The following is a 59,678-nucleotide window of genomic DNA, read 5'->3' as shown; positions in this document are numbered from 1 at the left end:
TTACGTAAATTATAATATTACATAATTATAATAATGTAAAACAACATTGGTTTATTTAAGAGTTAAGTAAATAAATTGTTCTGCTGTCACAAAACTTACAAACGTCAGTCAAATAACATCATCAAACTTGTTTCTGTCGTTTAAGGTGTGGGATGATACACTGCGTGTGGTGGCGGAAGCTTACGCAAAAAAATGCATCTGGCAACACAACCCTGAACTTCAGAAACTCACTTTGGGTGAAAATCTCTTTGTCAGCACTGGACCTTTTAATGCAACCAAAGCAATGGTTAGCTGGTATGTAAACTATCTTAACTAAAACCTAAATGAGAATGAATGAATGACTGATGACTAAAAGAATAAATACCAATGATCTGTGATATGCAGAAATATTATATATAAGCAGTAATGCAACTCATTTCTTTGCACCACAGGTTTGGAGAAAATGTGGATTATGACTATAAAAATAAGTTCTGTCCTAAAAACAAAATGTGTGGCCATTACACTCAGGTAAGCACCGTTTCCATTCTGTGCATTTGATTGGTTTTCACAGTATGAATATGCAGATGTGACGATGTGTTTCTGTTGTTTTTACAGATGGTGTGGGCGAACAGCAATAAAATCGGCTGTGCTACTCACTTCTGTGACACTGTTGAGGGTCTAGATTTTAAGAAGGCCACTCTTCTCGTCTGTGATTACTATCCTCAGTAAGTGTTGTTTCAATAATCAAAACTGAACATGAGCTCAGTGTTCTAGAAAGTGTGTTCATTCTAGAACATGGCCAGTTTTACAATATTTATTGTGGTATAAGTTGCAACTTAATATCATATGAGTTCATATACAAATATTTTAGTCTATAAGTCTATACCACCAGCGAATACTGACACAGAAAACTATCTTAAGTAATGGTTCTCAACCTTTTCGAGCAACTCAAGGACCATTTGTAAGTCGCTTTGGATAAAAGCATCTGCTAAATAATTAAATGTACATTTTCAAAGGCATCCAAATATATTTCTGCTGTACTATCAAAGCTGTTCATTTTCAAACTTTTTTATTTACAGAAACTATTTCATTCAGTCATATTTGATATATATTCAGATATTAATCATTATATTTTTATAAAAAAAAAAAATGTTGTAAAAAAAAAAATGTTGTGTATTTACAATATATATATATATATTTACTATATATATATATATATATATATATATATATATATATTAGATCAGTGGTTCTCTAATAAATGGCTTAAATATCTGTATATAAGCTTAAATAGCTAAAAATATATATACACACACACACACACACACACACATATATATATATATATATGTATATGTGTGTGTGTGTATATATATATATATATATATATATATATATATATATGTGTGTGTGTGTATGTGTGTGTATTTATATATATATATATATATGTGTGTGTGTGTGTGTGTGTGTGTATATATTTTTTTTTTTAGCTATTTAAGCTTATATAAAGATATTTAAGCCATTTAGTAGAGAACCACTGATCTAATATACCTTTTACATAATAAATTTAAATATGTATTAAATTTCCTTCATTTCAGAGGAAATTTTAAGGGACGAAATCCATACGTGTCTGGAAAGCCTTGCTCAAAGTGTCCAGAAAACCTGCCAGTGTGTAAGGAGAAAATCTGCGGTAATGTGAAAACTTTATCAGATCAACTTAAAGCCAACATGAACTAAATCGTTGAGGAAATTGCCATGAATAACGTACTTGGTAATGTAACCTCGGTTCCCTGAGAGTAGGGAACGAGTATTGCGTAGCTAATACGCAGTGGGGAAACTCCTTTCCTCAGATTTATTGAAGCTTTTATGTAAAACGCATTGCAGCTGCACAGCGAGCACAGAGAGTGACAGGATCACTCATTGGCTGTGCTGCAGCAACTTCACATCCAATGGCGAAGGCGCCTGGCAGAGCCTATAAATGAGCCCGAATTAGCCATTATAAGTGACAAACTTGCCATGTTACTACAGTGCGGCAGGCTACGCAATACACGTTCCCTACTCTCAGGGAACCGAGGTTACGTTAGTAACCGAGTATTGCGTAGCTAATACGCAGTTGGGACGCAATGTAAAACGCTGCACCAAGTAACTGGCTGCAACTGAAAACCCAGGACCCCTGGGCTCGCAGAAACAAGCCGTAATTCATATATGAATATATATATATATATATATATATATATATATATATATATATATATACACACTGATAAGACCGGACACCGTCGGGCCTGAATCATATATAGTGAAGTCACTAAGCTCATAGCCCAATATTAGCTAATAGACCGGACACCATCGGGTCTGATTATACATAGGGACCAAAAACAGCCAAAGGCTGGTTCATAGTAAGAGATAGTGTGCTTATAAACAGTGACATGACACATGAATGAGACCGGATCTAGTCGAGTCAAATCACACAGAAAGGACCCCAGCCTGCAGGGAAGGGACCTCCATGTTATAGAACCTCACAAATGTGGACGGCGAGGACCAACCGGCCACCACACAAATGTCCTGAATAGGAATACCAGAGGACCACGCCCATGACGAGGCCATGCCTCTAGTCGAATGGGCCCTGGTGCCTATGGGGCAAGCCTGACCCACAGATGCGTATGCCAGTGAGATGGCATCCACTATCCATCTGGACAGCCTCTGCTTCGTGACTGGAGATCCTTTGGATCGGCCACCGAAGCAGACAAATAGCTGTTCTGACTGCCTATAGGATGCGGAACGTTCCAAATAGACCTTCAGAGCCCTAATGGGGCAAAGTAAATTATCCACCCCATCCCCATCGGAAGGGGGAAGAGACAACAGTGTAATAAGTTCTGCTCTAAACGGTGTAGAGAGCATCTTAGGCACATAGCCATGTCTGGGTTTAAGAGTGACTTTGGAGTCACCTATTCCAAACTCCAAACAGGAGGGGCTGCAGATCTCCCACTCGTTTGATAGACGTCAGTGCGATCAGGAGAGCAGTCTTTCTCAAAAGTGGTTCTCAAAAGATCTCAAAAGTGGTTTGAGATCAACCGACTGAAGCGGCTCAAATGGCGGACCCCTCAGGGCCCCAAGGACCGCGGAGAGGTTCCAAGGCAGTATAGAAGGGGGTCTGGAAGGATTCATCCTCCTGGCTCCCTTTAGGAACCGTACGACCAAGTCGTTCCTTCCTAGTGATTGGCCAGCCACGGGAGCATGATAAGCTGCTATGGCTGCCACGTACCCTTTGAGCGTGGACGGGGAACGGCCCGCATCCAACAGCTCCTGTAGGAAGGAGAGTATCACTGATACCTTGCATGACTGGGGTTCAAAGTGTCTTTCCGAGCACCAGCCAGAGAACACTGACCACTTCAGAGCATAGAGACGTCTGGTAAACGGGGCTCTAGCCTCAGAAATTGTGTTCAGGACCTTCTCAGGAAGGTCCCCGGGAACCCGCTGAGGGGCCACACATGTAGGGCCCATAAGTCGGGACGAGGGTGCCAAATCGTCCCGTTCGCCTGTGTGAGGAGATCTTTCCTCAGAGGGACAGGCCATGGGACTTTGTCCACCATCTGAACCAGTTCTGGGAACCAACGTCTGGTTTTCCAGAGAGGGGCCACTAGGAAGACTGGGCATCTGCTCTCCCAGACCCGTTTGATGACCTGGGGAATCATGGAAACGGGGGGAAACGCATACAGGGGGCGACTGGACCAGTGCGTCCTTGTTCTTCGAAAAGAATACTGCGCAGTGAGCGTTGTCTTTCGAGGCAAAAAGGTTGACTTCGGCCTTGCCGGATACACTCCATATCAGACGAACCGTCTGAGGGTTCAGGGACCACTCGCCTAGGGGAGTGTTGTCTCGAGAAAGCATATCCGCACCCAGATTTTGAATGCCTAGGATATGTGCTGCTCTCAGAGAGCTCAGGGTGGCTTGATCCCAGAGAAGGAGGTCTCTTGCCATGGAGTACAGGTTGCCCGACCTGAGACCGCCCTGGCGATTTATACATGACACCACCGACATGTTGTCCGTGCGGACTAAGACGTGGTGTCCTTTGAGGTTTGACAGAAATGCTTTGAGGGTCAAACAAACTGCTTTCATTTCCAGACAGTTGATATGTAAGCTCTTCTCTGTGTTCAACCAGAGGCCGGAGACAGGCTTGCCCTCGTGCAACGCTCCCCAACCTAGGTTGGAGGCGTCTGTGAAAACCACTTTCCTCCTGGAGGCCAACCCCATGGCTACGCCCTCGTGGTACCAGTCCCGAGCCCGCCAGGGAATCAGGGTCCGTAGACAGCCGCGATTCACCGCAATGCGCAGGTTCATATGTGCACATACTCACTCTGCTCTTTCAGACTGTATACGTAACAGTTCAAGAAAGGATATATGTTGATCGCCGGATGGCCACTGGAGAACGGCGACATCTCGGCTTCTAAGATGAGTTGAAGGCACAGTCCGCTGTGTGAAGGCTCGTTCTAGCAGAATAAGGCTTGTTTCGACAGCGATAGCTTCAATGTTTTCCAGAGGACACAGAGACGTAAGTTGTCGCTGAAGTTGAGTAAATCTGCTATAATGGCGAATTCGGGCTCATTTATAGGCTCTGCCACGCCCCTCTGACATGTGTTGGTGCGCTGTTAGTTGATTGGCGCACACGTCAGCGCCTTCGCCATTGGATGTGCAGTTGCTGCAGAACAGCCAATGAGTGATCCTGTCACTCTCTGTGCTTGCTGTGCAGCTTGTATGCTGTATGCGTTTTACATAAATGCTTCAATTAATCTGAGGAAAGGAGTTTCCCCACTTTGTATTAGCTACACAATACGAAGTGACCGTTCTCGAAAGGGAACTAAACTATGCCTATTTTTGCTGTACACCCTCCTCTAAATCTCTCTTTTCCTCACAGTTCATGAGAATCTCTTCCATCCATCTGAGGAGCCGGACGTCACTGAAGATCCGACTGTCTTACCTGAGCGTTCCCACAGGACCACGGAGCCCGTCGATGTTCCCCGAGAGTCCACACGCGTGCCTGTTAAAGTAAATGAGACAGGCATAGAAAAAACTACCAAGAGTCATGGATCCAAGATGGAAAGTGTCTCACCTCTTCTACTGATGCTCATCGGGATGGTGCTTGTTTTGTGAGGGTCTGGAGTGGATAAGATTCTTCATAACCTGACGAGACACACACAAAACACATAAGATGTGTGTGTGCACTGCAAAAAATGATTGTCTTCCTCAGTATTTTTGTCTTGTTTTCCAATACAAATATCTAAACATTCTTAAATTAAGATACAGTTACTTAAGAAGCAAAATGACTTAAGATATTGAGTCTCGTTTTATGAAAAATGCATACATTTCTTTTTTGCTTAAAACAAGAAAAAATATCTCCCAATGAATCTCCTGACTCATAATCACCAAAGGCTTCGATTAGGACGGCAGTAGCATATATATATGCTTTTTGTTGCACAATTCGGACTTTTTCCCCCTCAAAATTGTAAGATATAACCTTGCAACTGCAAGAAAAAAATATATCAAAATCAGAATATTTTTTATTGCTTGGCAGAAACAAGATTCTATAAGATTTAGATCATCTGTTCGTCTCAATTTTTTAAGTTTACTGCAAGATGTGTCACTTTAGCTGGAAAATATTTTCATGGTTTGAATTTGTGCAGCCTTTTTATCTACAGCATTGTATTAGTTCTTTTTTATACGTATAGGCTAAACGTCATTTATAGTGTTAAAAATCAAAAGCTGGTAAAAACTGGAATGGAAAAACCTAAATGAACTTGAATAAATTTAGAAATTTGTTTACTCCATTTTTATAATGATTTATCCTATTTAAAATGACATATGGTGGTCATTTTCTTTAATATATATGGTCAAATGTCCACTGTTTCTTATTTTGGATGTGACAACTTCTATGCAGTCACATGACGGATCACTGACCACTAATAACAGTTATTGATCATGTCCATCAATCATAATTCACAGATGATGAGTCATTGCTTTGAAACTAACTTGATTACCACACTCTAGTAGCCTAATAAAACACAACATGCACAGATTACAAATGCAAAAAGAGAGAATGTAAAAATAAACATTTTTATCTATCTATCTATCTATCTATCTATCTATCTATCTATCTATCTATATATATATATTTATATATATATAAAGTTACTAAGTTCCAAAATATATTAAAAAAAATATTAAAAATGAAGAAAACACAACAATAACAAACAAACAACCCTAACAATTGCCTTAAATGTATGATATTAAAACTATATCAATAGACATGTGAGACTAAAGCATTAAATGACAACAAATAACGTCTGCTGAGTTTACAAATTTCCTGAGAGGGAATAGAATAAAACATACACGAGATCCTGCCTACCATCCGGCCTCAAACGGTGTTTGCAGAAAGAGCTGTTCAGATACTGAAACAGTCACTCCTGAAATGTGTTTCCAAGAAACAGAGTGAGCAGATGCTTTCACTCAAGCACAGATTGGCAAATTTCTTGATAATGTACCGTAGTACGCCTCATACAGTCACAGGAAAGACACCAGTGGAGCTGTTCCTCAAGCGTCACATCCGAACGTGCTTTTCACTGTTGAAGCCTGATCTAGCTAAGTCTGTTCAAGAAAAACAGCAGGAACAAATGAAACAGCATGATTGGGTTAAAAGAGTCCTAAGAGCCTTTGTGGAGTACAAACCGGTAAGAGTTAGAAATTTCAGAGGAGGACAGGAGAAATGGTTGAGCGCAGCTGTGATCGAACGAAAGGGTCCTGTAAGTTACCTCTTGCGGGTCAGAGAAGACGCACTGTGCATGTGGACCATATGTTACCAAGAAACGTCGCAGAAGGATCTTCCTTGCATGGTGTGTTAGATTTCCTGAATCCAGCTGTCACTGATGTTTGCAGTGGACCATTGAGCTTTCCTTTGGTCAGAGACAGTCCTATGCCAATCATTGAGCCTGAGATCACTGGAAACACAGAGAACTTCACTGCACAAGATCCAGTGAGTGCAACTCCCTCAGTGGAAGCTGTTCGCAGATATCCACAGAGAGTTCGTACTGCTCCAAAAAGGCTGGATTTAAAAGTATTTTACTATTATGAGTTTGGTGCTATTAATCTGATGTTAAAGGAACAGGGTGTTGTAATGTTGTGAAATATTGTTACCTGAAAGTTGGTAACTGTTGTGTTTTCTCTGTTGCACAGATGAAAAAAAAAAAGTTTATTTCTAACATGTTGATTTCTAAAGAAAGTGTTTCAAATGGTAAAGGGGAAGGAGTGTAATAGATGTGCTAAGGGACGTGTATGTTAAGCTACGCCCGATGTTATGTACATGAGTGGTCCGTGCTGGCAGAAGTACTCAGTAAAGTAAGTGAACATACAAAGCCAGTGTCTGTCGTTATTTGTCCCGAGTCAGCCTCCTATCAAAATTTATTACATGGCTTGGTTGAATTCCAATGTAGAATGCGGTCTGTTATTTCTTGTCTGTTATTTCTATTTCACACACCGCTGCAAAGTATAACACACCGTTGCCATGAAAAACAGAGCGTTGCCATGGACGCGGAACAGACTATTTTCTTTAGCGCAAGGAATATAATCGTTTTTAAATCAATAAACTACTTTTTAAATCAATATTTTGTGTCAAATTATTTATTTATTTTGTAGGTAGCCATGTAATAAGTGGAATAATGTAGAGAGAGGCGGTTGTTATAGCGATTAACAACCCCTTCAGGCTTATTCAAGCTCCGCTTCGCGTCGGGTCCCGTTCAGCCTGTCGGGGTTGTATTCGCTATAACAACCGCCTCGCTATACATTATCCCTTACATATTACACATGTAAAATCACAGAGTATGCTGAGGTGCACAGAAGTTGCCAACTTTCTGCAAAGTCAATAACTGCAGACCTCCAAACTTTGTGTGGCCTTCAGACTAGCTCAAGAACAGTGCGTAGAGTTTCATGGAATGGGTTTCCATGGCCGAGCAGCTGCATCCAAGCTCAACATCACCAAGTGCAATGCAAAGCGTCAGATGCAGGGGTGTAAAGCAGCCGTCACTGGACTCTAGAGCAGTGGAGACATGTTCCCTGGAGTGACAAATCACGCTTCTCTGCTGGCAATCCGATGGACGAGTCTGGGTTTGGCGGTTGCCAGGAGAACGGTACTTGCCTGACTGCATTGTGCCAAGTGTAAAGTTTGGTGGAGGGGGGTTTATGGTGTGGGGTTGTTTTTCAGGGGTTGGGTTTGGCCCCTTAGTTCCAGTGAAAGGAACTCTTAATGCTTCAGCATGCCAAAACATTTTGGACAATTTCATGCTTCCAACTTTTTGGGAACAGTTTTGGGATGGCCCCTTCCTGTTGCAACATGACTGCACATCAAGTCATGGGGCCCTATCTTGCACCCAGCGCAATTGACTTTGTACACCGACGCATGTATCATTCCTATTTTGCACCCGCGCAAAGCGCGCTTTTCCCTCCACAGAAGCACGTCGCTAAACTTGGGAATGAACTTGCGCTCCCTGGGCGGTTCAGCGCAAAAAAGGAGGCGTGTTCCGGCGCAAACGTTCCTTCATGCTATTTTGCAGGTTTAGAAAACAATTGCGCCACTAACCAGGAAAAAATAGTTTAAAGTCAGTGGCGCGTTGCGCATGTTATTCATATGCTATTTTAAGGGCACATGCTGGGCCATAATCAATGTAGCGTGAGCACAATGCGCATACACTTTGATTCTCTTATCTACACAGAAGCAGCAGTTTTCATTTTTGCAAATCATACATTATTACGATAGATAGATAGATAGATAGATAGATAGATAGATAGATAGATAGATAGACAATTTATTATAAAAGCATACATCTAGCTTACACATTTACCCAAATTATCATACGCCCTTTTAACCGAAGTTAATTTGGGTGGGTTTCTCCATCCCCAACGTCCCTGACGAGAGCGTTGCTCTCCTCGGATGTGAACCGCTCCTGGGGCGCGCCTGGCAAATCCGCCGTTACAATAGGAATCCGCTTTAGAAAAAGCGCGCCTGCTCTTAAAGGGAATGTGAGATGACGCTCTGATTGGTTTATTTCACGTTACGCCCAAACCACACCTATGAATAATGAAGCTACTTCAGACCAACCCATTTTAGATTTGCGCCTGGCGCAAGAGTCATTTATCCCGCCGGGAAAATAGCAACAGCGCCAAGACCCGCCCACAAAGTTACTTGCGCTTTGCGCTTTGACACTTGCGTTTCAGATCGTTAAAATAGGGCCCATGGTGTGACAAAGCAAGGTCCTGATAGAACACCTTTGGGATGAATTAGAGCAGAGACTGCGAGCCTGGCCTTCTCATCCAACATCGGTGCCTGACTCCTCATAGAGTTCAGGAGGAAGAAGTTCAAATTATCTATCCAATCAACATGTCTATCCAATCAGCACGAGAGGAGGCCTATACGCAGCCGACTCACTTATGTTCCTCGACAGAATTTGTTGCATTTTCCTGTTGTACCAAAGTCGTATCGAACCCTGACCCCAAAACCGAAGTACGTGCCGAACCGTGACTTCTGTGTACCAATACACCCCTAATATGCAGGGTATTGAAATCACTTTTGAATGCACGCTCGCTTTTCACTTATTTTTTTTTTGCATTTTGCATAAGAAAAAAAAAACCACTAAGAAAATAAGAAAATGTTTATTTCCTAAGAAAATGCTTGATTAGGTATTATATTCATATGAATTTTTTTTTTAATTTGCACTTTATTAACCCAGTTTTATTGCTCTGTGGTTATTGTTGATTAAAATGTATTGTTAACTCTGATGTCCAAATTACATACTTTATTATCCAATGTTGGTTTGTGCATGTAATTTTCATGTAATATGTTACAGTGTTTGTTTGTTTGTTTTGTTTTTGTACATTATTTTTGTTGTTACAGACATGTGATGTACATTGCTGTGTAAGTGTTCAAGATAATGCAATACAAAAACAATGTATATATATTTTAAAAAACTAGAATAGGTAAAAATCTGGTTCTTGAACTGTTGTTAGTTAAGTTGTAGGGAAAAAGGAACAGCTCAACTGTTCTGTCAGTTTTAACAACTCAGACCTTATCCTTGAAATCAAATAATCCTCTCAGCTAACAGCTCAGCTATAAACAGGGAAAGAATTTAACTGGCGTCACTTACAGTAAAGGAGATCTGGGTTTGTGTAACCCTCCGCGGGGAGGTACCCACTAATATAAGGGTGAATCCTCGCACGAGAGAGCAGAACCTAGTACAAAGGAAATTACTTCAGTAATATGAGTACAGAAGATTTTCATGGAAAACACGGACAGGACAAACCAAATCATCTCCCTGTTATCTCAGGCATTCCTCAAGCAGAGCTGCTATAACATGCCTGTGACTAAAACCCAGTTATATCTCAACGCCTTGGAGACCTAGTGCCTCTAGTTGGACAGCTGGACAGAACCACGCATTCCCAGTATTATGAGTAAACCGGTGGAGTGTGTTTATGTGCATGTGAGATCTGTAATATGACTAAGGGGCGGCTTGAGTACAGGATAAAAAGGGTGGGAGTTTCATTCTGGGGTCCTGTACTAACTTTCTCTCTCACTTACACACACTAACAGCTCTGAGAGAGATACTTTTACATGCTCTGAAGGCATTAAGGACAGTGAGTGACGGGGTAAGACAGTGGAGAACAACTCAGAACAAGAGAAGAGGTTTTTGTCCAGCTGATCTAGTGTCCTCTCAGTCGGACAGGCAGTATGTATTGGGACGTGGCCCTCTGGAGTGCCATGATCTGGGCGATTCTGAGTTTAGCTGCTGGACAACTGACCGAGCAGGAGAAATCAACCATCGTGGACATGCACAACAAGCTTCGCTCTCAGGTTCAACCCAGCGCCGCCTTCATGCAGAAAGTGGTAAGAGATGCACCTGACTGGAGAAACATATGTACAACATATTACGCTTTGGTTCTAGAGGTGAAAACCTGATTGTTCCAAGTTACTGAACAAAAAGTATTTTTGTTCAGTCCAATCTTTACTTAAAAAATATATATTTTTTAGTGTACATGATACATAGAAAATAACTTTCCCAACCACATGTGTGTGAAGTCTGAGTTTGATCTCAGACTGTTGACGTTTTGGTCTCTGGATGCTCTTATGAGGTCAAAGCATCTAATCATCTGCCATCAATCACTGGAATCATATCTTTAATGGTCTCATTACTGCTGTAAACAACAATTATCACATTAAAATCAATGGTAATTGTGTCATGATGCTTATTCATTAGCACGATTAACTTCAAAACACTAGGGAGTCTAAGTAATGCAGTAATCATGATTGTGGTTTACCAAATGAACACTTTTCCTAAATGTAGTATTAAATAAGTATTATATAAATCACTCAGCATGAAGTAATTTAGTATCAATGTTAGTATTTAAAATGTCCCTTTAAGAAGAAGCATTGTTGCTGTGTGAAACACGCCTCAACTTGTGTGTCATGTGAATGCATGAGACCATCCTTTCTTATAAAAAAGGGACTTTTCGCATTGAAACCATGAGTCCGGTTGATTTAGACTGAATGGAGTGTGTGTGGGTGTGTGGATGCATGAAATACCATTGCACAACATGTGTGTGTGTGACATGCTGAGGAATGTGAATGCATAGGAAGCACACGCCCAGAAAGCCGTGTCTCAGACAGCGTGCAAATACTAAATTGAGCTCTCTTTTATGTCTTCTTGTACTTGAACAGATAAATTCACACAAAATCAGGTCAAAAAATGCCGTCTCGACGAGTATCCTAGTAAACGTGGTCGGTTATGTCTTAAGTGAAAGTAAACAGTAGAGAAAGAAAATGCATGTGTACAGTATATCAGTATATTGGATCCGTGCATTAAGTCTTAAAGTGACAGTATCCTAATACTATAGACCTACCTGAAAAGCACTGTTTATTTCATTTGTATCTTAGTTCTATTGTATTTATTTGTGCTATTGCTTGTAATTTGATTATTTGTTATAATAACAAATTATTATAATTTGTTATTATAATAAATTATATGTTAATTCATGAGCCCGTCACCAGCATAGATATCATATAATAAAGTCTAGATGTCTCATGCGCGCTGCTGGCCAATGGAGGTCGACGTCCGCACACGGCGGCCATCTTACCACAGGGTGCTCGCTCACTCGTAACATGGTGCATGTACTTTTAAATAACCATAACTTGCTCAATTTTCTACCGATTTTCAAACGGTTTGGTTTGTTATAAACGTCAGAGATGTAGTTATGACACTGCATACATATGAATAATTATAACAATGGACTTCCATATGAAAGAATTATAGCCACTTTAATAACGTTTGTAAGAAACCAAACCGTTTGTAAATCTGTCAAGAATTCAGCGAGATAAGAGGATTTGTGTGCGTGCTGATCACTCACCTTAATTCACAGCTTCCCTGTGGTAAGATGGCCACCGGTGATGCCGGAAGTGACTCCGCCTTAAGACATCTAGCCTTTATATGGATATCTATGGTCACCAGTGCTGGAGCACACAGGGGAATGACCGCGGCAACACTGTACAGAAACAGTGAAGCACTCACTACTTCCGCCTTCAACCGGCCATCAACAAACACTTTTAGAAATTAAATGCTGTTAGAACAGCAGTTGAGAGCTTCAGAAGCTTGCGATCAACGCTGCAACTTCGCTGTAGAAACTGGGAGTGTCTTCCAGAAGAACACCGACACACTCGCTCGTTGTAACACAACAACAATCTTCAGAGACATCGACACCGATCAACACAGATCTTTTGTCACAAAACTAACAAACGTCAAAGTCAAATAACATCATCAAACTTGTTTCTGTCGTTTAAGGTGTGGGACGAGACACTGCGTGTGGTGGCGGAAGCTTACGCAACAAAATGCATCTGGGAACACAACCCTGACCTTGAGGAACTCACTTTGGGGGAAAATCTCTTTGTCGGCACTGGACCTTTTAATGCAACCAAAGCAATGGTTAGCTGGTATGAAAATTATCTTAACTAAAACCTAAATGAGAATGAATGAATGACTGATGACTAAAATAATAAATACCAATGATCTGTGATATGCAGAAATATTATATATAAGCAGTAATGCAACTCATTTCTTTGCACCACAGGTTTGGAGAAAATGTGGATTATGACTATGAAAACAAGTTCTGTCCTGAAGACAAAATGTGTGGCCATTACACTCAGGTAAGCACCGTTTCCGTTCTGTGCGTTTGATTGGTTTTCACAGTATGAATATGCAGATGTGACGATGTGTTTCTGTTGTTTTTACAGATGGTGTGGGCGAACAGCAATAAAATCGGCTGTGCTACTCACTTCTGTGACACTCTTGAGGGTCTAGATTTTAAGAAGACCACTCTTCTCGTCTGTGATTACTATCCTCAGTAAGTGTTGTTTCAATAATCCAAACTGAACATGAGCTCAGTGTTCTAGAAAGTGTGTTCATTCTAGAACATGGCCAGTTTTACAATATTTATTGTGGTATAAGTTGCAACTTAACATTATATGAGTTCATATACAAATATTTTAGTCTAAGTCTATACCACCAGCTAATACTGAAACAGCTGTAAAACTATCTTAAGTAATGGTTCTCAACCTTTTCGAACGACTCAAGTACCATTTGTAAGTCGCTTTGGACAAAAGCATCTGCTAAAGGATTAAATGTAAATGTACATAAATGTATAAATATATAAATAACACTAATTTATATATATCTTATATATGTCTTTATATATAAATACTGCATATTTAAAAAATCTTCAGTTATGTATAAACATTTTTAACTCACAAATGGCAATTTCTCAGCAATTTCTTCTCAATAAAATATTTTACAGCTTGACACAACTAGAAGGTGTATAGAAGTTTACATTTTTAAGATTTTATACATTTTTATGACTTTTCCAGGTCTAGAAATCTCAATTATATTTAGCCCATACATACACACACACACATACAGTATACACACACATATATATATATATATATATATATATATATATATATATATATATATATATATATATATAGAGAGAGAGAGAGAGAGAGAGAGAGAGAGAGAGAGAGAGAGAGAGAGAGAGAGAGATATCTTATAATAGAAATCTATTAAATCCATTCTTCATTTCAGAGGAAATTTTGATGGAGAAAATCCATACGTGTCTGGACAGCCGTGCTCAGAGTGTCCAGATAATCTGCCAGTGTGTGAGGAGAACATCTGCGGTAATGTGAAAACTTTATCAGTGCAGATCAACTTAAAGCCAACATGAACTAAATCGCCATGAATAACTAAATGCTTATTTTTGTTGTACACCCTCCTCTCAATCTCTCTTTTCCTCACAGTGCGTGAGAATCTCTTCCATCCATCTGAGGAGCCGGACGTCACTGAAGATCCGACTGTCTTACCTGAGCATTCCCACTGGACCACGGAGCCCGTCGATGAGCCCACACGCGTGCCTGTTAAAGTAGATGAGACCGGCATGGAAAAAAAAACCAGAGTCATGAGTCATGGATCCAAGATGGAAAGCGTCTCATCTCTTCTACTGATGCTCATTGTGCTGCTGCTTGTTTTGTGAGGGTCTGGAGTGGATGAGATCCTTCATAACCTGACAAGACACACACAAAACACACAGTCTTCCTCAGTATTTTTGTCTTGTTTTCCAGTACAAATATCTAAACATTCTTAAATTAAGATACAGTTACTTAAGAAGCAAAATGACTTAAGATATTGAGTCTCGTTTTATGAAAAATGCATACATTTCTTTTTTGCTAAAAACAAGAAAAAATATCTCCCAATGAATCTCCTGACTCATAATCACCAAAGGCTTCGATTAGGACCGCAGTAGCATTATTATCTAGACCTGCAGCTCAAGCTGGAAACCTGTACATTTATCTCTGCTGCTTCCTTTACAAATTTGCGGGAACCAATCACAAACTGGCTTATCCACCTGGCGCACTATTGGCGTGTTTAATCCAATCCAATTCCAGAGCTGTTATGGCTCTGTCCAATTCCTTTTAACCTCTCGACGATGCTCAATGGCTTCTTTTTAGCAAACAAATCGCTCGAGTGGGTGTAAATACCATTAACTTTCATGTTTTTTTCCGCATAACCTGCAAAAATCGCTCGATTCCATCACTGCTTCTGCAAACCGCTGATCAACATGTTTGGTTGCACATTTCCAGCCTGGAGTTTTCGCGTAGCTCTGCAAAGTACTTCACCTGGATCATTGGTCTGATTGGTTGAAGGACTAACCAATTGCGTACAGTCATTTGAACTATGCCCGTTGATCACGCCTCTTGTGCAGTAGAAAATACATAGCAGACTCCCCACACCAATGTTCAATCTTAAAATATTGAGCTTGGTCTGGTGATAGCCAGACTAATTATCCAAAACATGGTAGAAAACAGAAAACTAAGACATAAAGTAAATGAAGGTATTTGAGAAACACCTCTTTGAATTTAACCTCTTGTTTTATTGCAGCTTTTTATATAGTGAAATGAAAACTTTTTTTTGTGAGATATAAACTCGCAACTGCAAGAAGAAAAAAAAAGGTCTTAATATTTTTTATTCCATGGCAGAAACAAGCTTCTATAAGATTTAGATCATCTGTTCATCTCAATGTCTTCTCAAGTTTATTACAAGATGTGTCACTTTAGCTGGAAAATATTTTCATGGTTTGAATTTGTGCAGCTTTTTTATTGACAGTATAGTATTAGTTTTAATGAACAATTTGAGAATTATTACAATGCACAAGTACATGCATGTATTGTATGTAGAGTATATATTTTTATATGTGGGCTAAACGTCATTTATAGTGTTAAAATTCAAAAGCTGGTAAAAACTGGAATGGAATCCCTAAATGAACTTGAATAAATTTTGAATTTTGTTCAAAATTTGTTTTTGTTTTTATGATTTATCCTATTTAAAATTACCTATGGTGGTTTTCTTTAATATATGGTAAAATATCCACTGTTGTTCTTATTTTGGATTTGACAACTTCTATGCAGTCACATGACCACTAATAACAGTTACTGATCATCTCCATCAATCATAATTCACAGATGATGATGATGATGATGATGATGATGTTCCATGTTGAACTCAACAGACATCACTAGATGGCAGTATAACTCAAAGGTGTTGACATTTTCTATTTTAAAGGATTTTAAGCAAATATTTTATTTTGCCTTTTGTTTTATAATACATTTGATTTATATAGCCCTTTTGCTGATTTTAAAGTGTTGCATAAACAGGACAGGTACTATCAACACATACACAGAAGTAAAATGTTTGCAGTGCGCTTTCATGAACCCTCACCTTCCCCAGCTGCACCTGTATAGATCTGCAATGGGTTATTAATGTATGCTGTATTGTGTATATATGATGTACTGTATATATGACAAGTGACTGTGGTGCTTTGCTTGTACATCTGGAAATGGAAATAATTATCTGAACAGCAAAATGGTCCAAGTCTAGAACAACACCCTACAGAAGAAAGAAAATAAATAAACCAGTTTAGCACAAGAAAGATCAACCCTTGCCTTTCAAAATCAGTAGTAAAAACTTCACTGGAGAGCCACATGCAAGTGAATTACGATCAAATGTAATAACTGATAAACGAAGGCATCTGTTGTTTAGACACAATCCATCAGGTCATTAACACGGGATACATCATGAGCAGCGCAGCAGAGTTCAACAAGTGTGTGAAAATGAGTTCCCTAACATGCGGATGCCAATCACTCAAATACGCATATCAACAGCAAAGAAATCGCACCCTATACCCTTAAAGGGATAGTTCACACAATAATTTAAATTCTGTCATCAATTACTCATCCTCATGTTGTTCCAACCTGTATGAATATCTTTCTTCTGTTGAACACAAAAGAAGATACACTATATAAAGTATTGGGACACCCCTCCAAATCATTGAATTCAAGTGTTCCAATCACTTTCATGGCCACAGTTGTATAAAATCAAGCACCTAGGCATGCAGACGCTTCTACAAACATTTGTGAAAGAGTGGGTTGCTCACAGGAGCTCAGTGAATTCAAGCGTGGTACCTTGATAGGTTGTCACCTGAGCAATAAGTCCATTCGTGAAATTTCCTCACTACTTTATATTCCACGGTCAACTGTTATGCTGGGTACACACCAAAAGATTTTTTACATCTTATAAGATTTGCAAAATGTGATAGACCACAAACATGAGGACAAAACATCCTAGATTTAAGCGTTTCGCTCCTATAGTGTGTGGTGTGCCATGATGTGACAAAGACAACACACCACACACAAACAGATTTTCAACCAGAGTCTCGACTGTGAACACAGGAAATCTTGCAAAATTTATTCTTTATTGGGTTTATTGTCTCTTTAGAAAAAGTTATTTAATCCCTCTATAGAACCTCACTGAACCCTTAACACTCAGCTTCCTGCAAGTGTGTGTGTGTGTGAGAATGACCGTTGCTGCGTTCCAGTCCAAAATTGTCATACCCTTCACTCGCTAACTTCCCTCCATCTTGTTCACTCGGATGTACGGTCAAAATCGAGGGAACGAGGGTCTGTCTATATAAACTTCCCTCATTCACTTCACGAAGTGGAACGCACTTCAAAATGGCGGCAGGGATTCCCCCAAGGGGAAGTGCTTGGGGAAGTTTGCAAGTGCGTGTCTAAAAGTGTACTGGAACGCAGCACGTGTCTTCCATCTCGCTTTCTGATTGGATATTGTTTTGTTTCACGTGATAATCTCCAGAGCGTGCCCGCGTTTGTCCTCTGAGTTCCCCCCACACATCAGGATTTCTGATCGTAAATATTAAACATCTTGAATATTTACGATTCGCGATCGGGGCAGCTCCGACATTCTTCTGAGCAAGTTCGGACACTCTTAACACACCTCACACCAAGGGAAAATCTGATAAGATAATCTGTTGAACCATCAAGATAATCGGGACATAGCTAGGATTGTCGGAAGGGGGGAAATCGGCCCAAAATCAGCCTGATCTTTTGGTGTGTACCCAGCATTAGTGGTATTATAACAAAGTGGAAGCAATTGGGAACAACAGCAACTCAGCCACGAAGTGGAAGGCCACGTAAAATCACAGAGCGGGGTCAGCGCATGCTGAGGCGCACAGTGCGCAGAAGTTGCCAATTTTCGGCAGAATCAATAGCTACAGACCTCCAAACTTTGTGTGGCCTTCAGACTATCTCAAGAACAGTGTGTAGAGAGCTTTATGGAATGAGTTTCCACGGCCGAGCAGCTGCATCCAAGCTCAACATCACCAAATGCAATGCAAAGCGTCGGATGCGGTGGTGTAAAGCTAGCTGCCACTGGACTCTAGAGAAGTGGAGATGTGTTCCCTGGAGTGACGAATCACGCTTCTCTGCTGGCAATCCGACAGCTGAGTCTGGGTTTAGTGGTTCCCAGGAGAACGGTACTTGCCTGACTGCATTGTGCCAAGTGTAAAGTTTGGTGGAGGGGGGATTATGGTGTGGGGTTGTTTTTCAGGGGTTGGGTTTGGCCCCTTAGTTCCAGTGAAAGGAACTCTTAATGCTTCAGAATGCTAAGACATTTTGTCTGGTGGGGTGGTGTGGCGCAATGGATAAGACACATGCCTTTGGTGTGAGAGACCCGGGTTCGAATCCACTGTGAGACACCAATGTGTCCCTGAGCAAGACACTTAACCCCTAGTTGCTCCAGAGGCGTGCGACCTCTGACATATATAGCAATTGTAAGTCGCTTTGGATAAAAGCGTCAGTTAAATGAATAAATGTAAATGTAAAATGTAAATTTTGGACAATTTCATGCTTCCAACTTTGTGGGAACAGTTTCGGGCTGGCCCCTTCCTGTTGCAACATGACTGCACACCAGTGCACAAAGCAAGGTCCCGATAGAACACCTTTGGGATGAATTAGAGCGGAGACTGCGAGCCTGGCCTTCTCATCCAACATCAGTGCCTGACCTCACAAATGCGCAAAAATCGCCATAAACACACTCCTAAACCTTGGGTGTCGTCTACTGTTTTTTAAGTATTTTAAGTTGTTTCCGCTGTTATAATGAGACAAAATCATTTGGCATTGTGCCAATTTGTGTAGTGGAAGTCTCACTACTACAGTCCAGTGATGAAATTTGCATGTCCTGGAAATGGGAAGCCTCAGGTGCCGCTTCACTGTCTCCCCAAGGAAAGGTGTCCCCAAGAAGTTTTCCGTTCATCTTTCCGTGATTTCTTGAAAAAGCGTAATACTGAACTTTGTGCACCACATGTGACAATAGCAGATGAGTGCATTCTGTATACTGCTTAGTGCCTAATACACTAAATTATGTTTTATTATCAGAGTTCAGGAGGAAGAAGTTCAAATGATCTATCCAATAAACACGTCTATTCAATCAGCACGAGAGGAGGCCTATACGCAGCCGACTCACTTGTTTAAAATAGAAAAGTATTTTAAATACAACATTGATGAAGTAATTAGTAATTAATTACTTTTTTGAAGTAACTTACCCAACAAAGCACTTGCCAATCCCTCGTAGATGCACGTCAATGGCAAAGAAATCGCCAATTCAGGTCTTCCATTCAGGCCCGGCTCCAGATATGAGATGAAAGGTGGGCCAAGTGATATTCCAGGTGGGCCGGTCGGATTGGGGGGATTGGGGGGATTTCTGAACTTTATTAGAACTATTAGTGAACTTGATTACCATACTCTAGTAGCCTAATAAAACACAACATGCACAGATTACAAATGCAAAAAGAGAGAATCTAAAAATAAACATGTTAAACATTTATATATATATATATATATATATATATATATTAGTGGTGGGCCGTTATCGGCGTTAACGTGCTGCGTTAACGTGCTGCGTTAACGTGAGACTCTTATCGGGCGATTAAAAAAATATCGCCGTTAATCTATTGTCAAAGTTGGGTTGGGAGCTGGGTCTATACTACGCGAGCTATGATGACTTTCACCTTGATATTTTAGCGCGGATGTATACCTAGCCGAATTTGGTTCGGTGTTCGGTACGCATTTTCAAACCGAATGGTTCGTTGGACCATTTTTCCTGCCGACCAAAATTTCGTTATTTCAAAGGTAGGCGGGTCGCGCATGGCAAGCGCGCTCATAATGTAAGAGACGCTGGCACGACCACAACATTGTCCGACATCAAATGGCAAACGTAATGTAAGCGGAACAAAACTGCTCGTTATTGTGTGGTTGACGGACCGTTGTTTATCAGTTTGGACCAAAGCAGCGCGAGCCGATCTTGATCAAGCGACACTGTTACACAGCGCCAAGAGATCCAGTAAATAAATAATTTGAATTCACTACTTAAGTAATAACATTGCTGCGAGATCTAGTGAGAAACATTCACATTTCTCCGTTATTAACGGATCAAACAGTGCGTGGAAGCCAGGAAGAAACATTGTGCCATGAATGAACTATCCAGTGTCCACAGATCTGCAACATTTACCATGGATTTACTGTAGTAACACTAACTGCAACCATGGAAGTTTGGCAGGAATAGTAGGCTATAATGCTTTCAAGTAACATTATGTTGGTTTTATTTTGACATTATGAATAAAATTGCTGCCCTCAAATGTTAATCTGAACTAAAAATAGACTTTTGTTTATAACTAGGCTACTACAATATTAGGCTACATTTTTTTTTTCAAGGAGCTGTTTTGTTTTATATGCTCATAAGAAGAGTCTATTATAGCTCCATCATTGCTCAAAGTAAAAAAAAAATAAAAAAAAATCATACTTTATTATGTTAGTTTTAATACAAATTAAAAAAAAATCTCTGGCATTTCTTCACAAGTTCTTTTAAATGTCACTTTGTATTTAAGAAACACGTGCCCTTTAGTCATTATTTGGGTAGCACACATATTCTGAATGCCTTCGGCAGAATTCAAATGAGCCATTTTAATCTAGATTAATCTAGATTAATTCCAAGATTACAGTGAGATTAATCTAGATTAAAAAAATTAATCTATGCCCACCACTAATATATATATATATATATATATATATATATATATAGTTACTAAGTTCCAAAATACAGTACCAGTCAAAAGTTTGGAAACACTACTATTTTTAATGCTTTTGAAAGAAGTCTCTTATGCTCATCAAGCCTGCAGTTAAAAACAAAAAAAAACCAAAAAAACAGTAATATTATGAAATATTATTACAATTTAAAATAATGGTTCTCTTTTTTAATATACTTTAAAATGTAATTTATTTTTGTGATGCAAAGCTGAATTTTCATCAGCAAGTACTCCAGTCTTTGGTGTCTTATGATCCTTCAGAAATCATTCTAATATGCTGATTTATGATCAATGTTGGAAACAGTTGTGCTGCTTAATATTTTTTTATAACCTGAGATACTTTTTTCAGGATTATTTGATGAATAAAAAGTTAAAAAGAACTGTATTTATTTAGAATAGAAATATTTTGTAACAATATACACTACCGTTCAAAAGTTTGGGAACAATAACTATTTTTTTTTAAAGAAATTAGTACTTTAATTCAACAAGAATGCGTTAAATTGATAAAAGGTGATGGTAACGATTTATATTGTTAGAAATGTTTTTATTTTGAATAAATGCTGTTTTTATGAATAAATGCTGTTAACGTTTTACTCATCAATGAATCCTGAAAAAAGTATTCCAAAAAAAATATATTAAACAGCACAACTGTTTCCATCATTGATAATAACTGAGTATCAAATTATCATATTAGAATGATTTCTGAAGGATCATAAGACACCAAAGACTGGAGTACTTGCTGATGAAAATTCAGCTTTGCATCACAAAAATAAATTACATTTTAAAGTATATTAAAAAAGAGAACCATTATTTTAAATTGTAATAATATTTCATAATATTACTGTTTTTTTTTGTTTTGTTTTTTTGTTTTTAACTGCAGGCTTGATGAGCATAAGAGACTTCTTGCAAAAGCATTAAAAATAGTAGTGTTTCCAAACTTTTGACTGGTACTGTATATTAAAAAAAAATATTAAAAATGAAGAAAACACAACAATAACAAACAAACAACCCTAACAATTGCCTTAAATGTATGATATTAAAACTATATCAATAGACATGTGAGACTAAAGCATTAAATAACAACAAATAACGTCTGCTGAGTTTACAAATTTCCTGAGAGGGAATAGAATAAAACATACACGAGTTCCTGCCTACCATCCGGCCTCAAACGGTGTTTGCAGAAAGAGCTGTTCAGATACTGAAACAGTCACTCCTGAAATGTGTTTCCAAGAAACAGAGTGAGCAGATGCTTTCACTCAAGCACAGATTGGCAAATTTCTTGATAATGAACCGTAGTACGCCTCATACAGTCACAGGAAAGACACCAGTGGACATGTTCCTCAAGCGTCACATCCGAACGTGCTTTTCACTGTTGAAGCCTGATCTAGCTAAGTCTGTTCAAGAAAAACAGCAGGAACAAAAGAAACAGCATGATCGGGTTAAAAGAGTCCTAAGAGCCTTTGTGGAGTACAAACCGGTAAGAGTTCGAAATTTCAGAGGAGGACAGGAGAAATGGTTGAGCGCAGCTGTGATCGAACGAAAGGGTCCTGTAAGTTACCTCTTGTGGGTCAGAGAAGACACACTGTGCATGTGGACCATATGTTACCAGTGGTGGACAGTAACGAAGTAAATGTAATTCGTTACTGTACTTAAGTAGCTTTTTTGCGTATCTGTACTTTACTGAAGTATTTAAATTTGGGAAGACTTTTACTTTAACTCCACTACATTTCAAAGTCAAATATCTTACTTTTTACTCTACTACATTTTCAAAATCAGACATTCCTTTTTATTTATGAGTGGATAAAAACTTAACTGGTCAAATGAGCCACCAATCACAGTAGTACAGCGGGCACGCTTTGTTTTGAACTTGCCTTGGCGGTATCTACTAAGCGCGAACCAGAGCTGTTAAATATGAGGGTTGCGACCATAGACAGTATATAAGAGGTTGCGAAACACTAGGCTTGTTCGACTTGAATCGGCGCTGCACAGACCGCTCAGTTTATGACATCAAAGTATAGAGCATACAGAGCCGTCTACTCTCTAATCGCTCTCGCGGTATTTTAATGTCATTCACTGATTGGTCTGTGCAGTGTGCAGCGCCGGTTCAAGTTGAACAAGCCTACTGTGATCTCGCCGCCACACGGTCACATGATTCGTGTAGCTCTCAATAGTTCCAAACAAATCGCGTTGCCAATGATTTTAAGCGGAGCAGCTAATAGCAGCAGCTATTATTGCAGCAATTATCAGTAAATATTGATGCATAATGAACATTGCTTATTACGTTGACACTAAAATGACTTGCTAGCATTTTTTTTCTGGGGAGCAGCAGAAACTGCATTAATACGTTTTGGTGTTTAATTCTGGAGGGAAATTGGCTGCTCCCATAACGTAGAATATATATGTGTGTGTGTGTGTATCAATGGCATTGTGCAGGTTTATGTGAATGTATCATAACATTATGATGTTTATAATTATGACCATAGACGCTCGTGAAAAATATATACAGTAAATACTGTAAATGTATTATACCTTATGGGAACAGTCCCCTTCCCTCCAAAATTAATCACACAAAAAAATTATTCAATTCAATTCAATTCAATTAAAAAAATATATAATAAAATATATATATAGACTAATTAATGTCATTTTATTATTAGATTGATGTGCCAAGAGTGACATTAGAGTCTTCACGTAGACTGAGTTAAGCAAGAGTCTTGTGAAAAGAATTATAATAGGACATTATAGCCATAAAAAAAATCATAGTACTTGGATACTTAAGTACATTTGAAAGCAAATACTTTTGTACTTTTACTCAAGTGAATGTTTAAAGGCAGCACTTCTACTTTTACTTGAGTAATATTTTACCTTGAGTATCTTTACTTTAACTCAAGTACATGGTATGTGTACTTCGTCCACCACTGTATGTTACCAAGAAACGCTGCAGAAGGATCTTCCTTGCATGGTGTGTTAGATTTCCTGAATCCAGCTGTCACTGATGTTTGAAGTGGACCATTGAGCTTTCCTTTGGTCAGCGACAGTCTTATGCCAATCATTGAGCCTGAGATCACTGGAAACACAGAGAACTTAACTGCACAAGATCCAGTGAGTGCAACTCCCTCAGTGGAAGCTGTTCGCAGATATCCACAGAGAGTTCGTACTGCTCCAAAAAGGCTAGATTTAAAAGTATTTTACTATTATGAGTTTGGTGCAATTAATTTGATGTTAACATCACCAAGTGCAAGCCCAACATCACCAAGTGCAATGCAAAGCGTCAGATGCAGGGGTGTAAAGCTAGCTGCCACTAGACTCTAGAGCAGTGGAGACGTGTTCCCTGGAGTGACAAATCACGCTTCTCTGCTGGCAATCCGACGGCCGAGTCTGGGTTTGGCGGTTGCCAGGAGAACGGTACTTGCCTGACTGCATTGTGCCAAGTGTAAAGTTTGGTGGAGGTGGGATTATGGTGTGGGGTTGTTTTTCAGGGGCTGGGTTTGGCCCCTTAGTTCCAGTGAAAGGAACTCTTAATACTTCAGCATGCCAAGACATTTTGGACAATTTCATGCTTCCAACTTTTTGGGAACAGTTTTGGGATGGCCCCTTCCTGTTGCAACATGACTGCACATCAAGTCATGGTGTGACAAAGCAAGGTCCTGATAGAACACCTTTGGGATGAATTAGAGCGGAGACTGCGAGCCTGGCCTTCTCATCCAACATCGGTGCCTGACTCCTCATAGAGTTCAGGAGGAAGAAGTTCAAATTATCTATCCAATCAACCAGTCTATCCAATCAGCACGAGAGGAGGCCTATACGCAGCCGACTCACTTATGTTCCTTGACAGAATTTGTTGCATTTTCCTGTTGAACCAAAGTCGTATCGAACCCTGACCCCAAAACCGAAGTACGTGCCGAACCGTGACTTCTGTGTACCAATACACCCCTAATATGCAGGGTATTGAAATCACTTTTGAATGCACGCTTGCTTTTCACTTCAATTTTTTGCATTTTGCACAAGAAAAAAAAACACCACTCACATTTTCATCAGAATATGTAAAAACCTAAGAAAATGCTTGATTAGGTATTATATTCATACCATACCATACCATCTTCCGCTTATCCGGGGCCGGGTCGCAGGGGCAGCAGTCTAAGCAGAGATGCCCAGACCTCCCTCTCCCTAGACACTTCTTCCAGCTCTCCCGGGGGGACACCGAGGCGTTCCCAGGCCAGCCGTGAGACATAGTCCCTCCAGCGTGTCCTAGGTCTTCCCCGGGGTCTGCTCCCAGTGGGACGCGCCCGGAACACCTTCCCGGGAAGGTGTCCAGGAGACATCCGAAACAGATGCACGAGCCACCTCAGCTGACCCCTCTCTGTGTGGAGGAGCAGCGGCTCTACTCTGAGCTCCTCCCGAGTGACTGAGCTTCTCACCCTATCTCTAAGGGATCGCCCAGCCACCCTGCGGAGAAAGCTCATTTCGGCCACCTGTATCCGGGATCTTGTCCTTTCGGTCATGACCCACAGCTCATGACCATAGGTGAGAGTAGGAACGTAGATTGACCGGTAAATTGAGAGCTTCGCCTTACGGCTCAGCTCTTTCTTCACCACGACAGACCGGTACATCGACCGCATTACTGCAGAAGCTGCACCGATCCGTCTGTCAATCTCTCGTTCAATCTCTCGCCGCCTTCCCGTGGGCTCACCACCTACAGGAGGGACCGTAAGGGGCCGGTGCTTAGAGAATCGGGCGGCAGTCGAAGGCGGGGGCCTCGACAGCCCGATCCCTGGACACGGAAACTAGCTCTAGGGACGTGGAACGTCACCTCGCTGGCGGGGAAGGAGCCTGAGATTGTGCGTGAGGTTGAGAGGTTCCGACTAGAGATAGTCGGGATCACCTCTACGCACAGCTTGGGCTCTGGAAGCACACTCCTCGAGAGAGGATGGACTCTTCACCACTCAGTTGCCCATGGTGAGAGGCGGCGGGCTGGTGTGGGTTTGCGTATAGCCCCCCAGCTCAGCCGCCATGTGTTGGAGTTTACCCCGGTGAACGAGAGGGTCGCTTCCCTGCGCCTTCGGGTCGGGGATAGGTCTCTCACTGTCGTTTGTGCCTACAGGCCAAACGACAGTGCAGAGTACCCGGCCTTCTTGGAGTCTCTGGGAGGGGTGCTGGAAAGTGCTCCGACTGGGGACTCCATCATTTTACTGGGGGACTTCAACGCCCACGTGGGCAACGACAGTGACACCTGGAGGGGCGTGATTGGGAGGAACGGCCCCCCTGATCTGAACCCGAGCGGTGTTCAGTTATTGGACTTCTGTGCTAGTTACAGTTTGCCATAACAAACACCATGTTCAAGCATAAGGGTGTCCATCAGTGCACGTGGCACCAGGACACCCTGGGCCATAGGTCGATGATCAACTTTGTGGTCGTTTCATCTGACCTCCGGCCGTATGTCTTGGACACTCAGGTGAAGAGAGGGGCGGAGCTGTCAACTGATCACCACCTGGTGGTGAATTGGATCCGATGGCGGGGGAGGAAGCTGGACAGACTCGGCAGACCCAAACGTACTGTAAGGGTCTGCTGGGAACGTTTGGCCGAGTCTCCTGTCAGAGAGATTTTCAACTCCCACCTCCGGTGGAGCTTCGACCAGATCCCGAGGGAGGCTGGAGATATTGAGTCCGAGTGGACGATGTTCTCCACCTCCATTGTCGAAGCGGCCGCTCAGAGCTGTGGCCGTAAGGTCTCCGGTGCCTGTCGAGGTGGCAATCCCCGAACCCGGTGGTGGACACCGGAAGTAAGGGATGCCGTCAAGCTAAAGAAGGAGTCCTATCGGGCCTGGTTGGCTTGCGGGACTCCTGAGGTAGCTGACAGGTACCGGCAGGTCAAGCGGACTGCAGCCCGGGTGGTTGTGGAGGCAAAAACCTCGAAGAGATTCTGGCAAACCGTCCGGCGCCTCAGGAGAGGGAAGCAGTGCCCTACCAACGCTGTCTACAGTGGAGGTGGGCAGCTGTTGACCTCAACTGGGGATGTCGTTGGACGGTGGAAGGAATACTTCGAGGAACTCCTCAATCCCGCCATCACGTCTTCCATTGAGGAAGCAGAGGCTGAGGGCTCAGAGGTGGACTCGTCCATCACCCGGGCTGAAGTCACTGAGGTAGTCAAGAAACTCCTCGGTGGCAAGGCACCGGGGGTGGATGAGATCCGCCCTGAGTACCTCAAGTCTCTGGATGCTGTGGGGCTGTCTTGGCTGACACGCCTCTGCAGCATCGCGTGGCGGTCGGGGACAGTGCCTTTGGACTGGCAGACCGGGGTGGTGGTCCCTCTTTTTAAGAAGGGGGACCGGAGGGTGTGTTCCAACTACAGGGGGATCACACTTCTCAGCCTCCCTGGGAAAGTCTATGCCAGGGTACTGGAGAGGAGAATCTGGCCGATAGTAGAACCTCGGATTCAGGAGAAACAGTGCGGTTTTCGTCCAGGCCATGGAACACTGGACCAGCTCTATACCCTCTACAGGGTGCTGGAGGGTTCATGGGAGTTTGCCCAACCAATCCACATGTGCTTTGTGGATTTGGAGAAGGCATTCGACTGTGTCCCTCTCGGCGTCCTGTGGAGGGTGCTCCGGGAGTATGGGGTCCGGGGTCCTTTGCTAAGGGCTGTCCGGTCCCTGTATGACCGGAGCAGGAGCTTGGTTCGCATTGCCGGCAGTAAGTCAGACTTTTTCCCGGTGCATGTTGGACTCCAGCAGGGCTGCCCTTTGTCGCCGGTTCTGTTCATAATTTTTATGGACAGAACTTCTAGGCGCAGCCAGGGGCCGGAGGGTGTCAGGTTTGGGGACAACACGATTTCGTCTCTGCTCTTTGCGGATGATGTTGTCGTGTTGGCCCCATCAGACCAGGACCTTCAGCATACACTAGGACGGTTTGCAGCCGATTGTGAAGTGGCTGGGATGAGAATCAGCACCTCCAAATCCGAGGCCATGGTCCTCAGTCGGAAAAGGGTGGCTTGCTCACTTCAGGTGGGTGGAGAGTTCCTGCCTCAAGTGGAGGAGTTTAAGTATCTTGGGGTATTATATTCATATGAAAATATATTTTAATTTGCACTATATTAACCCAATTTTATTGCTCTGTGGTTATTGTTGATTAAAATGTATTGTTAACTCTGATGTCCAAATTACATACTTTATTATCCAATGTTGGTTTGTGCATGTAATTTTCATGTAATATGTTACAGTGTTTGTTTGTTTGTTTTGTTTTTGTACATTATTTTTGTTGTTACAGACATGTGATGTACATTGCTTTGTAAGTGTTCAAGAAAATGCAATAAAAAAACAATGTATATATATTTAAAAAAACTAGAATAGGTAAAAATCTGGTTCTTGAACTGTTGTTAGTCAAGTTGTAGGGAAAAAGGAACAGCTCAACTGTTCTGTCAGTTTTAACAACTCAGACCTTATCCTTGAAATCAAATAATCCTCTCAGCTAACAGCTCAGCTATAAACGGAAAGAATTTAACTGGCGTCACTTACAGTATAGGAGATCTGGGCTTGTGTAACCCTCCGCGGGGAGGTACCCACTAATATAAGGGTGAATCCTCGCACGAGAGAGCAGAACCTGGTACAAAGGAAATTACTTCAGTAATATGAGTACAGAAGATTTTCATGGAAAACAGTGGCAGGATATCTCAGGCATTCCTCAAGCAGAGCTGCTATAACATGCCCTGTGACTAAAACCCAGTTATATCTCAACGCCTTGGAGACCTAGTGCCTCTAGTTGGACATCCGGACAGAACCACGCATTCCCAGTATTATGAGTAAACCGGTGGAGTGTGTTTATGTGCATGTGAGATGTGTAATATGACTAAGGGGCGGCTTGAGTACAGGATAAAAAGGGTGGGAGTTTCATTCTGGGGTCCTGTCCTAACTTTCTCTCTCACTTACACACACTAACAGCTCTGAGAGAGATACTTTTACATGCTCTGAAGGTATTAAGGACAGCGAGTGACGGGTAAGACAGCGGAGAACAACTCAGAACAAGAGGTTTTTGTCCAGCTGATCTAGTGTCCTCTCAGTCGGACAGGCAGCATGTATTGGGACGTGGCCCTCTGGAGTGCCATGATCTGGGCGATTCTGAGTTTAGCTGCTGGACAACTGACCGAGCAGGAGAAATCAACCATTGTGGACATGCACAACAAGCTTCGCTCTCAGGTTCAGCCCAGCGCCGCCTTCATGCAGAAAGTGGTAAGAGATGCACCTGACTGGAGAAACACATGCACAACATATTACGCTTTGGTTTTAGTGGTGAAAACCTGATTGTTCCAAGTTACTGAACAAAAAGTATTTTTGTCATTCCAATCTTTACTTAAAAAAATATAGATTTTAAATGGTAGTGTACATGATACATAGAAAATAACTTTCCCAACCACATGTGTGTGAAGTCTGAGTTTGATCTCAGACTGTTGATGTTTTGGTCTCTGGATGCTCTTATGAGGTCAAAGCATCTAATCATCTGCCATCAATCACTGGAATCATATCTTTAATGATCTCATTACTGCTGTAAACAACAATTATCACATTAAAATCAATGGTCATTGTGTCATGATGCTTATTCATTAGCACGATTAACTTCAAAACACTAGGGAGTCTAAGTAATGCAGTAATTATGATTGTGGTTTACCAAATTAAAACTTTTCCTAAATGTAGTATTAAATAAATCACTCAGCATAATGTAATTTAGTATCAATGTTAGTATTTAAAATGTCCCTTTAAGAAGCATTGTTGCTGTGTGAAACACACCTCAACTTGTGTGTCATGTGAATTAATGAGACCATCCTTTCTTATAAAAAAGGGACTTTTCGCATTGAAACCATGAGTCCGGTTGATTTAGACTGAATGGAGTGTGTGTGGGTGTGTGGATGCATGAAATACCATTGCGCAACGTGTGTGTGTGTGTGACATGCTGAGGAATGTGAATGTTATACGAGACCGCAGGAACACTATGCTGAGTGTGAGTGTTTTAATAAAGCCCCATGTGGTCATCCTGCCATACTCTCTTGTGTTTGTATTACGGGTGAAATTCAGAGCAGGAATATGGGGAGATTTAGTAGAAAAGACTCTGGGCGTCATGTGAAACATGTTTTGTTCACTTACATTTACACAACAATAGAGTGGATTGTACCAACAACATCATTCTGGTCATATTTCACTGCAAAACGAAAAGAAAAAATTAGGAAAGAAAGCAAAGCTTATTTTGCATTACAGTCACGAGAATTGGGAGGTGCTCAATTCTCATGTAAATCATTAACACAAATTAGTTAAAAATAAATGGAATGAATTGAGTTCCCTTTCACCTCTTCTTGTGCTTGAATATTTAAATAGGCAATTCGTAATACTGCATCATCATGAAAGCTTAAGCATTGGCTATTTAAATATTCAAGAACAAAAAGATACGAAAGGGAACTCGATTCATTACTCGCACGCTGTGTGGGAAGTTTAAGCATACGAAGCACACGCCCAGAAAGCCGTGTCTCAGACAGCGTGCAAATACTAAATTGAGCTCTCTTTCATGTCTTCTTGCACTTGAACGGATAAATTCACACAAAATCAGGTCAAAAAATGCCCGTCTCGACGAGTATCCTAGTAAACGTGGTCGGTTATGTCTTAAGTGAAAGTAAACAGTAGAGAAAGAAAATGCATGTGTACAGTATATAAGGATATTGGATCCGTGCATTAAGTCTCAAAGTGACAGTATCCTAATACTATAGACCTACCTGAAAAGCACTGTTTATTTCATTTGTATCTTAGTTCTATTTATTTGTGCTATTGCTTGTAATTTGATTATTTGTTCTTATTTTATTACTGACTGTTTACTAATCTTTAATAGTCTTTAATAATGTTTTAAATTTATATTAGTAAGGCAAATAGTTTTAGCTGTGGTACCAAAATTGGAATAGAGAATGTCTCGGTTACGTATGTAACCCTCGTTCCCTGAAGGAGGGAACGGAGACGTAGTCGACTGATTGGGATCACGCTTAGGGTGCCTGTCACCTTCGAGTATTGTTAAAACGAGCCAATGCACATTGGCGTGTGTGAATTGCATCACACGCTCTGAAGAGCGGGTATAAATACTGAGTGGCCCACTCAGGAATGCTTACGCTGGAGCGTAACCGCTGGAGCATCTGCGGCCGGGTCCACGCTGAGGCCTGGGTGGAGGCTGCTGCGCTGGCCCAGCGGCTACGAGCAGGCGGAGGATCTGCCCCGGGCGGACGGGTGGAGGCAGCAGTGGGCCGCCGGGGAAGGATGTGTCGGTTGGCCTCCGTCTGCTTCTGGGCGGCAGAGAACTGTTGGGCGAAGTTCTCCACCGCGTTGCCGAATAGCCCAACCTGTGAAATGGGGGAGTCCAGGAACCAAACCTTGTCCGCATCCCTCATGTCTGCCAGGTTGAGCCAGAGATGGCGCTCCTGGACCATTAAGGTGGACATTGCCAGACCGATCGCGCGAGCTGCAACCTTCGTGCCGCGGAGGGCGAGGTCAGTTGCAGTGCGGAGCTCACCCATGAGCTCACGGTCTGGACTACCCTTGTGCATGTTCATGAGTGCCTGGGCCTGGTGGACCTGAAACTGCGCCATGGCATGCAGAGAGGAAGTGGCTTGCCCACAGGCTTTGTAAGCCTTGACGGTAAGGACGGACGAGAACTTACAGGCCTTAGAGGGGAGACGAGAATCCCCCTTCCATGAGGTAGCAGTCGCTGGACACAGTTGCATAGCGACAGACCGCTCCACTGGAGGGATAGCCTCGTAACCCTTCACCGCTCCTCCGACTGCAGTGCAAATGAAGAGTTAGGGACCCACAGGGCTTTGCCGGGTGGGGAACCCCTCACTGTGATCCTCAGATCACCCAACTCATGCGGCACTCCAGCCTTCTTCTGGGAAGTTGGCCCAGAAGAAGTCAAGTCAAGTCATCTTCATTTATATAACGCTTTTAACAATGTAGATGGTTTCAAAGCAGCTTTACAGAGATAAGCGTATAATTTAAGGTAACAGAGATTGTTTTGGCTTTATAGCGGTTCTTTAATAAAGTTATTTTCCAGCTAAAGTTAGTTTTGATTGATTTGCTTCCGTCGCAATGATCATTTGTTATTAAATTAGGGGCCGCCAAAACGACACCATTCTCTCTACACAGACTTTAAACGCGAACCTGTGATAAACGCTGATGGCGTTCACATGCGCATTAAGAATTGGTTCTATAGTTATGTGCGTTTGAATATATGTGCGCAGGTTTGGAATTCCCTACAAACCAAGCCTAAACAAAGTACTGGTCTTTCCTTATAAATTTTGATACAGAATTTTATTTTGTCACTTCGGGGTAGGTACGCAAAACGAATTTTCCTGACAACGCTTTATCTGGAGTGGTAAAGGGATCCTCCATAGGGAGAGACTAGTTGCTAAGGCGAAGGTCCTTCGTCAGATCTGGATACAGCCTGGATCCGGTAGGCTGCGGGAAAACCTCGGGATAAACAAAGACACTAAAATTAGCGTAGATGCCATACTTCTTATGATGTAATGAGTACATCAGGATTGGGAAGTGTTCCCGGTTCCGGCCAATGCAGTGTTGACAGAACCGGTCTAATATGGTCATACTTCCTGGTTCTGGTAAGAACTCGAGCTGCTGCGTTCTGAACTAGCTGTAGTTTGTTTATTAAGAAACACTAGAGCGGGGCATGGGAATGGGGGACCCACAGTGAGAACATGAGTCATCCACAAAAGCTGCCTCAGCGTGCTTTAACCCCAAACACGTGATACAGCTATTGTGACCGTCAGAGGGGGACAGAGCCCTACCGCACCCACAAACGCACGGATGGAATGGCATCTTGAAAAAGATGCAAACACACCTGTGTTGCTCTTTCAGGAAATGGATCCTGTAACCAGTGCTGGAGCACAAAGGGGAATGACCGCGGCAACACTGTACAGAAACAGTGAAGCACTCACTACTTCCGCGTTCAACCGGCCATCAACAAACACTTTTAGAAATTAAATGCTGTTAGAACAGCAGTTGAGAGCTTCAGAAGCTTGCGATCAACGCTGCAACTTCGCTGTAGAAACTGGGAGTGTCTTCCAGAAGAACACCGACACACTCACTCGTTGTAACACAACAACAATCTTCAGAGACATCGACACCGATCAACACAGATCTTTTGTCACAAAACTAACAAACGTCAAAGTCAAATAACATCATCAAACTTGTTTCTGTCGTTTAAGGTGTGGGACGAGACACTGCGTGTGGTGGCGGAAGCTTACGCAACAAAATGCATCTGGGAACGCAACCCTGAACTTCAGAAACTCACTTTGGGGGAAAATCTCTTTGTCAGCACTGGACCTTTTAATGCAACCAAAGCAATGGTTAGCTGGTATGAAAATTATCTTAACTAAAACCTAAATGAGAATGAATGTATGACTGATGACTAAAATAATAAATACCATTGATCTGTGATATGCAGAAATATTATCTATAAGCAGTAATGCAACTCATTTCTTTGCACCACAGGTTTGGAGAAAATGTGGATTATAACTATGAAAACAAGTCCTGTCCTGAAGACAAAATGTGTGGCCATTACACTCAGGTAAGCACCGTTCCCGTTCTGTGCGTTTGATTGATTTTCACAGTATGAATATGCAGATGTGACGATGCGTTTCTGTTGTTTTTACAGATGGTGTGGGCGAACAGCAGTACAATTGGCTGTGCTACTCACTTCTGTGACACTGTTGATAATCTAGGTTTCGAGAATGCCACTCTTCTCGTCTGTGATTACTATCCTCAGTAAGTGTGTTTCAATAATCCAAACTGAACATGAGCTCAGTGTTCTAGAAAGTGTGTTCATTCTAGAACATGGCCAGTTTTACAATATATATGGAAGCAATAAGATACGAGAGGCTGTGCTCCGCTTCGCGTCGTGCCTAACAACGCCTTTCAGCCGTTACTTATTCACGATACAGCACTTGCCTCGAGTACCTTATTGCTTTTATAAAACGGTTGCCACACAATACAAATATTGAAGCCGAAAAATATTTATCTATGCAACTTTCATGAAGTAAAATCACTAAAAGCATTCCTTCCGCTGGAAAAAATAGTCCCTGACCGTAAACAGCAACAGAAGTTACATACATTATTTCGCCAATAGATGGCGGCAAAGACTGTCTTATGAATGAGTCAGTCGGTAGAGAAGACTTTTATATTGAAAAGACTCAAACTTGTTTTCACGGAGAAGGAAGACGCAACTGACAGATGACACGGGAAAACCCCTTAATGGTTAACTGTTAAAGGTGGGGTATGTGATTTGCAAAACGGCCGGCAGATTTTGAAAATAAACAACTCAAATGGTCCTACCTTCTTTCCTTTGACTCCACCTATTCAAAGAACATGAGGGGGAGGGGGGGATGGTACGACCGTTTGATTGACGCACTTACTGTCCAATGATTCTAGGTGGTCTTGGAAATGATTGGCTGGAGTCCTGCCCGTTCCACAGATGATTAAATTGCTTAATTTTCATTTCAGTGCTTCTAACTCAGTGGCTGTAAGGGGGTTAGGAATAGGATTTCAAGTGATTTTGAAAAAATGGCCAAAAAAGAGAATTACATACCCCACCTTTAAAAGGACAAGATATCGCAGCGGACATTCAAACGGAATATTTTATTATGAATATAGGACTGACCTGAAGGAAAATGCAATGTCTACTGTGAATGCAGGTAACTTTACACTCGCTTTCTCGATCACTCACAATACTCCACTATCCACGACTTTCCCGAACTCTGACCTTTCCCGTGATTGCTATGGCAACATAGAACAAGCCGGTAATGAACTTCCGGTTTACGTTAGCCTGAAGATACCGCTATCAGAGAGCCTCAACAAGCCCAAACAACTTGCTTGGATAATGAGGAGTAAAGCTTAGATCGGGCCCAAAAAATCAAGCCCGACCCTACCTGAGCCCGTTGTGTCCGAGCCCGGCCCGACACATTAACTGTAATTATGAGCCCGAGCCCAAATTTTTAATACGTGGGCCGTTATAACCAGGGGCGGCGCCAGATAATTTTTTAACGTGTGCTGAGGGGGTGCTATATATATATTATATATAAATACTTTTAATAAATGAGCAAAAATTGGCCACTTAATATTTAATATTCAATTATTTTAATGATCACAATTAAAGTATTAATTTTATTAAATTGAACAAGCACAACATTCGGCATTCAATCAAATATTATTAAAGATTTATTATTATTAATAATGTTATTTCAACACAATATCTCGTTATTTCGACATCATATGTGTGCCAAGTGTGCGTGCAATAAGCAAGATGTGCATTTGTAAATCCGGTGACACGCGTGCATTGATTTTTATTAATAAACTAGTGTTTTCTGTCAGTGTCTGCTGCAAAGATAAAGTTGACGATCGCCATCTCCGTAGTGAACGCGCATAATAGCCTAGAGAGAAATGCACATCTTGGATTACATAATCAGAGAGTAGCCTATTTCTTTTCATTTTGAATTGTTTCGTTTAAAGACATTTAAAGCTTTCTTTAGATAGGCTATATTTCTCATGTCTGAGTTTCGGTTAATTTATGACTTTAAAGAAAGGCTTACAAAACAAAACTTAATGAAGAAAATTAAGTTTAATCATGTCTGACCCATTAACAAAATCATGTCTGACCCCACTCTATGTCTCCCGATGCATCCTATCATGGTGTTCACTTTTCATAATCAACATAGATGGAAAAAATGACATTATAATATCTGAACAAATATGAAACTAAATGCTCTTATTTAATGGCTACAACAAATATAGTAGGCCTACATACTCTCTATCTGTACAAATTGCTGCACATTCAAGTTAATTCTCGAATTAATTTTCAAATTATTGAAAACAATAAACATACCACTTAAAAATATATATACAGTTGTACTGCAGTTTTTTCTAAGTAGCGTTACAAAAAACACTCTTTCTGCGTAGAGGGTCCGTTTATGTTGGAAACAGCTCCCATTCATAAAATCCTTCAGTTTTCGCGTATTGTTTGTGCACCTGACAACGGTACACGTTGAGCCACAAGGAGCCATTGCTTATCTGTCAGCATTACTACTTGTCAGTAATCAGTTTCACCCGTTTGTACCGCAACGCGAGTATCCCCTGTGTGCTAGCTTCATTAAGCTTTAGGCTAAACCGGAACTGAGATACCGGCAACAGGAAGTATCGAGTGTCATGGCGACGCCCATTAAGACTCACAGGAAAGTTGTGGATAGCTTAAATGGACAATATCAATATGTGAGATCGCACATGTGTTTAAGTTGCTAAGAGTGGTTGCTATGTTGTAGTGATACATAGAACTATTGGGTGAAGCGGTCATAGCCGTGTTTTATCGTGAATAAAGCACAGCTATTGACCAATCAGAATCAAGGATTGAAACTAACCGTTTTATAATGTGGTATAAGTTGCAACTTAACATCTTATGAGTTCATATACAAACATTTTAATCTAGAAGTCTATACCACCAGCTAATACTGAAACAGCTGTAAAACTATCTTAAGTAATGGTTTTCAACCTTTTCGAACGACTCAAAGACCATTTGTAAGTCGCTTTGGATAAAAGCATCTGCTAAATGGTTAAATGTAAATGTACATAAATGTATAATTAACACTCATTTATATATACCTTATATATGTCTTTATATATAAATACTGCATATTAAAAAAAATCTTCAGTTATGTATAAATATTTTTAACTCACAAATGGCAATTTCTCAGCAACTTCTTCTCAGTAAAATATTTTACAGCTTGACACAACTAGAAGTTGTATAGAAGTTTACATTTTTAAGATTTTATAAATTTTTATGACTTCTCCAGGTCTAGAAATCTCACTTATATTTAGCCCACACACACACACACACACACACACACACACACACACAGTATACACACACACACACACATATATATATACATATATATATATATATATATATATATATATATATATAGAGGTGTGTGTGTGTGTGTGCGTGTGTGTGTGTGTATGTGTAAATACTGTTTAAGCTTATATAAAGATATTTAAACCATACCTTTTACATAATAAAGTGAAATATCTATTAAATCCATTCTTCATTTCAGAGGAAATTTGGAGGGACAAAATCCATACGTGTCTGGACAGCCGTGCTCAGAGTGTCCAGATAATCTGCCAGTGTGTGAGGAGAACATCTGCGGTAATATGAAAACTTTATCAGTGCAAATCAACTTAAAGCCAACATGAACTAAATCGCCTTGAATAACTAAATGCTTATTTTTGCTGTACACCCTCCTCTCAATCTCTCTTTTCCTCACAGTAAATGAGAATCTCTTCCATCCATCTGAGGAGCCGGACGTCACTGAAGATCCGACTGTCTTACCTGAGCATTCCCACTGGACCACGGAGCCCGTCGATGAGCCCACACGCGTGCCTGTTAAAGTAGATGAGACCGGCATGGAAAAAAAAAACAAGAGTCATGGATCCAAGATGGAAAGCGTCTCATCTCATCTACTGATGCTCATCGGGATGGTGCTTGTTTTGTGAGGGTCTGGAGTGGATAAGATCCTTCATAACCTGACGAGACACACACAAAACACATAAGATGTGTGTGTGCACTGCAAAAAAATTATTGTCTTCCTCAGTATTTTTGTCTTGTTTTCCAGTACAAATATCTAAACGTTCTTAAAATAAGATACAGTTACTTAAGAAGCAAAATGACTTAAGATATTGAGTCTCATTTTATGAAAAATGCATACATTTCTTTTTTGCTTAAAACAAGAAAAAATATCTCCCAATGAATCTCCTGACTCATAAACACCAAAGGCTTCGATTAGGACTGCAGTAGCATTATTATCTAGACCTGCAGCTCAAGCTGGAAACCTGTACATTTATCTCTGCTGCTTCCTTTACAAATTTGCGGGAACCAATCACAAACTGGCTTATCCACCTGGCGCACTATTGGCGTGTTTAATCCAATCCAATTCCAGAGCCGTTACGACTCTGTCTAATTCCTTTTAACCTCTCGACGATGCTCAATGGCTTCTTTTTAGCAAACAAATCGCTCGAGTGGGTGTAAATACCATTAACTTTCATGTTTTTTTCGCATAACCTGCAAAAATCGCTCGATTCCATCACTGCTTCTGCAAACCGCTGATCAACATGTTTGGTTACACATTTCCTGCCTGGAGTTACTTTAGCTGGAAAATATTTTCATGGTTTGAATTTGTGCAGCCTTTTTATTGACAGTATAGTATTAGTTTTAATGAACAATTTGAGAATTATTACAATGCACAAGTACATGCATGTATTGTATGTAGAGTATATATATATTTATATGTAGGCTAAACGTCATTTATAGTGTTAAAATTCAAAAGCTGCTAAAAACTGGAATGGAATCCCTAAATGAACTTGAATAAATTTAGAATTTTGTTCACTCCATTTTTTTTATGATTTATCCTATTTAAAATTACCTATGGTGGTTTTCTTTAACATATGGTCAAATATCCACTGTTGTTCTTATTTTGGATTTGACAACTTCTATGCAGTCACATGACCACTAATAACAGTTACTGATCATCTCCATCAATCATAATTCACAGATGATGATGATGATGATGATGTTCCATGTTGAACTCAACAGACATCACTAGATGGCAGTATAACTCAAAGGTGTTGACATTTTCTATTTTAAAGGATTTTAAGCGAATATTTTATTTTTCCTTTTGTTTCATAATACATTTGATTTATATAGCCCTTTTGCTGATTTTAAAGTGTTGCATAAACAGGACAGGTACTATCAACACATACACAGACGTAAAATGTTTGCAGTGCGCTTTCATGAACCCTCACCTTCCCCAGCTGCACCTGTATAGATCTGCAATGGGTAATTAATGTATGCTGTATTGTATATATGATGTATATATGACAAGTGACTGTGGTGCTTTGCTTGTACATCTGGAAATGGAAATGATTATCTGAAAAGCAAAATGGTCCAAGTCTAGAACAACACCCTACAGAAGAAAGAAAATAAATAAACCAGTTTAGCACAAGAAAGATCAACCCTTTCCTTTCAAAACCAGTAGTAAAAACTTTATAGTACAACTCTTCACTGGAGAGCTACATGCAAGTGAATTACGATCAAATGTAATAACTGATAAAGGAAGGCATCTGTTGTTTAGACACAATCCATCAGGTCATTAACACGGGATACATCATGAGCAGCGCAGCAGAGTTCAACAAGTGTGTGAAAATGAGTTCCCTAACATGCGGATGCCAATCACTCAAATACGCAAATCAACAGCAAAGAAATCGCACCCTATACCCTTAAAGGGATAGTTCACACAATAATTTAAATTCTGTCATCAATTACTCATCCTCATGTTGTTCCAACCTGTATGAATATCTTTCTTCTGTTGAACACAAAAGAAGATACACTATATTGCCAAAAGTATTGGGACACCCCTCCAAATCATTGAATTCAAGTGTTCCAATCACTTTCATGGCCACAGTTGTATAAAATCAAGCACCTAGGCATGCAGACGCTTATACAAACATTTGTGAAAGAGTGGGTTGCTCACAGGAGTTTAGTGAATTCAAGCGTGGTACCTTGATAGGTTGTCACCTGTGCAATAAGTCCATTCGTGAAATTTCCTCACTACTTTATATTCCACGGTCAACTGTTAGTGGTATTACAACAAAGTGGAAGCAATTAGGAACAACAGCAACTCAGCCACGAAGTGGAAGGCCACGTAAAATCACAGAGCAGGGTCAGCGCATGCTGAGGCGCACAGAAGTTGCCAACTTTCTGCAGAATCAATAGCTACAGACCTCCAAACTTTGTGTGGCCTTCAGATTAGCTCAACAACAGTGTGTAGGGAGCTTCATGGAATGGGTTTCCATGGCCGAGGAGCTTCATCCAAGCCCAACACCACCAAGTGCAATGCAAAGCGTCAGATGCAGGGGTGTAAAGCAGCCGTCACTGGACTCCAGAGCAGTGGAGACATGTTCCCTGGAGTGACAAATCACGCTTCTCGCTGGCAATCCGATGGACGAGTCTGGGTTTGGCGGTTGCCAGGAGAACGGTACTTGCCTGACTACATTGTGCCAAGTGTAAAGTTTGGTGGAGGGGGGTTTATGGTGTGGGGTTGTTTTTCAGGGGTTGGGTTTGGCCCCTTAGTTCCACTGAAAGGAACTCTTAATGCTTCAGCATGCCAAAACATTTTGGACAATTTCATGCTTCCAACTTTGTGGGAACAGTTTCGGGATGGCCCCTTCCTGTTGCAACATGACTGCACACCAGTGCACAAAGCAAGGTCCTGATAGAACATCTTTGGGATGAATTAGAGCGGAGACTGCGAGCCTGGCCTTCTCATCCAACATCAGTGCCTGACCTCACAAATGCACAAAAATCGCCATAAACACACTCCTAAACCTTGGGTGCTGTCAACTGATTTTTGAGTATTTTAAGTTGTTTCTGCTGTTATAATGAGACAAAATCATTTGGCATTGTGCCAATTTGTGTAGTGGAAGTCTCACTACTACAGTCCAGTGATTAAATTTGCATGTCCTGGAAATGGGAAGCCTCAGGTGCCGCTTCACTGTCTCCCCAAGGAAAGGTGAAGTTTTCCGTTCATCTTTCCGTGATTTCTTGAAAAAGCGTAATACTGAACTTTGTGCACCACATGTGACAATGGCAGATGAGTGCATTCTGTTTACTGCTTAGTGCAGTAAGTACTTCTTCCTGCTTCTTCAGGAGGAAGAAGTTCAAATGATCTATCCAATCAACATGTCTATCCAATCAGCACGAGAGGAGGCCTATACGCAGCCGACTCACTTATGTTCCTCGACAGGATTTGTTGCATTTTCCTGTTGTACCGAAGTCGTATCGAACCCTGACCCCAAAACCGAAGTACGTGCCGAACCTTGACTTCTGTGATCCATTACACCCCTAATATGCAGGGTATTGAAATCACTTTTGAATGCAAGCTCGTTTTTCACTTTAACTTTTTGCACAAGAAAAAAAACACACTCACATTTTCATCAGAATATGTAAAAACCTAACAAAATAATTGATTAGGTATTATATTCATATGAAAATATATTTTAATTTGCACTATATTAACCTATTTTTTTGCTCTATGGCTATTATTGATTGCAATGTATTGTTAACTGTGACTTCCAAAGTACATACTGTATTATCCAATGTTGGATTGTGTCACGGATCTGAAAGAGGACCCTGAGCAGAATAGCTGTGAAGGGTTTTTTATTGACAGGGCATAACAACGAGAGTGAGGTGTGAAACAGTAGGGCTGACAACACGATGACAGGCAAGGAGGAGGATGACCACTAAAACCAGTCCCGGGTGACAACGGGCTTGAGGACCGCAGAAGAAGAGGCAGCACCAAGTGGAATGATGGCGAGGAAGACCAGGCAGGAACACAAGGAACCAGAGGCTTGATGATCTCTTACCTCTAGCACCAGTCTAGCTGCCAGGCAGTGAATGTCAGTGGTCAGGAAATCTCAGGATGCAGGGCAGGGACAAACACAAGACTCACAATGAATAAGACACAACAAGATAACAGAGCAAGACAAGAAAGAAGATAATAAATGAAACAAGAGGCAAACTAAAACCTGATGTAAATAACTATGGCTAGATAAATAAAAAGAAGGAAAAAAAAGAACACTAGAAACAATTGGAACATACAAATAAAATTAAACAAAATAAACTTGCAGGCAACTAGATACTGGAGAATAAAGTCTTAAGTAAAAATTAAATCAAAATCAAAAGATAAAAACAAAACAAGACACAGGGGCAAACTAACTTGAACAAGACTAGAAGAATTGAATATAATTTGTAATTTAACTGAATATAATTTGTAATTTAACTGAATATAATTATGACAAGAGTATAAGTAACACAAGCGTCGTCGTCAATCTGGCTATGCAAGCATTAGGCCGCGCGTCTACAACATCAACACTCATTAAATTTTTTTTAATAATAATAATAATAAACGCACAAAATGCACTAGTTAAAAAGAAAAAAACAAAATAGCAACAAGGATACACTAGAACTAATCAAACACTTTACTGGAACAAGAGCAGAGATAAACTGCAGACACAGGCAAGCGAACAGGAACACACCATAGGACACAAAACGAACAAAGACATGAGGGAAATAGGCACAATATAAAGGGCACACGTAGGCCCTGTCCCATTTCTCCCCCCTTAAAACTTCCACTTGGTTTTGAGTGCCCTCGACAGTAAAGTCCCCTCGACGAGGGAAGTGGGGGTGAAGATCTTTCCCTATGAAATGGGACACCACTATATGCAAGTTAGCGTAGCGAACATGCTCACCTACGTCACACGCAGCGTCGACGTGTCTACCGGTAGTAGCCTACTACTATTTTCATTCAGGAAAATGTCGGTAAATGTGTGTTGCCTGTTGTGTGGGCTGTGTTGGTTTATCTACGTCTGATTAATCAACAGAGAAGACATGTGGAAAACAGAAGACGCATTCGCCGTCTTCTTTGCCTTGTGGATTTGTTTCAGGTATGTCGATTTGTTTAAATATTTTGATGTTATGTTCAACTCAGCTGTTGATGATTTAACGCTAGCCCAACTAGAACAACCTGTTGTTCGTGTTGATAAAATAAGACGACCTACACATTCAGATCGTATAGTTACGTAATGTAGCCTTTAACTGTTTTTGATAGGTATTCATTTCCTGTGTGTGATATAAGGAGAAAGTCCAGCTAGACCAGTGTACAAAACTTTCTGCAGTCCTCTGGGGGAGGGGTGTAGCTATTAGAGACCTCTAGGTTGAGGTTAGATACCGCTGTTTACTGAATGCAAGATTCACACCTTCAAGTGGGGGGAGGGACATACAAACACACAAAAGCACACATAGGCCTACACACTATCTGGGCCTCTAGAGACTGGAGTCAGATCACTAGATTAGGGAGAGAAACATTTTATGGCTGCAGAATTTAAATCTCCATGCATTTGCATTCATTGTGATTGGTGTAAATGTCACCAATCTACACTGACTGTGTAATGTGTAATGCAAAACATGTTTTTATTAGGATAACTAATCAAACTGGTGTTGTTGGGCCATGACTTATGCAATAATGTTGGTTGTTGTTCATTGTTTTCCAGAGTAACCGTCCAGCGACATTCTGCAGGTTGAATATCGACATGCCCATCCTACGCCTGTGGTTTAATGTGGAGTCAGAGGTCAAACAGGACTTCAGGTTAAGTAGGCGGGTCATGCATGCCCTGCAGTGCCTGATGCAGAGAGAGCAGGAGCATGGCTGGGGCAAGGAATTTGAAGTCCTGATCAATGTCTATTGGCTTGCCCATGGACTTTCCTATCGTGTGGTGTCGCGAGTTTTCAGTGTGCCCAAATCCACTGTTCACAGGATTATACACAAGGTGGCACAGTTCATTTGGGACAATCTCCATAGAGCCATCACCTTTCCGAAGCCTGCAGACCTGGACACTGTGGCTGATGGATTTGCCCAGTGTTCTGGTACACCCGTCCTCAACAAAGCTGTTGGTGCTGTTGATGGTTGTCATATAAGAATCAAGCCCCCATCACTTCATCGCCTGGACTATTTAAACTAGAAAAGGGTTTTACTCAATAAACATGCAAGCCATCTGTGACTCTACTGGAAATTTCCTGGATATTTTCGTAGGCTATCCAGGTTCTGTACACGACACACACATCTTAAAAAACAGTTACTTTTGAAATGGGTGCGCATCAGTATTGCACCAGTTATAGGCTATTTTTGAAAATGTGATAGTTCCTACTCCTATCAACTTACCATTAACAATGATGTGGGGGTCCTCTGCCGGCTTGAAAGAGGCCACAATCACGGGAGTATCTATCGCTGGCCTTCCCCCCGAAATGGCATACATCGCCTCACAGTACCGCCAATTGGATACTGTTTTTTCACTGTTGTCTGTACCTGAGCCCGTCTTTGGTTGTTTCAGGTCCTATAATGACAACCACACACGCACGCACGCACACTAGTGATGTTACGTATGACACTGAAGCTTCGATGTGCGTATCACACATGCGACACAATTTCTAGTGAAGCCCCGTATTGGGGTGTGTATTGGTTTACTAGAGTCACGTGATCGACGACAAATGAAGCCTCACTTTCTGTCCAATCACGTGCGTGTTTCGCTTTGGGTGTCAGAAGGCTTGAACCCCAGATCTTATTTAACGAGTCATTGTTGGCTCAGTCTGGTTGATGGGTTTGTGAGGAGAGAAAATGAATTTATTTAATGAACAAATAAAACACAAACATGTAAGGCTTTTATTTGTACACATAACATTGAAACTATGGAGTGTGTTGTGGTTGCTTCATCTGCCAGAGCTTCTAACACAGGCTTCTGGCTGCTTTATTTTAAATAAGCACCAGATGGCGCTGTTCTCGACACTCTCGAAGCTTTGAATCTTTTCCCGGAACAGTCAGGGGAAAGCCTCAGTGATTCAGTTTCCTCATCCCTAACGGCTTCATTTCCCCATCCCTAACGCGCACACACACATACACACAAATGAGAGAGAGAGAGAGAGAGAGAGAGAGAGAGAGAGAGAGAGAGAGAGAGAGAGAGAGAGAGAGAGAGAGAGAGAGAGAGAGAGAGAGAGAGAGAGAGAGAGAGAGAGAGAGAGAGAGAGAGAGAGAGAGAGAAATTGAATCATGTAAAGCAGGGGTGCCCAATCCTGCTCCTGACGATCGACTGTCCTGCACAGGTCATCTCCAACCCTAATCAAACACACCTGAAGCAACCAATTAACGTCTTCAGGATCACTTGAAAATTAAAGGCAGGTGTGATTGATTAGGGTTGGAGATGAACTATGCAGGACAGTCGCTCGGCAGGAGTAGGATTGGGCACCCCTGATGTAAAGGATTTAAAGTAAGATGTAAGTGATAAAGACATGAAACAGATCTCTATCCAAAGAATTACCTTGTACCGCTTCTTTAAATTCTCCCACTTATTGCCTGCCTTCTCTCCTGTAATCTTTCCTTCCAGGACCAGGTCTTTCACTGCTTTCCTATAAACATACAAATATGACGAATAGCTGTGTAGAAATGCATTGTAGCTGGAGGCTAGAGCATTATCAGACATTGATATTGTTATCAGTTATTGAATTGTACAATCTGGTCACTCACTCCCATAACAGTTTGGAGGCAAATTTCTTTTTGGTGAACTTATCCTCATTTTCAGTCCTGAATCTGATGAAGCCAAAGGTCTGCTCGACAGTCCCTGAAATATAATACCCCAGTTGCCGCTTAGTAAATTGCAAATTAATAGGAGAGAACCAGACAGATTTTTGAATAGTCAATACGATCTGATGAGTGTGTTTACATGCACTATCCCCGTTATGATCAGGATATAAGTATCCATAGTAATATGCTAGAAATCTAATAAAGTAATCAAATGTAAAATAACACAGCATAGTTTATTATAGATAGATTAATGCTTATTAAAGCTAAAGTTATTCATTCAAGAGCTGTGAGTAATTTTCTCTTTGCCTTTAGTTGTTTTATTCACATTAATGGTGCAATCATCCGCAGGTTTATTAGACGCTGCCACTTTAAAACCGAATGCAGATCTAATAATACACATATTTTCTCCCAACTATTACATAGACTGTTTAAGTGAATCTCCAAACTGGTCATTTTGCCTTTTTTTTTGTGTGTGTATATTTGATACTATAGAGCTCCGGAGACTGATGTCATGCAATCTAAACTCCGCCATTTTGGCAGTCAACCAGGAGAGCGCCAGAGCGGCTTTTGCGTTATCGATAGCGGTCGGGTCGAATAATAATTCAAAACAATTACTATTTCAACATGGTGGACAGCTGCTGTGCGCCTGGATTCCAGAACAGGTGGAGGAAAGCATTTAAAGGCATTTTAAATGCTTATGGAAAGTGTGTGAAAAAAATGTGTTTTATGTTCAGTCACAATTGTGACCGGTGGTGGGATAATGTGTTATATATATATATATCAGATACATTATCCCACCGGTTTATGATTGGACATAAACACAAATTTTCACACACTGTCCAGAAACATAAAAAAATAAATAAAAAAAAAGATTATTTCAATGGGCAACTAATGACACATCATTCGGATATTTTCATGTCTGGGAAAAAATTGGGATTAAATGATTAAGATTTCATACTGAGTCTACTGTTCTCACAGTGATATTACTATCCTTGCTACCAACAAACAAGGACAGCTAGCGTCGATAACAACACAGTTGACTTGCCTTTCCAATGATGACAGAGCAGGTTTAAGCTGGTATTCACCTTATTTTTAACGGAAATACGGACGCAGCCAGTTGACGGTATTTTGTGCGAGACTTCCGGTCAGGCACTTCCGGTTACTGGCGAGCTCACCGTAGCGGTTAATCAAACAAGTATTCATAACAACTAACTCATCGTTATGGCTTCAAGGAAGACCGGGATTGTTTGTGCAGTTAGAGGTTGTCATAATAACTGGTACAAAAGAAAGATTTACTTGGCGTTTCTGTTGCGTGGCGTTTTCTATATCTCTGCACACCAAACGTGTCTGACGCGGCGCTGCTGCTGCTTGGTGACATATGATAAGCCTCATTGGTGATATATTCGACATATGGGGAGAGAGTTGTGGAAGGCCTATGTTAAACATAAATATATAGCAGCAAAGACAACGTCGGCAGTATTGACGCAAAATAGGTTGTCCACTTAATTCACATATTTACATTTTATTAGTATGCTTTGCGTGGTTTCGCACCTTGGAATGCTTATTTGTGTGTGTGTGCAGTTTTAAGACAGTCCCTTAATTTGCTTGGCGAATGTCTAACGAATGTCCAACATAAAACCTACTTTACCCTTCGCCTGTGGTTAAAAGCTTTACATTTGAAGAAACCACCGAAACGACCGTATGTTTGTTCTTTTCATTTCGTGAACACAAGACCTACAGAAGACCACCCGATACCAGAAAAGTGGCTGGGCTATGAAGTCTCAATAAAAAACTCTAAGGAGAAACAAAATCATAGTAACCTCTGTATAAAATCTAGTCATCATGGCGTTTATTTTGTATGATTTACAATTATTTATAGACATCTACTTATTGCTGTCCTGTGCTTTGGTTGCATTCTGATGGCATTATTAATACATTCGACATGACAAAAATACCTCCATAGATATATTAGTCCAGCGCTGGCTCGGCCGTGTTTAGGGCGGTGCTGAAGGCGCCGGCGAAGTTGGCACTCTGCCAGCTAGATGCATGAGTGTTTTCAACCAGGTCCGGTACCCGAACTGGGTGAGGCGGGGCTTTAGATCTTTGTTGTATTCATCTGTTACGTTATGTGTAACATTTTTCTGTCAATTCTGCATTTAATCCTTTGCGATTGATATCGTTAGTTAGCCCAGGGAAGCGAGGAAACGGAAGTGCCGCACAAAAACCGGATACTGGACCCATGTTTACTTCCGCGTTCGAAAATAAGGTGAATACTCCAAAATTGAATATTGATAACAAAGTTTGATTGCGTCCATTTGTACCCTCCCGGCTTTTGTAGGCCTTTAAAGAGTCTCCAGAATAGGACGAGGGAAAGTTAATGAAGTAATGTTAGTTATATAACAGGATACTGCAGTTCAGGAAAGCTAACGTTATAAGTTCCTTTATTAATACACATGAAAAGCACCCCAGGGGCATTATAGGGATCTGTTATGTTTAATCTATTAAGTTTAGCTATGTACAGGTCTATATCTTTTTAATTAAAGTGTGCAGTGAACTCTGTTGCCTTCAAACTCATGCTGCCGTCATCCGTTCATGCTCGTCTCGTACGGCCTCTTTACTGCCAAAATGGCGGTGTAAACAGAATAGGTCACGTGACGTCCGGAGCTCTATTGGCGAAAGTACCCGGATGTCGGCGTGTTCGCACTGCAGGAACTAGGAACGATTTTAGTTCTAGGAACTCCATTTGGAGGAACTAATTTAGGTCCTACTTCAGAGTAGGGTCTAAACCAGCACTATAGGAACTACCCGTGATGCGGAACACCAGCACCCGCCATTTTTAAAACGGCTATAATGTAAACACACAGATTATAGCCTATATATTTACTCCATAAACTAACTATACAAACATGGAAAACAGTGATAGATGGGCCTCTAAACCTTTATGCTGAAGAGAAAATCCAACGCAACGTTGAGGGGACCAAGCCAAACATGATTATGTTTATCTGCCCAGCTAGCAACACTGGACATCAACCACACGGCTTTGGCTAATAACCTTTTTTTCATATACTGTCTACTTTCTATAACAGTTCTATCTAATAACATATTAAACAGTACTGTTAGACAGATCGCTAACTAATAAACAAAGAGAATGCGAGCATTGTTTGCTCAAACTAACATATTTCAACATATTTCGAAATTAACATGCTTGTTTGCGAAAATATACTTACAATTCAATTGTTCCTTTCCAACAGTGTCCGCCATCTTGGTTAAAAAATTTGCAAGGTATCCTGGGTAATTTCATCTCCCACTTCGTTTTGAGCCTGTATCGGACCTCACTATGTTTTTAGGGTTGATTTTAAAGGAAGAATAGCAGTCCCCCTTTCTCCCTAAAGTTTTGGGACACCCTACCTTTACACAAGAACGCGCAAAAATTAGGGTTAGGGCAAAAATCTCAGGGAAGGGGAGGTATTGGGACAGGCCCTTAGTAAAACAAGGACTAGACATGGACTAAACAAGGGGGCGTGGTAACTGGAAATGAGGAGGTGGGACAAGAGGAGCACATGGCCAACACAAACAAAGACAGAGCCATGCGCTCAGGCACAAGACAAACAAGGAAACATTAAACAGTGACAAGACGGACAAGACTGTCAGGACAGGAACCTGACAGGTTTGTGCATGTAGTTTTCATGTAATATGAGCCCCGGTGTTTGTTTGTTTTGTTTTTGTACATATTTGTTGTTACAGACATATATTATATAACATATTTGTTGTTACAGACATGCGATGCAGATTCAAGAATATGTAAAAATCTGGTTCTTGAAATGTTGTTACTTAACTTGTATGGCTAAAGGAACAGCTCAACTGTGTTGTCAATTTTAACAATTTAGACCTTATCTTTGAAATCAAATAATCCTCTCAGCTAACAGCTCAGCTAAAGAGGGGAAGAATATCAATGGTGTCACTTACAGTAAAGGAGATCTGGGTTTGTGTAACCCTCCACGAGGAGGTACCCACTAATATAAGGCTGAATCCTCGCACAAGAGAGCAGAACCTGGTACAAAGGAAATTACTTCAGTAATATGAGTACAGAAAATTTTCATGGAAAACACGGGCAGGACAAACCAAATCATCTCCCTGTTATCTCAGGCATTCCTCAAGCAGAGCTGCTATAACAGGGGTGCCCAATCCTGCTCCTACCGATCAACTGTACTGCACAGTTCATCTCCAACCCTAATCAAACACACCTGAAGCAACCAATTAAGGTCTTCAGGATCACTTGAAAATTAAAGGCAGGTGTGTTTGATTAGGGTTGGAGATGAACTGTGCAGGACAGTCGATCGGCAGGAGCAGGATTGGGCAACACTTTGCTATAACATGCCCTGTGACTAAAAGCCAATTATTTCTCAACGCCTTGGAGACCTAGTGCCTCTTGTTAGACTTGTTGGACAGCTGGACAGAACCACGTACTCCCAGTATTATGAGTAAACCGGTGGAGTGCGTTTATGTGCATGTGAGATGTTTAATATGACTAAGGGGCGGCTTGAGTACAGGATAAAAAGGGTGGGAGTTTCATTCTGGGGTCCTGTTCTAACTTTCTCTCTCACTTACACTAACAGCTCTGAGAGAGATACTTTTACATGCTCTGAAGGCTTTAAGGACAGTGAGTGACGGGGTAAGACAGCGGAGAACAACTCAGAACAAGAGAAGAGGTTTTTGTCCAGCTGATCTAGTGTCCTCGCAGTCGGACAGGCAGCATGTATTGGGACGTGGCCCTCTGGAGTGCCGGGATCTGGGCGATTCTGAGTTTAGCTGCTGGACAACTGACCGAGCAGGAGAAATCAACCATCGTGGACATGCACAACAAGCTTCGCTCTCAGGTTCAGCCCAGCGCCGCCTTCATGCAGAAAGTGGTAAGAGATGCACCTGACTGGAGAAACATATGTACAACATACTTCGCTTTGGTTCTAGTGGTGAAAACCTGATTGTTCCAAGAGTTACTGAACAAAAAGTCCATGCAAAAATGATTTACTTTAAACAGAACCTTACTTACCCCACACTTTTAAATGGTAGGCTACATGATGCATCGAAAATAACTTTCCCAACCAAATGTGTGTGAAGTCTGAGTTTGCTCTCAGACTGTTGACGTTTTGGTCTCTGGATGCTCTTATGAGGTCAAAGCATCTAATCATCTGCCATCAATCACTGGAATCATATCTTTAATGGTCTCATTACTGCTGTAAACAACAATTATCACATTAATATCCATGGTAATTGTGTCATGATGCTTATTCATTAGCACAATTAACTTAAAAGCATAAGGGAGTCTAAGTAATGCAGTAATCATGATTGTGGTTTACCAAATGAAAAGTGATCCTAGAAGTATTAAATAAATCACTCAGCATAAAGTCATTTAGTAGCCTATCAATGTAAGTATTTAAAATGTCCCTTTAAGAAGAAGCATTGTTGCTGTGTGAAACACGCCTCAACTTGTGTGTCATGTGAATGCATGAAATACCGTTGCACAACCAAAGGTGTCAAGTAACGAAGTACAAATTTTTTTACCTGACTTAAGTAGACATTTTGGGTATCTATACTTTACTGGTGTAATTATTTTTCAGCCAACTTTTTACTTCTACTCCTTACATTTTCACGCAATTATCTGTACTTTCTACTCCTTACATTTTAAAAATAGCCTTGTTACTCCTATTTCATTTCAGCTTGTTTTCTTTCCGGCTTGTCATCGTTCAAAAAAATAAATAAAATAAAATATCCAAATAAATCGCGCCATCCGGATAGAGTGAATTTGATTGTGGTTGGATGAGAAGTATAAACGTATACCATTCCGACACCCTATTGCTTTGTACGCGATCCATCGTGTACATTGTCTGCCTCTAAAGTTTGACTTTTTGCACCATCAGTGTTGCCAGATTGGGCGGGTTCCTGCTTTTTGAATTTTATTGTGCGGGTAAAAAAGGGTTTGGGCAGGTGGACAAAATTTGGGATGGTTTGGGGTTTTCAAACATCTACATTTTAATGTCTAATTGGTTGAAAAAACTAAAATAAAGTATGCATGACATTACTAAACACACATGCCCATGCAGAGTCAGCTAGTATACTATACAGTAAGTTGTATCTACAGTAAAGAGTTAGATAGTGAGCAACTCCAAAAATAGAAGGCCTACACATGTGGTGGGAGATGACTCGACAGTGAATATAACTCTGAGAGGAGAGCACAGTTGAATGACTTGAACTGAAATCGAATATGGGACGACTGTCCATGGTCATGTGCACACTAGCCTGACCTGACATCTGCAACTTTTACACCGCCCATGCACTCCACTTGTTCCTGACAGCTGCTAAAAAAAGGTTTTGACTGCTAAATTCTGCATATGTTCTGCAATGTGTATTCCGAGGGTTAAAGTCATCAGTTAATTTCTTGATTGCCGTTTTGACAGTGTCCACCTGGACATTTTAGTCATATTTGCAAATTCTCCTTAACTATATCCCTGTTTTGATATTTTTTCCTGGAAAATAGATTTTTTTTTATTTATTTTTTTTATCATAATTATTTTGTTTTAAGGACATAAAAATGGTGCTTATCAACCTTGAATGACATGGTAATAAAATTATATCACATTATTTTGGCAGTAAAATTTTGGCCGTTTTTTTTTCTTGGAGTGGGAAGGTTTTGGTGAGCTTTTGGGCTGGAAATCACCGTTCCAATCTGGCAACACTGTGCACCATTACAACAATATTTATAGGCAACTAGTCACCATATCTTCCACTACATGAAACACATTAATGCTCAGTAGTACACATATATGGTTCCTGTATTTGCATTGTACTAAAATGCATTAATTTTCAATGGGCATATATGCGGCTGAAACAGGTAGCCTAGTGCATCCCAAATTTTTCAACATTAACATTTTAATATAACATTAGTCATTATGGCCTTTGGAAAAATGTTTTTTTGAGGAGGTGGGGTAGTGCACTATAGGCCCCTGTGGGCGGCCAAAGCTTTTGTCCTTAATGGCATTTTTTTTTCCCTTACATTACTTTTACTTTCATACTTAAGTAGTTTTGAAAACAGTACACTTTTACTTGAGTAAAAAGCTTGAGTTGATACTTCAACTTCTACAGAAGCCTTTTAAACCCTAGTATCTATACTTCTACTTGAGTAATGAATGTGAATACTTTTGACACCTCTGTGCACAACGTGTGTGTGACATGCTGAGGAATGTGAATGTTATATAATGTCTTGCACTTGAATGGACAAATTCACACAAAATCAGGTTAAAAAATGCCCGTCTCGATGAGTATCCTAGTAAACATGGTCAGTTATGTCTTAAGTGAAAGTAAACAGTAGAGAAAGAAAATGCATGTGTACAGTATATGCATTAGGTCTTAAAGTGACAGTATCCTAATACTATAGACCTACCAGAAAAGCACTGTTTATTTCATTTGTATCTTAGTTCTATTGTATTCATTTGTGCTATTGCTTGTAATTTGATTTATTTTTTCTTATTTTATTACTGACTGTTTACTTGTCTTTAATAATGTTTTAAATTTATATTAGTTAGGCTAGTAGTTTTAGCTGTGGTACCAAAACTGGAATAGAGAATTGTGAATTTTCACCAGTATCTAAAATGTTGGTGTCATTAATGCCTTGTTTTTTGCAAATACAGTTCTCTTTCGAAAGGGAACTTGCACTGCATCAATGACGCTTTGGCGAAGGCCTCCATGTGAACCGGTGTCTGAAGCACTTATCTAATCACGGCAATCCTATTGGCCGGCGACAGCCTATGACATCACTAAAGTGCGACCTAGAAGTACATAAGGGGAGCCTGGAGAACATGTTAAAAGCTTTTTCGTCTTCAGGGACTGTTTTGTCTCACGGGGCTACCTCGATATCTGGCTTAGGCTTACTAACTAGGAAAATGGTGGTGGTCTGTTAAGCATTTTTGCCTTGATCCTCTCAGCATCTGAGTGTAGGTTCCTTAGATCTAGAGCTCATCAGGAGATTTATTCCTGTAAATTTAGTTTTTCCTAGTACTGGCCTCCTCTTACTACAAGAGTCGTCTTGCCAAGGCCCGCCTTTTGCACTAGGTGTAAAATGGTAGTGGTGTTACAGGGTAGATTGCAGCATAGGTAGCAGGCTATCTTCAAAAAGCCTCCCATGCAGATACCTCATGGGCGTTGTCAGGCCTTTCTCTCTAGAAAGTAAGAAGCAGTATGCTCAGGCCTCCACCCTTTAGAGCTGAGTGTTGTAGCTAGTTTATCCAGCTAGGCCTTAAAATTGAAAAAGGATTTTTCCGCTGAGCCCCTTGAATAAAATAATTCAAGTCATAAGGTTGAATGCCGTTGGCCACTAACTGTGGCCTCCATTTCCTTGGGTTTAGTAGAGAATGTAAAATCTGTCTTGTAAAAACAAGATAATAGGCCTCGACCCTGATGCATTCCTCAGAGTCATGCTGATAGTACTCCCCTTGTTAGGGCAGTATTTAGAGTACTTTGCTACCGATAGCTCGTAAGATATCACCCTTCACCACCCAGGCTCAGGTAGAGGCACACTCCTTCCCATTTGGGATGGTTGAGTATGCTCCATAGAGCTGAAGCACTGCCCGGGCTGACGCCTGTGACATTCGAAGCTGTAGGCCTTACAGTAGGCCTCCTCGATAGTCCGGTGGCGTAAGACTGTACTCCCCTTGCTTTAAAGGGTCAATAGCACTTCTGTTGAGTGCACTGCCTGTTGGCAATGTAAACCCCAGAGCTGGATGTGCTCCCCTTATTAGGGTCCCTCTTTTGAAGCACTGAGTGTAGATCCAGGATTGAGTAGACTTACTCCCCTCTTTTGCAAGGGTTAGAAAGCACTATACTGAGTTCTACTCTCCAGGGTGCCCGTCTCTATGGTCCGGTCTGTGAGTGATTACTGCCACTATCTGCAGTCCTCCCTATCGGATGCCTCCACTAGTGAGGCAAATGATGTTAGAGACATGTTTAGAGAACAAAGCAATGTCCGGGCTGACGCCCGTGAACTTCGAAGCTGTAGGCCTTACAGTAGGCCTTCCCAATAGTCCAGGAGCATAAAATTGTACTCTCCTATCTTTAAAGGGTTGATAGCACTTCTGCTGAGTACACTGCCTGTTGGCAATGTAAACCTTAGAGCTGGAGGCGCTCCCCTTATTAGGGTCCCTTTCATAGTGCCCAGCCTTCACAGGGCCCTGAAGCACTGTGTAGATCTAGGATCAAGTGGAGTCACTCCCCACGTTTGCAAGGGTTAGAAAGCACTATGCTGAGTTCTACTCTCCAGGATGCCCGTCTCTATAATCTGGTCTGTGAGTGATTACTGCCACTATCTGCAGTCCTCCCTATCGGATGCCTCCACAAGTGAGGCAAAATATGTCAGAGACTCTGTTTAGGAAACAGACAGGTTGTTGGCAAGACTAGGTCAGTAAATTAGACCAGGTCAGCTTCCCTGGTGGCATGTGGGGTTGACTTTATGTCCCCCTCAGAAAGTGACTGGACGGGACTCCTTTGGACCCCCTGGCCATATTCCCTTAAAGGAACCCCTTCCACGGAAGCTGTTGGTTCCAAACGTTTGAGCAGCCTTGGTAGGCCTTTATTGTATTGGAGGCCTCTTTGAGGCTTGTAGCTCGTAGGGAATACTGTCACTGACAGCCTGTATGTGACCCGAAGGGGGAGTGTTTTTTGGCATTTTAGTGAAACTGTAAATGTTTTGACGTTTTTTGTCACAGCTATAATTTGGCATGCACTCCCCTCAGCATGGTGGCGTTGGTATATCGTTCCCCATAGCGTCATTGAAACAGTGCAAGTTCCCTTTCGAAAGGGAACGTCTAGGTTACGACTGTTTCGCCATGCCTCGGGGGTGCCTGCTGAACAATCCCTTCAGACGATTAGTTGTTGACATGTTCTCCAGGCTCCCCTTATATACTTCCGGGTCACACTTTAGTGATGTCATAGGCCAGGGAACGACAACTGGCGGCCCGCGGGCCAAAACTGGCCCGCCAGCAATATTTTCTGGCCCGCTGGTCGCCGGATTATTTTGGAAGTCCTAAATTCTTCCACTACTTGAGAAAAGCCGTAGTCGCGCGGCGATTTCACCGCCACATACTGTGTGAAACGCCCATAGGGAATCATGCGGCACGGGATTACATTTAAGTATAACTCTGCGTTCACACCGGACGCGAATAGCGCGTCAAATTCGCGCCTGCCGTGTCTAGTTATACGCTTGACCACTTTGTGTCCATTCACGCATCAAAAGACGGTAGCGATCAGAACTCTTGTGTACTTTGGACGGAGCAGGCGGTCAGACTGACAATAGCCCACTCCCGACATCTTTTGACAGCATATCCGCACTTAATTCTCGTGACATCCTTAACCAACGTGGTTGAACGACCACTTTGCAACAATATGGTTTCGGGAAACAGTCGTGACTAGCTAGTTGATTTCTTCAACAATGCATCGTACTATGGTAGTTAAGTAGTATATAGGCGTAAACATTCATTTTGTTTAACATTATATGAATTAGATTTGCTTCAAAGACATCCTTCTCAGATATATCTTTGTTTGCTCTGTTGTCCAGTGTTTCTTTGTCACATGCACTATAGGCTACTGTACACATGCTGTACAAGCAAAAATCAACACTGGAAAATCTCACAGTAAAACAAGCAGCTGTGAAAAATGATACACTGGTGTTTTGCCAGATGAGAAGTTTATCTATGTTAATTTGTTATTTATATTTCATAATTTTTTTCAGTGGCATTTTTTTTCTCTTCTGACAGTACAATGTTAAAATAGCCTAATATTTATATTTACACGAAAACAATTTTTGTATAGCATTTATAATTATTATAGGCTACTTAATCTCCTTTCCGTTAGAGACATTTGAATGTGAGATTATGGAAACGAGATCTAAATTTTGCATACCCATCAGGTCGGGAAATAAAGCGGGTGAACACAGAGTGTATTTTAAGCGGTTGCTGAATAGAACCTTGTGGGAACGGGACGGGAAAAAAACAGTCCCGCGCAGACCTCTTTAAACCTTAGGTGTGTATGTGTGTACGGACTGTAAGCGAATGAGGCATGATTGCTATTCACACTTTTATTAAAATGGCTGTAGTCTGTTACCACAATAGTACTTGATCTGTTTAAAATGATTTCCTTGATATGCCTAAGGTGTTAAATTAAAAATCAAAATTAAAATTTGTCTAATCCAGTAATTAATTTTTTCTATTTTTGATCTGAGCACAATCAGAAAATCAGAAAACCCGTCGTTATTCGTTTTTTCATTTTAGTTCAGGGAATAATGGAAAAACAAGTCGTTTTTTACCTTTTTATTTTTGGTTTTAATTTGAAAAAACGATTGAACGAATGATCCACGGACGGTGACGGACCCATCATATTCCGCGATTATAGGCCTATATAAGAGTATTTAATTTGTATCCATAGGCCTACTCTGTGTAGCTGGCCCGCCATCTACTGGCTAAAAAAAATATTGGCCCGCGGCCAAAGTTACTTGCCGACCCCTGTCATAGGCTGTCACTGGCCAATATGATTGCCGTGATTAGATAAGCGTTTCAGACACCGGTTCACGTGGAGGCGTTCCCCATAGCGTCATCAACGCAGTGTCTCGTTCTCTGTTCTCAGGGAACAGAGGTTACAGTCAAAACTAGACGTTTTCTTAAGTCGCCAGCCATTGGCAGGTGTGGCAAAAAGTTAGTTTTAGGCCCTGAATATTTATATAATGTCCTTATTTTAGATCTTAGCATGAAATATGTCAAGGCTTTGCAAGATTCACTCACTGTTAATTACCTAAATTATAATTTTACATGATTATAATAATGTAAAACAACATTGGTTTATTTAAGAGTTAAGTAAGAGTTAAGTAAATAAATTGTTCTGCTGTCACAAAACTAACAAACGTCAGAGTCAAATAACATCATCAAACTTGTTTCTGTTGTTTAAGGTGTGGAACGATACACTCCGTGTGGTGGCGGAAGCTTACGCAAAAAAATGCATCTGGCAACACAACCCTGAACTTCAGAAACTCACTTTGGGTGAAAATCTCTTTGTCAGCACTGGACCTTTTAATGCAACCAAAGCAATGGTTAGCTGGTATGTAAACTATCTTAACTAAAACCTAAATGAGAATGAATGAATGACTGATGACTAAAAGAATAAATACCAAAGAATAAAAGAATAAATATCTGTCATATGCAGAAATATTATCTGTAAGCAGTAATGCAACTCATTTCTTTGCACCACAGGTTTGGAGAAAATGTGGATTATAACTATGAAAACAAGTTCTGTCCTGCAGACAAAATGTGTGGCCATTACACTCAGGTAAGCACCGTTTCCATTCTGTGCGTTTGATTGGTTTTCACAGTATGAATATGCAGATGTGACGATGTGTTTCTGTTGTTTTTACAGATGGTGTGGGCGAACAGCAATAAAATCGGCTGTGCTACTCACTTCTGTGACACTCTTGAAGGTCTAGATTTTAAGAAGGCCACTCTTCTCGTCTGTGATTACTATCCTCAGTAAGTGTTGTTTCAATAATCCAAACTGAACATGAGCTCAGTGTTCTAGAAAGTGTGTTCATTCTAGAACATGGCCAGTTTTACAATATTTATTGTGGTATAAGTTGCAACTTAACATCATATGAGTTCATATACAAACATTTTACACACACACACACACACACACATATCATTATATATAAATACTGTATATTTTTTAAAAATTCAGTTATGTATAAATATTTTTAACTCACAAATGGCAATTTCTCAGCAATTTCTTCTCAATAAAATATTTCACAGCTTGACACAACTAGAAGTTGTATATAAGTTTTTAAGATTTTATAAATTATGACTTTTCCAGGTCTAGAAATCTCTCTCTCACACACACACACACACACACACACACACACACACACACACACACACACACATATATATATATATTATATAATAAAATATATATATATATTTTTTCATATATATATATATATATATATATATATATATATATATATATATATATATATATATATATATATATATATATATATATATATATATAAACGTTTATAATATATAATATATAGCTAAAGATGTTGTTGAGGAAATTACGATAAATTAATTTTTAGCTGTTTTAGCTTATATAAAGATATTTAAACCTTACCTTTTACATAATAAAGTGAAATATCTATTAAATCCATCCTTCATTTCAGAGGAAATTTTGATGGAGAAAATCCATACGTGTCTGGACAGCCGTGCTCAGAGTGTCCAGATAATCTGCCAGTGTGTGAGGAGAACATCTGCGGTAATGTGAAAACTTTATCAGTGCAAATCAACTTAAAGCCAACATGAACTAAATCGCCATGAATAACTAAATGCTTATTTTTGTTGTACACCCTCCTCTCAATCTCTCTTTTCCTCACAGTGCGTGAGAATCTCTTCTCCCACTGGACCACGGAGCCCGTCGATGAGCCCACACGCGTGCCTGTTAAAGTAAATGAGACCGGCATTGAAAAAACTACCAAGAGTCATGGATCCAAGATGGAAAGCGTCTCATCTCATCTACTGATGCTCATCGTGCTGCTGCTTGTTTTGTGAGGGTCTGGAGTGGATGAGATCCTTCATAACCTGACGAGACACACACAAAACACACAAGATGTGTGTGAACTGAAAAATGATTGTCTTCCTCAGTATTTTTGTTTTATTTTCCAATAAAAATATCTAAACGTTCTTAAATCAAGATACAGTTACTTAAGAAGCAAAATGACTGAAGATTCTGAGTCTCATTTTATGAAAAATACATACTTTTTTGTTGTTGTTGCTTAAAACAAGAAAAAATATCTCCCAATGAAACTCCTGACTCATAATCACCAAAGGCTTCGATTAGGACGGCAGTAGCATTATTATCCAAAACATGGTAGAAAACAGAAAACTAAGGCATAAAGTAAATGAAGGTGTTTGAGAAACACCTCTTTGAATTTAAACTCTTGTTTTATTTCAGGTTTTTATATAGTGAAATGAAAACCTTTTTTTTATATCTCAGAATTGTGAGATATATCTCGCAACTGCAAGAAAAGAAAAAAGGTCTGAATATTTTTTATTCCATGGCAGAAACAAGCTTCTATAAGATTTAGATAATCTGTTCATCTCAATGTCTTCTCAAGTTTATTACAAGATGTGTCACTTTAGCTGGAAAATATTTTCATGGTTTGAATTTGTGCAGCCTTTTTATTGACCGTATAGTATTAGTTTTAATTAACAATTTGAGAATTATTTAAGTACATGCATGTATTGTATGTAGAGTATAGCCTATATTTTTTT

General features: G+C 40.8%; 3 protein-coding genes across 3 annotated transcripts; all 3 read left to right on the top strand.

Moving 5' to 3' along the window:
• The first annotated feature begins 10,212 nt into the window (after positions 1-10,212).
• LOC311073136 (cysteine-rich secretory protein LCCL domain-containing 2-like) lies at positions 10,213-16,553 on the top strand. Its single transcript, XM_084098608.1, has 6 exons — positions 10,213-10,903; positions 12,852-13,000; positions 13,138-13,213; positions 13,301-13,410; positions 14,151-14,242; positions 14,363-16,553. Exons 1-6 carry the CDS (start codon positions 10,748-10,750, stop codon positions 14,593-14,595), a joined length of 816 nt encoding a protein of 271 aa, XP_083954734.1. The 5' UTR covers positions 10,213-10,747; the 3' UTR covers positions 14,596-16,553.
• A 12,060-nt stretch (positions 16,554-28,613) lies between these two features.
• LOC311073570 (peptidase inhibitor 16-like) lies at positions 28,614-39,136 on the top strand. Its single transcript, XM_084099428.1, has 6 exons — positions 28,614-29,275; positions 33,292-33,440; positions 33,578-33,653; positions 33,741-33,850; positions 37,189-37,280; positions 37,401-39,136. Exons 1-6 carry the CDS (start codon positions 29,120-29,122, stop codon positions 37,625-37,627), a joined length of 810 nt encoding a protein of 269 aa, XP_083955554.1. The 5' UTR covers positions 28,614-29,119; the 3' UTR covers positions 37,628-39,136.
• An 8,724-nt stretch (positions 39,137-47,860) lies between these two features.
• Positions 47,861-59,117, top strand: LOC311073742 (peptidase inhibitor 16-like). The gene is made up of 6 exons (XM_084099681.1): positions 47,861-50,228; positions 57,305-57,453; positions 57,606-57,681; positions 57,769-57,878; positions 58,571-58,662; positions 58,783-59,117. The coding sequence occupies exons 1-6, from the start codon at positions 50,073-50,075 to the stop codon at positions 58,953-58,955; spliced, it is 756 nt and encodes a 251-aa protein (XP_083955807.1). The 5' UTR covers positions 47,861-50,072; the 3' UTR covers positions 58,956-59,117.
• Positions 59,118-59,678: the final 561 nt, after the last annotated feature.

Source organism: Abramis brama (assembly GCF_963993115.1).
Source record: "Abramis brama genome assembly, chromosome: 22".
NCBI lineage: Eukaryota > Metazoa > Chordata > Actinopteri > Cypriniformes > Leuciscidae > Abramis > Abramis brama.
This window is presented reverse-complemented; position numbering and strand designations above follow the sequence as displayed.

Coding starts and splice junctions, on each gene's coding strand:
- LOC311073742 (XM_084099681.1), top strand. CDS start 50,073: ATGTATTGGGACGTGGCCCTCTGGAGTGCCGGGATCTGGGCGATTCTG. Junction 50,229..57,304: donor CCGCCTTCATGCAGAAAGTG/GTAAGAGATGCA, acceptor CTGTTGTTTAAG/GTGTGGAACGATACACTCCG. Junction 58,663..58,782: donor GTGTGAGGAGAACATCTGCG/GTAATGTGAAAA, acceptor TTTTCCTCACAG/TGCGTGAGAATCTCTTCTCC.
- LOC311073136 (XM_084098608.1), top strand. CDS start 10,748: ATGTATTGGGACGTGGCCCTCTGGAGTGCCATGATCTGGGCGATTCTG. Junction 13,214..13,300: donor TGTGTGGCCATTACACTCAG/GTAAGCACCGTT, acceptor TTGTTTTTACAG/ATGGTGTGGGCGAACAGCAA. Junction 13,411..14,150: donor GTCTGTGATTACTATCCTCA/GTAAGTGTTGTT, acceptor TCTTCATTTCAG/AGGAAATTTTGATGGAGAAA.
- LOC311073570 (XM_084099428.1), top strand. CDS start 29,120: ATGTATTGGGACGTGGCCCTCTGGAGTGCCATGATCTGGGCGATTCTG. Junction 29,276..33,291: donor CCGCCTTCATGCAGAAAGTG/GTAAGAGATGCA, acceptor CTGTCGTTTAAG/GTGTGGGACGAGACACTGCG. Junction 33,654..33,740: donor TGTGTGGCCATTACACTCAG/GTAAGCACCGTT, acceptor TTGTTTTTACAG/ATGGTGTGGGCGAACAGCAG.